At 39.0% G+C, this 72,089-nt stretch overlaps 1 protein-coding gene across 3 annotated transcripts; it reads left to right on the top strand.

The window, feature by feature from the left end:
* The first annotated feature begins 27,915 nt into the window (after positions 1-27,915).
* LOC127626529 (mediator of RNA polymerase II transcription subunit 1-like) lies at positions 27,916-70,528 on the top strand. 3 transcript variants are annotated; one of them, XM_052102391.1, is made up of 16 exons: positions 27,916-28,195; positions 28,766-28,866; positions 28,950-29,028; positions 34,550-34,604; positions 36,474-36,606; positions 36,734-36,762; positions 39,136-39,207; positions 39,306-39,380; positions 46,282-46,445; positions 46,539-46,650; positions 46,758-46,882; positions 47,125-47,231; positions 49,334-49,535; positions 56,957-57,052; positions 57,390-57,495; positions 66,092-70,528. In XM_052102391.1, exons 1-16 carry the CDS (start codon positions 28,096-28,098, stop codon positions 69,837-69,839), a joined length of 5,304 nt encoding a protein of 1,767 aa, XP_051958351.1. In that variant the 5' UTR covers positions 27,916-28,095; the 3' UTR covers positions 69,840-70,528. The 3 variants fall into 3 exon arrangements, with proteins under 3 accessions (XP_051958351.1, XP_051958350.1, XP_051958352.1); XM_052102390.1 differs by having other exon boundaries at positions 56,954-57,052; XM_052102392.1 differs by lacking the exons at positions 39,136-39,207; positions 39,306-39,380 and having other exon boundaries at positions 56,954-57,052.
* Positions 70,529-72,089: the final 1,561 nt, after the last annotated feature.

Here is a 72,089-nt window from a genome sequence, read left to right as displayed (position 1 = left end):
CACGCCCGTTCCCTGGGCCAGCTGGGGGGGTGGGTGAGGGGAGGTATGGTGGGGGGTAGATGGGATAGACTATGGGTTGGGGGGGGGGGTCTGCATCATATATTCCACAACATCTGTTCAATGGTACAGTCACCACGGAGGCTACTTTTGCTGTGCAGTGAAGCTGGTTAATTGTTTATTGTGTGGAATGATGGTGGTGAGCATGAAGGAATGGAGCAAGCAGTACAACAATGTACAAGATACATTTTGAGAGAAGTATCACTCACTCAAGATTTCGATGCATTCAGAATAGAAATGTCATTAATTATTATGAAGTCTGACTAATACTGGAAATTGGCATTTCATGAAAGGATATGAAGCCTTTTCTGGGATTGAGAGCATTTACATGCCTACAACATTTTAAAAACTAAACAATGTATTTTGATTTTTTTATTATTCTGGTTCTCTCTGGGTTTGATGTCAAAACAGAAATAGACACACAAGACACATGCACACTGAGTAGCTAAAATCATTGACATGCAATGCGAAAGCTACGGTAGGAGTGCCGGTCTGGTTTATGAAGTTTCATCAAAAAGAAAAACAGCACTGAAACACTGGCTCCTTTTTAATTCATGAGTGTAAATTTGAATTATAATGGACACGTCCAAGAGGATGTTGAACTGGAATGTAAATTGAAATGACAGGATGTGGAATACTGAGGTGCAATTCAAAGAAATTTAACACAGTCACACAACAAATGAATTAATTTAGTTCAACACAAGTTTTGCAGCACATTTCCATACAGTTGCACAAATTGTCCTCCACACCACACTTAATCCTAACTCATAACCTCACATTGTTTGATTGTATTTCTGGGAAATATAGTGGTCTTCCACTTACAGACGCGATATCAATATCTTTGAATTTAATTTCTTTTAATTCTATCTCTTCTACCAAAATATTGTAATCAGATTTGGCACCCTGTTTGCAACTACAGTTACAGAAATTAATCAAAGGGGCAATATTTGGGTATTGTTTTTCCCCTTATAAGTATAAGGGCATTATTTTTCTATCCATTCACAATAAACTGTGTCTCATCTGCTTATGTCAAAAACATCAATTTAATCAATCCATAAATAAAAATTCTCAAGAATTCATCAATTTTATGCCATTATATGTATAACTAGGGTTATAATCAGATATTAAGAGCTATAGCAGATATTACAATTAAGACACAGAAGAATTCATTTCAATGGTGTTTTTTGCCCCAACATTTGGAATTTTGGGGGCATTTTTGTAATTTTTGGTAGCATTTTTGCCCTGAGACCCCTTAATTTCTCACCCCTTCCCACTTTATATTACAGTGTCTTTAACTACTATGTACTAACAATTAAAATACATGCAATTCAATGTACTTATTGTGTAACCATAAGCAGGAATGGTGGTGGTGTAGTGGGCTAAAGCACATAACTGGTAATCAGAAGGTCACTGGTTCGATCCCCACAGCCACCACCATTGTGTCCTTGAGCAAGACACTTAACTCCACTTTGCTCCGGTGGGATTGTCCCTGTAATAAGTGCACTGTGAGTCACTTTGGATAAAAGCATCTGCCAAATGCATAAATGTAAACACGATATTCTGCAAAATTCTCACAAGATTCACATTTGCTTCAACTGAGGTTTTGGTACGGGTAGGTTTAGATTAGGGTTGGAGTAGAGCTAGGTTAAGGATTAAACGTAAGGTTAACATGATGATGTACAGGGGTAAGAAAAATATGTGAACCCTTTGGAATTTGCTGGATTTCTACATTAACTGGTCAAAAAATGTGATCTCATCTTCATTAATATAGACAAACACAATGTGCTTGAGCTAACAACACAAACAATTATAATCTTTTATTTCTTCAACACATTCCATAAAAAATTCACAGTGATGTGGAAAAAGTAAGTGAACCCATAGACTAAAGATGCCAACAAACCTGGCATCCAATTAATGAAATGAAGGTGTGGGTAGAGATACTTTGACTTATAAAAAGCACTCAAACATTTTGAGTTTGCTATTCACAAGAAGCATCTGCTGACGTGGACCTTGCCTCGCAAGAAAGAGATTTTGAAAGACCTACAATTGTCATGTGTATTTTATTGATTCATGTTTTTCATGTCTTCTATTTTGAAAAGATTAGTTCCCGTTTCATGTCATGTGATTTCATGTTTCCCTCCAGGTTTATTTTTTCATTGGTTTATTGTTTGATTATCTTGTTATCAGTTCTGTTTGTTCATTGGTTCCCTCATCATTGTTTTACCTCTTGTCCATGTATTTAAGCCCTCATGTTTACCATTGTCCTTGGTCAGGTATTGTTGAATGTAATCTTTGGTTGTGAATTCAAGTTTATGTCAAGTCAAGTTAAAGACAAGTTCATGTTTTTTTTTTCAAGTTTCAAGTTCATGTTCACGTTTGTAGTTAGAGTTTTTGGATTTCATGTTTTGTTAATAAAATTGCACTTGGGTTCTTCACTCCATCGTCATTGCCTTTGTCACTTCCAGCACCAGCGCATCGTTACAACAATCAATAATTGTTACTTTGAATAAAGCTGGAAAGAGTGATACATTTATCTTGAAGAGCTTAGATATTCAGATGAATATCAGATGTCCAAAGTTACACAAATTGTCTATAAATGGAGATGATTTAATACTGTGGCTACTCTCTCTAGAAGTGGCCGTCCAACCACGATGACTCAAAGGCACAATGCAGAATGTTCAGTGAGGTAAAAAAAGAACCCTAGAGTGACAGCCAAAGACTAAAGAATCATTGAAATGGGTTAATATCTCTGTTCAAGAGTCTACTATACAGAAAACATTAAATAGACATGGCGTCCATGGCAGGACACCACTTAGGAAGCTGCTGCATTTACTAGTCACTGTAATTAAATACAGGTACTGTAAATGTAAGTGCAATGCTACAACACATATGTTCAAAATAAGTACATTGTATCACATGCACCTACAGTAATATAAAGTGTCCTCTGACCTGTTGCACAACCATGAGAAGACTACAGTTTAATTTGTTTACATCACCACATTGTCAGCTTAGTTGTAAACATAATCTGTGTAAGATTGTGCATATAAACTCATGTTCACAGTAGACACAGTAGAACTCTTGGGACATTCTTGCAGTTTGTGTTCTTTCTATCCATACACTGTATTTATTTACATTTTCTTTTCATTCCATTACAAATTTGAATTCCTTACAAAAAAGTAAAAACTTCATTTTCAAATGGAAGAGAATGCCACTAGTAAAACAAGATCATGGGTTTGATTGAATTGCATTGAATGCAAGTTGCTTTGGATAAATTTTCTGCCAGATGATTAAATGTAATAACCAGATTTTATTAACCAACATATCTGTGCAAGGAATCAACCCCAAAGATGCAAAGATATCTCATCAAAGAATTACCATAACACAGTTTGGGGGCACACACACACACACAGGCCTACACAATGCTATACACATCGATTTGATAGGCACACCGCTGAGGTCATTGGAGCTTCACCTTTCTGAAACAGTGTATGGTATGGTTCACACACACACACACACACACACACACACACACACACACACACACACACACACACACACACACACACACACACACACACACACACACCAGTGCCTCCTGGCACAATCAAACCACCACCACCCTTCCATATTATCCCCTCTGCGCTCCGTGCCAGCCCCCAGTCTTCACAGTGTGTCATGCCATCTGGTGCCCCCCCCTACCCAAATCCTCCGCCCCCCCTCACATGCATACCCACAATTCACCTCTCTCTGCTGTCTCTGAGCATGAGCCAAACAGGAGGCTTTCCCTCGGATCACTACATCCTCTCAATCGCCCTAAACAAATGCTCACGCACTCACAATCACACACAACTCACAGACATGACCTCACACAGACACACACACCTTGTAATCAAATGCTTGTAGCTGATAATATACAATAACTTGTGTGTAGACACATGTAGTATATGACACAAACACATACTACATGACTAAATTGACATGCATTTATTTCACAGATAAGGTATATTTGATCAATTGTGTTATATTTGACCTTGGCATTGATGGCGCTATGCTCTACAAATATAAAATAAATATTAAGATACTTTCTTACACTCCAGTAGGGACCTCTTATTTGGACATTTGATCCATCCACTTGCACTCATTCTGTTCGGACTGTCTGGTGGATCACACACCTGCTGAAAATGCATATTTTTCTCTATGCTTTGGCTTCCGTCCACACTGAGACAGCGATGACAGCAAAAACTGAGATTCCCCAAAATGCTCTCCCAAGTGGATACATTTGAAAATGCAATCTTTGCATTGTAGTGTGGACAGGGAGAAATATCTGAAAATGATATTGTATTTGTTGTCATGTGAAGAAGTCATGTGAACGTTTCAACCCAAAACAATCAAGATGGCGGCCCATGTTGTAGTGGTTTTGTTGTTCCTGCTTTCCACTTTGAAAGTGCTGTTAACCTCCTGAGACCTGAGTGTGACTGCTGTGTGCACTGTCCATTTCCTTATTTGATTTGTAACTAGTAGCACCTAATAAACATGACAATAAATAAAAAAGTATTTCTAAAAATGTATGGCAACATATGTGAACAGCAGGTCTAGGCTATGACATTTTAAATAATACCAAGCTATAGAAAGTTTTCATCAAATTGTTTATTATGTTTCCAGGAGTATTGGTTATTCATCAGAAATTAGCATAATTAATTATTCAAAGTAATGGCCAGCATCATCAAATCACTGCCAACCATGTTAAAATAAAATTATACTTTATAAATTGTGAATCTATGTACTGATGATCATTGTCCCATGTCTGGACATGGACACATTGAGTGGTCCAAACATCCTCTGCAGCCTGAAACTGAACTTTTGATAGGAAGTTTGGATTGAATGCACTTGAGCTGCAAAGAAAGCTATAGGATGCTCCTTTGCTCCCTATTCAGTGAGTGACCTAAGAATTACTTAAGTGTGCTGTCTGCATGCACTGGTCGCAGAACAGAACAAAATGCACCTTATTTTCATCTTAACATCATATAGAGCCTCTGAAAGCAAAATATTTTAGCTTTTGGATGAACCCATTGAGTCTCAATGTGATAATGCACAGTAAATATAGGATTTCGCCAAGAAAATGCCAAGTCATAGATTTGAAACGTGAATACAATTTTAATAAAACAGACAAAGGGTCAAACATGTGTTGTAGCAGCTCTTTACCACCAGCTACCAAGAGACTCAGTGGGTCCCAAAGAAACACCATTCACATGGGCACGCGCACATATACACACGCGCACGCGCACACGCGCTATGTGCAAGTGAATAAATAAAAACAGTTTCCAAAGATTGGCAAGTTCGAAGCAATATGTTCTAGTAAAAGTAAAATAATTACATGCTTAAAACGGAGTAAAACAGCAGCATGCCAGGAGATTAATAATTTATTCATTCAGCCGAAGCAAGAAATAACTTGTGAATGACACATACCTTTCTGGTGGTAATGTCCAGCCTTTGAAAGGGTGGCCACTCAGCGAAGAACACCCCAGCAGAATGCACTAGCCTTAATATAGTCTAAATGTGGGCACTGATAGGTCAACCAATCAATGCAACAAATAGGTGTGTCAGGATACTACAGGATACAATATTATTATCATGGTTATTATTATTATTGGTCAACGGTCCTCTCATTGTACGAATTCACAGTTCAGAGTTCACCAAGCTTGAACTTTGTTACACAGCATCATACTACATTTCTTTGCATGAGCTTGCATTTCCGGTCTCCCGTGTTCTGATGCATTTAAATGGGAGTGAATGGATGTTTTTTGTTTTGGGCACCATTCAGAGTAAATTCTAGAGACTGTTGTGTGTGAAAATCCCAGGAGATCAGCTGTTACAGAAATACTAAAATCTGCCCGTCTGGCACCAACAATCATGCCACGGTCCAAATCACTGAGGTCACATTTTTTCCCCATTCTAATGGTTGATGTGAACATTAACTGAAGCTCCTGACCCGTATCTGCATGATTTTATACACTACACTACTGCCACACGATTGGCTGATTAGATAATCACATGAATAAGTAGATGTACAGGTGTACCTAATAAAGTGGCTGGTGAGTGTATTTTTCACTTCCATAAATAATATTCACATTTTTCATATCTACATCCCATTCTATCATTTGTTGTGTCATCTCTTTGATATGTGGAAATTTACAAATCTAAATATAACAAAATATACAAGATGTCTTGAACATGTTTTGAAATTTTTACACTGTCTGCATTTTTTATATCCATTTTATATAAAATTTAATATATGTGCCGGGTCACTAAAGAAAATCTTCTAAAACTGTTTCTAAACCGACATTTACAACACCACAAAAATGCTGATTTAGAAATGTTGTGGCATCTAAACAGTGTTAGAAGAGAAATCATCCATCTAACTTATACTCCATCAATCAGCAGAAAGCTTTATTAAAGATCTGGACTGAAACCAAAAGCACAGATTAAGCCCCTTTATCTCTGGCAATAGAATACTAGCACATTACGCAATAAACATTTCAAGCAGTACATGCTGCATTGTTGTCACTTGACCTTATTATGTTCACGTTTAAAGGTGCAGCATGTAACAATTTTCATGTAATAGCCTTCTTTTTGTTTTGTCAATGTGTGAACGACTTGTAACGCAACTTAAAAAATTTGCCCTTCCTGGACTTCCTAGGTTGCCTATTAAAGCCTGTAGACTGATATAAATGCGAAGGGAGCGGGTCGGTTTTGCTGGGAAAATCCAAAGAATGTGACACAGTGCTTCTCTTCCGCTATTCAACAGCGACAACAAACAGTGTGCAATACTAGGTAACATTATCTTAGAGATCCAGCACAACACCAACTCCTACACAAACTCAAGAGTAAGCCAAAAAAAAAAAAAAAAAAAATCTCAAAGACGTCGGATCGTGGTATCATTCATATTACACAACTGTCTGTCTTATCACTGAAGTCGTAGCGTTTTCAAATTACACGATGGGTCTAGGACAGGGGTGAAGACATTACAAGACATTTTACTATTGACGAATCACCAACAACTCTGCCTGGACTCCAAATGACGTTTCACAACAGAGTAAATGCGAGAAGTGATACGAGATACGAAAACTAATACATGATCATAAGCTATGCATTTCAGAATATGAGGTATATGTTTTTAATCGCCTCAAGGCATCATATATTTTATTGGTTACAATATGTCCTACTGTAAAATCTACCTGTTTGCTGACCTGACTGTCCAAGAGAATTGGCAATTTCTCTCCAACTCTTCTCTTTCTCCACCCGGTTGTGGTTCAGTTCAGAGGAAACATTAAATAGGCACTGGTGCTCCTGCCAATGTTCGACTAATTTTTCCTTAATTTCTTTGGTCCAATGAGACTTTCTTGACACTGCAGCCATGCTAGTTGATGTTCTGTTGCAGGTACATCAGGACTCCTCCCACTGAAACCTCCTGTGCTCCGTTTCTTGCTCTCTCATTGGCTGTAGGTCAACGCTGCTGTTGTATTCAGTCAAAAGATATTTCACACTGCATGATTTGGAATCGCAGACAGGTCCAGATATTTAAAATTCTAGATATCTCGCTGTCATCGGCGACGCGTCGGTGATTCTCTCAAATCACGTCATTGATAGTTCATACATTGCGATCATCACTCACAGAAGCGAGCTCCAATTTGCCCAAGATTTCAGGCTTTTGTTGGCGATCTCCACAAAACTGTCGGCGCTTGAAAATCGGGCTTAAACTCAGCATAAATGTCATAAACAATGTTAATCTGTAATTATTCAGCAAGGTAAACTGCAATAACACATGAAATGAATGCTAGACAATGTTCAAGATATTGCATAAAGACCCATTCATTAGTGTAACGTAATTTGGTTATACAGAAAATATATACAATCTATTATTATAAAACAATAGCACATTGATATATCAAAATGACAGTTGTAATGGAATCACATCAATACTGAATTGCATCAACATATTTATAATGTACAGGCTATTTTATTAACAGCTACTGTCATCATACATCAAATTTAGCTAACAACTATTGCTAAAGCTGGCTAGCTAGCTAATGCCGACATAGGCTATCATATAAATGCAGTCAATGTATCCTGCAAAGAAAAGTGATCGCATAGTCAGACTTTTATCCACACTTTGTTTTAGCCCTGTTCCAGCTCTGGAGAGTCAAATATAATATACAGTCTCAAATTTTGTAGTAAAACAATCATAACTGTAATTTTAATTATGCTACATCATCTGTCAGCATGATGCTAGTGAATCATGTGTCCTCAGGAGGTCACATTTGTCGGCCGCATACGTCATCGAGGTTGTTTCGTTTTATAAAAGTGACGACACTTCAAATGCAGCCTTTGAATATGACCTTCTTTGAGGTGTATACTTTGTGGGCAGTCACAACCCACAATACTTTACTTCAACAGAAATGTCTAAAAAAAAGATGCCAATTTGCCCATAAATATGATGTTCAAACACAAGAAATGTTAATTCCCAAGCTGAAGTACCTCAGTAGATGGGTGCAGTATAATTATATTAATATATAATTAAAATAAAGTATTAGACTAAAAGTACACCTGTAAATCTATTCTCTTTTATATTTACATCATCATAACTCTCCTAAAATGTACCTCGTACATTCCATTCCAGAGGGACTTTGTTCCCTTCTCACGCAAAGCGCTGCTGCTGGTTAAAGAGTGGCGTGCTGTCATAGCAACCATGTTACGTTCCGTTTCCATTTGTCCTACGAAGGCAGTCTTGTTTAAACAAGACTTGTTAAAAGGAGGATGCTCGATATACTGCAGCCTTCAAAGGACGCGTCCTCCATAGCACACAGCGAAATGAGACACAGCCATTGTTTTGGCCGATGCTATGGAGTTTGTGCATGAGCACGAGCAACAGGTATCTGGCTGCAGTTCACTTAACGGCCACAGGTGTCATTAATAACAAGGGTTTCTTAATTTTATAACATGCACCTTTAATTAAGCAAGTGGCATCCAGTTATCATCTGAAAATGATTATTTAGCATTTTTAATCTAATTTTGTGTCAGATGTTGTAACTTTTGTCAAGAAAAAGATGTTAAAAAATTTGACTGATATTAATTCTGGTTCATATTGTGATATTAATTCTGGTCACATTGGAAATGGAAGATCAAGTCAAGTGCATTACATTGTGGGATAGATTATTCTACACAGTGTTCTGGTTGTATACTGCACATTTTGTAAAATGTCTTAGATCTGGGTATTTTATATATACAGAACATTCACATACTGTACACATTATACATAAGACTACAATACACTGCAAAAATTATTATAAGATAGTATGCTATTTTTATTATAGCATAAAGCTATTTTTGCAATTGTACCAATTTCATAGGTGTTGGTATCATACGAAATGGTTTCATAACCTATGTATCTTGATGAGCATCTTCTTAATGTATTGAGCTTTTGTAAACTAGTCATGTATTCAATTCAATCTATTAATAACTTTCAATAATATTACATGAGACATATAAATGTATATAGGGAGAGATAACTGGCATGCAACTTTGGCAAGTTCAGAATGCTCTGAAGATAAAAAAAAATATCTTGTTCCTGTTATGTGATGTGCAACATGACCAGGCTGTTAAAATGTGCAATTCACACCAAGAGCAAATATTCATGTTGAAAAATAATTTTAACTAAAACGCTGCATTCCTGGACCTCTTCACACCAGAGACAAAACTTTATTTGACAATATGCCAAAAAGACCAATAAGATATGAGCTTTTGTGTCATGTCTCTGGAATCAGCTTTAACGAGCAGGGGCGGATCTACCGGGGTGCCATGGGGTGACAACTGTCTCCCTAAGAATAAGCATTACCACCCCATCTGCCACACCAGCATTTGGTATCCCAATGTATAAAATATGTCTGGGCATTTTTTAGATCAATTTCTGATAGATAGATATATGTGCGGAGTCATAAAAAAAATCTTATAATGGGACAACTGCTTCTATACCGACATTTACAACACCACAAAAATGCTGATTTAGAAATGTTGTGGCATCTAAACAGTGTTAGAAGAGAAATCATCCATCTAACTTATACTCCATCAATCAGCAGAAAGCTTTATTAAAGATCTGGACTGAAACCAAAAGCACAGATTAAGCCCCTTTATCTCTGGCAATAGAATACTAGCACATTACGCAATAAACATTTCAAGCAGTACATGCTGCATTGTTGTCACTTGACCTTATTATGTTCACGTTTAATTAAGCAAGTGGCTTCCAGTTATCATCTCAGAAATACAAATTATTATTTTGAATTTTTAATCCAATTTTGTGTAAAATGTTGTAACTTTTGTCAAGAAAAATATGTTGCAATAAAGCTTAATCCAGAAGAACTATGCACAAGGCACTTATTCTGGTGTTAATAAATCCTTTTCTAGATCCGCCCCTGTTACAGTGATTGATTTTGTTGGTCTCTTGAGTACAAGTAACATAAAGGTCAGTGGTAACAAGCAAGCAGAGCAAAAAGAAGTGAAATCAACTGGTAACTAAATTGTAATTGGAATGTGTTAAATAAATATTTATACTATACCTATAGCTCCATTTTAATGGCTGTACTACTATAACAGTGCATTTCTATTACTTTCACTTTACCATATTGCATTGAAGCATGTGGCATCTATATTATAAAAACATAAAAACATCAGGTTATTTTTGAATAACCTGAGTGCTTTTTCATAGGGCTGCACGATTATTTATTATGTAATCTTGATTATTAATTTCAAATAATATAATTTTTTTATTTTCACCACACATCCAAAACAAGATGAGAACTGTGTTAATTTTAAGGGAAGATGTCACGAGGAATCCGATTTTCCTTTGACATATAAGAAGTCTTTCATCTATAAAAACATACTGTATATTTCAGAACTCAAAACTTAATCTCCTCTGCAATAAAATATTTATTGAAACCAAGCTGCAATCCTACGTCACTAGGAGTACATTAATTCATGACCGCCGTTACAGTGAAAAAACATCAACGCCTACTTAAAATCATCTCACCCTTGGCCCCGCCCACTTGTGTTTTAGTTCATACTCAGAGATAGAGCAGGACCTACTATTCCTGAACACCAAAGGTGACCCATCTGGACTATTCTGGATTATTTTTGTGTATATTCATGCACTAGGCAGACATCATTGATCGCTTGATACATATTTCGGGCCGCTTTTAAAAGATGCAGTGTCAAGTTACAACTCTGAAGAGGAGACTCCATTCGGTTTTATACATGCTGTCATGTGGATGTGTCTTCATCATATATTGTTTTCTTCATCGATTGTGTTTTTTGGCTCAAGTCATGTAAACCAGTCATAATACAATTCAAGCTTTGCATAGCAACTATTATTGAAGGATGGGGTAGATAAAAACAAGTGGATTTGATGCAAAACAGTAAGTAAACTGTTTCATTCATGAATATTTCAAATGTCATCACTGTTTGATAGTTTATAGTTTATGGAGTGTTAACAGTTGTGCTTGAGTGAACAGTTTAATATATTCGATTACAATGAGTTGGATGTGCGTTTTGTGTAAACCCTGAAATTGTTTTGATTTATATTGTTGTGGGGTTGTTTATTCTCTTCTGATTGAGTTTAGAAATGGCTGATTTCAAGGGGCTGCACACTGTTAGCCAATCATAACAGTGGGCATTTACGTAGCGCTGAGGCCAAAACCAAGCATATCAGTCATAAGGGCAGAGACAGGATGGAAAGCGATCATATATTACTGAATTATGACTGTTTTGGTGAAACAAAACTTAATCACATTATCAGTTAACATTAGGGAAGATAATAAAACAACAATAAAAAAGATAATTTTTTTTACCTCTTTAAGACAAAAAATGTACATTAGGCTGCGCTAAACTCACTCTTTAGGACAGTTACAGACAGACAAATGGAATCTGTGCATGCGGAATTCCACAGAATTGGAACATGCATCATGAGCAAATTGCCACATATTCCTGCACCTTGTAGGTTTGTTAATTAAATATTTCAGCTAATTTAATAATACTTTCAGAAGCCATAAATACTGTACTGTCAACTCCGTTTAACACATTTGTTCATGTGTTAACAACAGAGTTAAAAATCAGCACTGAAAATGTCTGTGCCAGGGTCAGAATTTGATGTGGGGTCAGGGCATCAAATGCCACCGAAAAAGGACAAAAATGCTAATCAGAACTATGTAAATTAATTTATGAAATTTAAGTATTTAAAATTAAACGATGACACGCATTACATTTACAGTATATATATATATATATATATATATATATATATATATATATATATATATATATATATATATAAATATGTAACAAACTGGCCATAGAGACAGTGTTATGATCCATGTGCAGGAAGTTTATTAAAAGAGACACAAGCAAACAATCAAAACAGCAGGCAGATAGACATAGTTGTAAAGCAGGCAGCTAAATCCAATAAACCAAATAGACAGTCCAATCAGGCAAACAGAACAAATGGTAATCCAAAAAGCAATAAATCCAGAAATACAGGCAATGGTCATAACATGAATCAAGAAACAATGGCAATGGAAAAATGCCAGGGTAAACTGGCAATACTTTGCAATGAACAATGGAACTGCATGGCTCTATATATATATATATATATATATATATATATATATATATATATATATATATATATATATATATATATACATGTAGTAAAAAGGAAATAATCAGTGAACTAATGGGTGTTGATCAGTATTCGGGAGATGGCTTCGTCTGGTGGTTGGTAGGATTGGTAACAACATCAGATGTTACAGAACACCCCCCGCCACAAACAACTCCTGATGTTCTTCTGATGGGATGTCCCCTTGGTCGTGGTGCTGGATGATTAGGATGGGCTTGGTGGAACTCTTGGATCAGGTACGGGTCTAGTATGTCCTTGGTGGCTACCCATGATCTCTCCTCCGGTCCGTAGCCGTCCAGTCCACCAATTATTGCATCTGGCTCCCTCGTCACCTTGAGTCCATGACCACATACGCTGGTGCTCCAATAACCTCCAATGGAGGCGGAAGCTCTGGATTCATGATTCCAGGGCCAGACCCCTGGAGGACTAGTTTCAGCAAGGACACATGGAACGAAGGAGAGATGCGGTAGTTAGCAGGAAGCTCTAATCGGTAAGTAACTGGGTTTATTTGATGCATAATTCTGGACCCACATACTTAGACTGAGCTTCCTTCAGGGTAGCCACATTTTGAGATCCCTTGTGGATAACCAGACCCTCTGTCCAGGCTGATAGTTGGGGTGAGGGCGCATCCGCCGGTCACCCTGAAAGCGTTCACTGTATCCGGACATTTGAACTGTACCACACACGCTCCACCTAATCAAGTCATCCACCGCTGGCACTGTAGATGGGTCTCCTGACCAAGGGAACATCAGGGGTTGGTAGCCCAGCATGCATTGGAAGGGGGTTAGCCACATAGAGTTATGAGTGAGGGAATTCTGTGCGTATTCGGCCCAGGGCAAGAAGTCTCTCCACTTCTTATCTGCCAATCTCCTCATTTAAACGTTACACCTGTCCATTGGCTTGGGGGTGATAGCCTGAGTTGAGACTCACATTGATGTCCAGTTGCTTACAGAATGCCTGCCAAACTCGGGCCTCGATTGGACACAATGACTACTTGGTGGAATAGAGCATTAGCAGTTTCCATACCCATGGGTTAACCCTTGAGAGGGACAAGTCTTCATGATTTTGAAAATCGGTCAATAATTACCAGTATAGTGGTGTATCTGTTGGAGTTTGGCGTGTCGGTGATGAAATCGATGGATAGGTGGGACCATGGTCTTTGGGGTATTGGCAGTGGTTGGAGTAATCCCATGGGCAATTCCCTGGGGGTCTTAGATTGAACTAAGACTTCACATAGTTAGTAACATAACGAATTACAGATGGCCACCAGAAGGAATTACACACCAGAGTGATTTTTCTTTGGATGCCAGTGTGTCCTGTGCTCAGTAAAGTGTGGACCCATTGGATAGTTCTCGGATGTAGAGCTTGTGGTACAAAGTGCTTGGTTGGGGGGCAGTCAGGTGGTGATGGTTTGTACTGTTGTGCTCATTGTATTTCTTCCATGATATCCCAACTAATCAGTGCAATGATGACAGATGGTGGTAGGATTGACCAAGGATGAGGTTGGATGTGGGGTGGATCATGCCTGTGTGAAGTGCATCTATTTTGCTATTCTTGCTGCCAGGGCAGTAAGTGATGGTAAAATTGAACCTAGTGAAGAACAATGACCATCAGGCTTTACGTGGATTAAGTCTCTTGGCTGCCTGGATGTATTCAAGGTTCTTGTGATCAGTGATAACTTGAAATGGGTGAACTGCCCGCTCTAACCAGTGATGCCACTCTTCGAGTGCTGCCTTCATGGAAAGTAATTCCTTGATCCCCATATCATAGTTTCTTTCAGCAGAATTTAACTTTCTGGAGAAAAAATGCACAAGTGTAAATCTTGCCTGGGGTTCCGTGACGTTAAGACAGGACCGCTTCAATCCCACAAGTAGAGCCATCTACTTCAATGACGAAAGGAAGATTGGGGTCAGGTGTTTCAGTATAGGAGCGGTCGTGAAGCTTGACTTGAGGGAGACAAAGGCTTGGTATGTGGCGTCATTCCATAGCAACTTGTTGGGTTTTCCCTTGAGCAATGACGTGAGTGGTGCTGCAATGATACTGTGGCAAAGCCCAGAAACCGCTGTAGTTCTTTGATTGTGGAAGGTTGAGGCCATTTAGTAACTACTGTGATTTTAGAAACATACATTTCTACACCTTGGTGGCTGATATTGTAACCCAGGAACGTGGTATGGGAGATATGAAACTCTGAAAATGTTTCTGCCTTGAAAAATAGCTGGTGTTGCTGGAGACGTGATAGGACTGTCCTGACATGTTGGATATGTTGTTCCTTGTTTTGAGAGTAGATGAGTATGTCGTCAATGTAGGCCACCACACACTGATTCTGTAGGTTTCTTAAATCTTATTGACAAAAGACTGGAAAACAGAGATGGCGTTAGCAAGTCCATACGGCATGACCAGATATTCATAATGCCCCCTGGTGGTGATGAATGCAGTTTTCCACTCATCTCTTCTCTCATTCTGGTGAGGTTATAAGCACTTCTTAGATCGAGCTTAGTAGAAATCTTAGCCTCACAGAGTTGTTCAAGGGCTGAGGGGATACGTGGCAGTGGAGAACGGTATTTCACGGTGACAGAGTTCAGGCCTCGATAGTCAAAACATGGACGTAGACCTCCATCCTTTTTCTCCACAAAGAAAAAACCTGCAGCTGCTGGAGAGGTGGAGGGACAGATGTAACCGGAGGAAAGGGCTTCCTCGATGTAGGTTTCCATAGCTAGGGTCTCGGGGCATGATAATGAATAAGCCTTGCCTCTCAGTGGAGCTGTATTAGACAGAGTTCAATGATGCAGTCCCATGGATGGTGAGGAGGACGTTGTTTAGCTTTGACTTTACTAAAAGCAGGTTATCCATTGATAGCCATGGTAATGAATTCTGGCCCTCATGGTTATGAATTATGAGTAGAACCCTCACCCTTGCATGTCAGTTCCACTTTGTGTTCTTGGTGAAGCCCCATGCGGAAAACAGTTTTCAGAACGACATCGTTCCACCCACTTTGAGTCGCTAGCGTCCTGAACAGAATTGCGTAGTCTGCTGCAGAATGATGGCCCTGGCTTAAATGAAGCAGCTGAACAGAGATATCTTGACCACCCGCTGGATACTCGAAGACTTTGTGGACCTGTTGAACAAAGTAGTCAAAGGAGGTCTGGATTTGAGGATCTTTGTCCCAACAGTGGTGGCCCAATCGAGTGCTTTACCAGTAAGCAGAGACATTATAAAGGTAAATTGAAAATTAAATAAAGGGCAATTATTGCCCCCTTGATAAAACTATTTATTTTTTTACATTGGTCTGGGCTTAGACTGACCTTAGCACTCTGATTCATCATTGCACAAAGGACATCTCTGACTGGTTACAATACTCAATGTTGCAAAAAACACACATATTGTAAATAGAGCATTTATACACCACTGAAAGGGAATTCTGTAGTTGACACTTTTTTAGTTAGTTTGTTGTGGCAGTCATTAATTGTAATCTTAATACTTTTTTCAAAACATTGTGCAGCCCTAAAGTAGTTTTTCATTTCATTCTGATTGTGAACTTTTATGAGATAATAGCAAGGCTTTTGCACAACTCTTTTCAGTTAGTGTTGCAAAAGTTCAGAGTAGAACATAAAATAATTTCTGAAGTTATCTGCCATAAAGAGGAGAATATAATGAGAAATAAAGCTTTAGAGTCAGGTTGCACATGCATAAACAGGTTTGCTCATGTGTTTATATACTCTACAGAATTTGAGCGTCAGGGTTTTGTGCACTTGACAGGTGGCCGAATTGAAGGTCTGTCAGAGAGAGAGAGAGAGAGAGAGAAAGCAAGAAAGAGACAGACTAAGATAGAGAAAGTGAGTGTGAGAAACAGTAAATGGCCTTGTTCAATGTGTATTCAATAACCGATTGGTTCGTATTCTGGTTAAAGTCAAAATTAAATAACAATTGATTCTATTTACATTTTCAATCCAATTTTATGGTCTTCTTGTGCACAATTCATTGGTGCACATTATTCTAAAGTAAAACTGTTTGTCATCTTATCTTTCATCACAATATAATTACTTGATCCACCTATAAAACGTCTTTCCTTTAGCTGATGTCACCAATCTCTTTTATTTTTTCCACCCCTTTGCCTCCAACCACCTGACATATAGTGCTCACTTTTCACCTTTCAGTCAGTTCCCATTGGATGTAGTCAAGTCCCACCCAATAAGTCTCATTGAATATTCTGTTTCACTTGGAAACATGTCACATTATGGTGGTAAAACATTAATGGGTTAAAATGAGTCTATTGAAGTCATATGATCATTTTGTTTAAGGAATAGATAACAATTTAAGTCTGAAGTTACTTTCTGAAACTTGCCCTTTGCCGAAGCTCTTTAAACTAATTTCACCTCCATATATTAAAATCTGGCTCATCAAAGTCACAGCAGATTATGTGACACCAATGTGGTTTAGTAACATTGAGATCAATTTCAGTTGCAGGACATTGCAAAGGTTTTCTGAGTGGTTATTGTGTGTTGCTATGTGGTTGCTAGGGTGTTCTGTGTGGTTGTTTGATCGTGGCTTGCTAGGGTGTTGTTGGTGGTTATTGTGTCATTGCTGTGACATTTTATACAAATAAAATTTGTAGTAAAATTTGATCAATTGTGCTTCATCTCAGATCACGCTGAAAAACACTGTTTCTTGGGTGTTGTGAATGGTTGCCAGGGTGTTTCAATGCAGTTGCTTAGGAGTTTTGTTAACACTTTACATTAATGTTCCCTTTGTTTAGAGTTTGTAAAGGGGTTCATTAATATGCAATAACTCATTTACAAATGCATCAAAATCATAATCATAGATATGTGTTTATACCAATACAAATAAAAAGGGTGCCTCTTATGTAATTCTTGCCAAGTAGCCATTTGACCTCACGTGTTATAAATGCTTAATAACACTTATGTGATATTAGTAACCTCTAAAAATGTAACTTAATGTAAAGTGGACACATATGAAGGAGTTACCAACGTTAAAAACCTGTAACTAAAAGTTCAGAATGTTTAAATGGTTATCAGACTTATATGGTTATTAAATGATCTATTGTCCTGTTAGCAGGTCCCAGGGTCAGATTGGGTGTCGTGAGAGTCTGGACTTTTCCCATTGGGCTGGAGAGCCCGTGGGCCACTAGCAGGCTGATGCACATTATGATATAAAATTAATAACTTAAAATGAACCAAGTAAATGAATAAATCTCCTTTAAAATATTTTATTATTGTTATACAATATAATAGAAGACAATATAGCAATGACAATTGGAGAAAAAGAAAGGGGCCATTCACAACAAATGCCCTTACTAAAAAAAACTTTGAATAGAACAGGACGCAGGTGTCTCGAACCCTGTTTTTACCAATTTAAGTGGCATGGTGTCTAAAAAGCATGGCGCTCCTGCACAAGATGCTGAACAACAGTGAGACACAGCACTACGATCAATAACGTCTATCGCCATGTTTACATAGGAAAAGTGGCAAATGAGAGGAGGTTTGCACTGAAGACTTGATCAACCGGATTACAAAAATAATCTCCAACAACAACTATTTTCAACTTAAAGGTAAGACAAATGTTTTGGCATGCCCTCTGTGCGTGATCTTATTATGTATTGAATTTGTAATTGCATTGTGCCATAGGACCTCAATAGCAGCAGTTGTGTGTCATATAATGGGAAAAACTTCAAACCATTCAACACAGATTTTTCTGTCTTTACTGAAACCAATTCAGTTTATCTTCTCTATATAAAAACTATTATGAAAAATGTCTAATCATAAACCTTTTTGTGTACTAAATAATTAACAAATGTTTTCGTTATTGCTGTTAGCCTTTCCATCCAGCTGCTGCATACAGATAAACAACAAGAGCACATGAGCGTGTGTGTCATGTGTTATAACAATTTCAAAGCATCGTCAATTACATACAGTAAGTCAGTTTGTCATAGCGCATGGATTGACCTGTACTATTTATGCGCAACGTATCAGATGAAACCCATATATGAATCAATAATAATACTGCTAATAATAATAACACGGTATATTTATATCTATGAGGAAACCTGTTCAGTGGGCCACAAGAATCCTGAAATTCCCAAGTGGGTATACAGTAGCTGCATGCCAGTGACCTCCAAATGGGGGTGGGATCTCCAAAAGAGGGTGGGGCTACTACAGAAGGGGGCGGCGTCACTTCCACTTACTGTTAAGGTTAGGGAAAGGTTTAGTTAAGGGACTCCTTCAATATTTAATGGCGGTTTGGAGCTCCCTCTCCTTTTTGGAGCATTGTCTGCACCTATATCCTTCTCAAAATTCCCGGTAAAATTGTGTCTCCCAATCCAAACCTAATCTGTTATCCTGCTGGTAAATGATGGAACTACATTCAGTGATGTCAAAAAGCTTTCTTCTCCTTTGACAGCCATTCAAATGTAGCCGTATTTTCTGACAAAATAAAAAACTTCCAAGGAAGATCTGAATTGCAATTATTTCACTACATTGTAGTACAGCTTTTTCCAGGGACATTATTTTTTCTGGGCTTTAAAAAGTGTAAAATGAATTTATTTATGATTTCCAGACTGTTGCCATTGACGAGAGATCGATATTATGACACCCGATAGATGGCACCCTTCAGATTGACATTAAGAGGAATAGTAATGATGTCTCTCTCCAGGTATTTTAGAGCTCATTGAAAGACAGTGCCAGCACAAGTAAGTCAAGACATTACAGTAATTAATACCTAAGGCAGACTGCAACCATATGACATAATCCCTCCTTTTAATCTCACAATAATAATGTATTTTTGCTGCAATGTGACATAAATCATGAATTATGGCATTTGATGTTTTTTTATTAATGTAAGTATAAATAAGTTTGTTTATTAAGCATTTATAACATGTAAGTTTTAACGCTCACTATTTGGCAAGTGTCTCACATTTTATTTCACTGATTCTTGAGATAAGGGACAAAACATGTCCTCTTTAAGTTAGTTATCAAATCAAGAAATTCATAATAATATAAATACTGAAAAAGTTCAATCTAAAGGAAATGTGCATTTATTACTTATATTTTTAAACAATTTCATTAGATTGAATTTTTTTATTTTATACTTAGAGCACATGTAAATGAACCTGTCCTCAGCAAGAGGTCACAATGTTAAACTGCCAAACAAATTGTTTAAAATGCAACAAATTCCTAAATATAAATATAGAAATGTATGGATCTGTAAGATATCAAACAATATATAAAGTACATTTTTTAATGAAATTTTCAATTAAAAACTGTCTATCAAATTGTGTCCTCACTTTGTGTCATCACAGATGCATCAGATTATTTTTCCTAATCCTGAATAAATCAGACAATGTCAGACAATGTCGGCTATATCTCTGAGTGTTTACTACTTCCTGCTCGTGGTAGATGCAACAGTAGGACTCATGGTCTGGTAAGTTTTATATTTTTATATATTTCAAACAAAGAAAGTCTCTGTGGTCACAGCTTTAACATGTCAACACCGTCATCCCATTGTGATCATTTCTGTTCAGACTTGCAGAATAATTTGGGCATTTTAGTTTAGGTTATACATTCAGCTTCAACTGAGGAAACATCAAAATAGCTTCAGTGTACAACACATGGTTAAGATGGGAATAGTGTGAAAATAAAAAAGTATTTAGAAGTATCTAGAATGTATTTTATCTCTGAACACCATTATTAGAAAATTAAAGACTTTACACACTTGTTGGATGTATCAAATTAAAATAGCATGCTTTTAGTGTGTCTGTCGGAGATGACCGATATTACAGTAAGATTTAAATTATAACATTAATAAATGTCAATTTTCAATTCTATTTCAATTTTACATGGTTCATTAGCTGAGACCTTTGCATACCCTTTTAAATGAATTTATTAATACAAAATAAAAACTCTTTAAACATGTTTCTCCCTTATCTCAAGAATCAGTGATTTAAAATGCATTTGTAAACATAAATATAAATACAGTATAATGTAAGTACTATATATATAAATATATGGCTAAATAAGTGTGTTTACTAAGCATTTATAACATGTAAGTTAAAACGCTACATTTTTGGCAAGTGTTGTATGAATGTCTCACATTTTATTGATATTGTTAGAATTGCATATCAATGATTTATAATGCATTTGTTAACAAGGACTAAGTTCGATCTAAGAAGAAACTGTATTTTTATGTTCTTAACCGGTTAGCTTGAAGTAAAAGAACGGTTAATAACATTCTATTTAAAATGACAGTACTCTGTTGGTGATATACCAGCTGCAGTGTTGCCTCTCGCAATAGAAACCGGGGACCTGGTCTGGCAAAAGGAGCTCAAAAATAAGGGACTTTTCTCACCCAAAATAAGAGAGAAATAAGCAATGAAACTATTTAATGTGGGGGAATTATCAGCATAGAAATCATAGCAAGCATATAAAATAACGTCTTCTCAATTAATGATTTATTCATATGAAATATATCCCCAAAACTATTTGACATATTTCCAGCACACATACACCCACTGTGTGGACACGTTTGAACAAATGTCACCTTATGCAAGCCACATTATTTTTATAGTTTGCACAGAACATGTTCTTCTGGAGTTAATAAAGACCTGAACCAACTTTATACTGCTTTAATAACCAACGTTGGGGTAAAACAGAAGTGTGTGTGCCCGACACACTCATTGCTCTTGACAATAATGTATGGATAATTGAATTTTAATCATAGACAAAACCTAATGAAACTCTGGAACCATTAAATCTGTATTTATGTATCATACTGGATCTAAGAATAATTCAGGGAAGTCTTGAAAACATTGCTATGTGAGTGCTATTGGTAGGTGGTTTTTAGGTGGTTACTTAATGGCCCAAGCCCCAATAGCCCACCCCAAAGTCTCTATGATATTCTGATGTCTAGATATGTCTCAGGTGCAAATGGAACTTTCTTTTTTGTTGCCTGTTTTATCTTACGCCAGGTGAAAATCATCAACAAACTTTCTTCAACAACCACATGATCTGAGGCATCATCTCCATAGCACAAACGATGCTAGGGTTAGGGACTTGTTTAAATTACTAAGAGCAATAGTAATAGTAATGTTTGACTTCTAGTTAACACTATTAAAGAGAGAGAGAGAGAGAGAGAGAGAGAGAGAGAGAGAGAGAGAGAGAGAGAGAGAGAGAGAGAGAGAGAGAGAGAGAGAGAGAGAGAGAGAGAGAGTGAGAGGTAAGGGGGCAGGGAGACAGAGCAGCACTCAGCAGCTGTCGACCTAATTCCTCTAACAGAGTACTTGTGGTCTGATTAAGGAAGCGCTCTGGCCTCTAATTTACTCATGACACCAGTTAATGCTGTATATCTCAATCACACACACACACACACCACAGGCCTGACCAACAGCGATCCGTTCTCTAGACGGACAGGAACCAGGGTGTCCGGACACAATCCGCCGTCTGACGTTGCCGACACACTGCATGCCGTGCCTAGCAGAGAAGTTTAGAGCAGACAGCAGTTCTGTGTCTCTCTCTCCCTCTCTCGGCTTTGTCCTGACTGTATAGTTTTGTGTTTCTCTTGTGTTTGCACTCCTGTCTTTTATTTTTTGTCATTTTCTTTTCTTTTTAAATGGAGAATGGTGTGAATGTTGTATGCAAATGAGATGGTTATTACCCCACTGCTCATCAAGCAGTGCGTAGGAGACATTAATAGGCTGATGAATATGCATGTGAATTTGTTAATTAAGTTAATTATTCTGCTGAAAATGCATTCGTCTTCTAAGGACATCTTCTCCAGCATCCCAACCTGCTTCTCTCATTAGTCATGCGATATTTCTCACAGAGTGTGTGCGTGTGTGTGTGTGTGTGTGTGTGTGTGTGTGAGAGAGAGAGAGAGAATATTTGGGTGTGAAGAGATTGCAGTTTTGAATTTGAGAAGGTGTGTCATTATTTAACAATTATTTAATAATAATTACCTAATACAAATAGTTTTAAAAGTTTTAAAATAAATAAGTCATTTTTATTTGTATAGTGATTTTCACAATAGACATCAACCTCAACTTCAGTAACTTCAAAGAAAATCATGCATTATTGTCGTAAATATCTTTAAACCTCCAGTAAGCAAACCAAAGGCCTCTGTGGCAAGGAAAAACTCCATAAGAAAAACAATTACTTAATTAATTGTTAGTAATTATTATAATAATGAAATAAGTTGTATACAGTATATACACACTCACTGAGCAATTTATTAAGAATATAGCCCAACATAGTCTTCTGCTGTTGTAGCTCATCCGCTTCAAGTTTCAACGTGTTGTGCATTCTGAGATGCTATTCTGCTCACTACAATTGTACAGAGCGGTTATCTGAGTTACCGTAGCCTTTCTGTCAACTCAAACCAGTCTGGCACATTCTCTGTTGACATCTCTCATCAACAGGACATTTCCATCCGCAGAACTGGATGTTTTTTTGTTTTTGGCACCATTCGGAGTAAATTCTAGAGACTGTTGTGTGAAAATCTCAGGAGATCAGCAGTTAGAGAAATACTCAAATCAGCCCGTCTGGCGCCAACAATCATGCCACGGTCCAAATCACTGATATCACATTTTTGTTCCCATTCTGATGGTTGATGTGAACATTAACTAAAGCTCCTGACCCGTATGATTTTATGCATTGCTGCTACATGATTGGCTGATTAGATAATCACATGAATAAGTAGGTGTACAAGTGTTCCTAATAAAGTGCTCAGTAAGTTTATATATATATATATACTGTATATACAGGGATGGGATGTAACGGAATACATGTAACAGGATTACATATTTAAAATACTAAATATAAGTAACTTCAGGCCACTACAGTTCCAATTTAAATAGTTGGTAATCAGAATACAGTTACATTCAAAAAGTATTTTGATTACTGAAGAGATTACTTTGCATGTTTTGTCATTTGTTTCATTTTATATTTAGTCTATTCAGTTGGAAAACATTTATCCATATAAGAGGAGCTTTTGAAAAGCAGTGAATCACTGTCTTGTGATTTGTTTCATTCATACGAGCTTAATAGAGTAGCTAGATCTTGTTTCTACAGCTTATCAAAATACAGTTAGAAACGTTTTGACAGATGAAACATAAATCCAATAAATACGCGATTATATGCCTTGTCAATGTTTTTTTATGCGGTTAGGGTATTTTTTTAACAAGAAATGCTAACCATAGTCTTTATTATCATATAGAAAGCTACAAATAATGTATTTTCTGCCTCATTCTATGAACAGAATCCACATACGATCAGAAAAAGATGTGGGTTGTGAACACTGTGGGGTTTTGAAGTTTGGAGCAGCAAAATAGTTAACCTTGTGTAAATTGTCATGTGAACATTTAGCTTTATGCTAAGCTAAAATGCTATTTCTTGCCTTAACATGCATCTGTTATCAGGTGCGATTATATTTTATAATTAATTTTATTTCTCTAGTAAGACCTTTGATATAAGGGCAAATATCTTATTCTTAGTGCACATTTATATGTTGTTTTCCTGTAAAAATATCTAAAAACCCTTAAAACAAGATACATTTACTTGAGTAGCAAAACTGCATGAGATATGTATTTTTACACTGAAGTGTATTTTCTTACTTAAGTTACTTGTTTATAGTCAGAAATAGTGAGAAAATCTGCCAGCGCTGAAGAAGTAATCCAACTTATTTACATTACGTGAATGACCTTGAGTAATCCAATGGAAAACGTTATAAATGACATTTTACAGCCTGTACTTTGTAATCTGTAGTGGAATATTTTTTAAAAGTAACCTTCCCAACCCTGTGTATATATGTATGTATACTGTATTGTATTTATTTGATGAACTATTTTAATATTGCTATCCATTATAAGTGTCAATATTAGTGTTGTGTATAATTCAGGTACCCCTAAAAATGTGCTTCATGTGGTAATGAAGCTAAACCAAAAATATTCTTTATTTTGGCTTAATATCCATACGAATCAATTTGACTATATTAGGTGCACCAACCAAAGTACATTTTACAAATCAGAGCAGGTTTAAACAGCTATATAAGGTAACAACTGTACATTTTCACTCTGTCTGTTATACCCTCCTAAAATGAGTTTTTGGCTTGTGTTTTTTCTCTGCTGCTATCTCTCTTACCGGTTATCTCCTCCTAATTGTTTATTAAAACCCCCTTAAATGAACTTTTTGTGCCAACTTTTTAACACATTAATTAATTGTTGTAGCCAATTAAGTACCGTTGTGCAAATGAGCCTCAGCATAAATAGTCCTGTAAGGCTGCCCATAACCCCCATCAACCCCCTCCCTTTCATCACACACACACACACACACACACACACACACACACACACACACATACACACACACACATATATACATACATTTGTGGGCCCTCCTATTCCAAGGACACATTAGCACATTACTTTCCCACTTTAGATTAGTTTCCCAGTTGTCCGATCTCAAGGAGTAGTGAGATGTCATGGTAACTTGTGACAGTGTTAGAAAAGTGGATTCAGTATGTAAGCCTTTGTTAAAAAATATATACAAGTCTTTTCCCCACATGTACAATTTTATTCAAGAGCAAAATGGCACTATGAAAATTTTTGATAATTAAAAATTCCCTTAACAGAAGAAAATAGGCCTTCAACTACAAACAATATCATTTAAACAAATCTAATCTTCCTCTACATTAGTCGTACATGAGTAATAACTGAGTAATAACAGTGACATTTACTAACTACACATTGACCCTTATTTATTGTAATCCAAAGTGAAAAGAAAACAAGCGGAAGGAATGAATGCATTCTTATTTTTACACATTGCTATTATTATTATTATATTCTAATATTATTACACATCATATGTAAAGCATGAACACTGGAATGTAAACTATAATCAAAAATCAGATGTTTAGACATAACAATTTATACAATACATGTTATTTTAATTTTAAGTCATATTTGCCTTTATCCTAGTCTTACGTAAATGATTAATATATGTTATTATGAATGTGTTATGAACAAAGTAATGTGGAATGTAATAATTATGAGCAAAGAGTCCAAAGTCATAGTGTATACCGAAAAACTGTGTATGTGTGTGTGTTTGGGGGTGGGGTGATATGAATATTATTTAACATGTACCATTCGATATATAGAAAACATATGAATATAATTTGACAACAGGTATGTACTTTCCTCATGCATAATGATTTATGTATTCAATATCAATATCACAGATACAATCAACAAACGTATAATTCAGCACTGAAATGAATCAATGAAATGAACTTCAAATATATGAGTCTGACTTGGCCTTGTAGTGACTGGGAAAACAGAATTTAAGAAGAATATTCATGGACATCCAGTAAGCATTCAAATTCTGAAAATGTATCACACCTCTCACAGATATCGAAACTACTAGACTGAGCAAAAATGGCGTCTAAAAGCTATGAACAACCACAGCGTAGCAGACTCGGAACCAAAATGGCGGATCATTGACGATCTTAATGACACAGAACCAGAATAAGCGTAGATTCTCTTTTTGTGCCTGATTGTATATCAGGGGGGCAGAAGAAAGTTATTTACTGGGATCTAATGCCCCCCTCTACTGTCCCACTGCCAAAGGGTGTCCCTGCTGGCATGGAAGGGTGAAGTAGTGCCTGATTGATGGCACGGCTTAGGTCTGCCTGTGTGCCCATGTGCCACGCAGCCCCTCTGTCTTTATCACTGACATATCTGAACATATAGCAAAGCAACTCTTTATAGACACATTTTAAACACACACACACACACAAGCACGCACACACACACACACACACACACACACACACACACACCCACACACACACACAAACATTTTAGTGGTCACAGGTATAATTTCTCCCTTTTCTTTCTTTCTTTCTTTTTTACAAAACACACTTAAAAATATATAGAATGTAAAAAGATTTTATCAAGGAGGTTTTCTTTCATCTTTCTCTGTATTTTTATTTCCATGATCTCATGAAATTGTGTGATTCGGTGTTAAATTAAACCATGCAAACTCTTGATCAGAAGGCACCCTCTGGTGTTATAATCATGTTATTACTGTACAATAATCTTCAGAGTGCATATATTGAGAGAACTCTTTAAATTATTAATATAACGTGTGTAATGACTTGAAATAAAAAAGGTAGTAGCCTAATGTTGCAATATCACAATACAGTGAATGTTTCAGGTGTTAATACCATGGTAATTTACATTCTAAATGATTACCATATGCATGCACCATGTCCATGCTATTTACATGGTACTCCAAGGAATCTCAAAGAATACTATTAAATTACCAAGGTACAGAAAATAGGCCAATTACATTGGTACCATGTCCAAAAATATGGTAATACATGGCACTTTTTGATAGGGTTTGACTTTTTAGTCAGTGGCTTATTAATAATAAACTATTCAAACTATTTGGTGTTACAAATCTCATCACTTGGAGTCAGATGGAAACACTTGTGTCATTCATCAATACTTGAGTTAATATGGGAAATTCAGTTTTAGGGATTGGGGCAGAGTATTTGGGTTTCTGAGAAAGGGATATTGTTTGTTAAGATTGAGAGCATTACTATTTCATTCTACTATTAAAAACTTTTATTGAAATTTAAAAAATTTAAATGATGACCATCTTAGTAATATTTAGGCCTAGAGTACAAATACAATATAAATCATAGACTAAATACAAATCATAGCCTAAATAAGTAAACATTATAAAGACTAATTATTAATAATGTTAATACAATAATTATTATTTTACAAATTAATAGTGGGCATCTAGCAGATAATGTGTCATATTAAGCTAAGAAATTAAATATATTCTGAAATATACAAATTCTGAAATATAAATATATAAATAAAAATAGATACAACATTTTGTCCATACATATCAAATGTATGTAAAATGAGAGTTATATTATTAATCTATGAATGCAGCATTCACAAAATGAAAACAGCACAAAAAGCCTTTGTATAACTGTATGTTGCAGAGTGTATTAATAATGTAATAGAATGTGTGCGTGTGTGAGTGTGTGCGTGTGCGTGCGTGTGTGCGTGTACGCGCGCGGAGTCGCGGACAGATGACGTCAGCAGACACCCAATCAAATCGTCACTCATTGTGCCGAAGCTGCAGATAGTTTCAGCGGTTTAAAGTCCCTTTTATTGGCGGTCTATGTTTATAGAGGCTGAACTCTGTATCATGACAGAAGTCTGATGTAAATATCAGTGTTTCGAGCGTTTCTCTGTGTTGTTGAGGTATTTTAAGTCTTGTTTGTTAGAGCGGAAGATGGCGGCGGTGTCGGTTCGGAGCAGCAGTCCGGGCGCAGAGTCCACTCACAGCGGCACAGCAGCGACCACAGAGCGGCTGCGAGCAGAGGAAGGATCTGGTACAACCCACATATCGCTCTATTCTCTTTTATTAATTTATTTTACCCGAGTAGAGCGTTATAGACTATTATACATTCCGTTCTTTCCCGGGTGTGTACACTATCAAAAAAACAAATAAAGTACCATGATAGTATCATGCAATCTGCACAGTAAAAGCGTCTGCCAAATGCATAAATGCACATGGATCATGACAGTACTATGGTTTTTGGACATGTACTATCATGCTAATAAATGTGGTAGTACTATGGTAATAATTATTTTGGACATATACTATGTTTTTACACATGATGCCATGGTAATATCATGCACCAACAATTGTATTTAATAAAATGAAACATTTAAACTTAAAAAAAAAATTCACCATATATAATAAACAATGTAATTCAGTAAAATATAATAAAAAAGACACAATAACTTTGTCCCGAAACCTATTAGGCATTATATAGACTATCCAAATCAGCTGCATTCTTTGTCAAATGTTGACTTGGCAGTTCTTCTGCTAAATTCAATGTAGCAATTCCATGTTCCCACATTAAACTGAATTGTCATTATTTTTGTTGACAATTCAGAGAAAAAGAGTCATGTAACTGCACTACTGGAGAGACTTCATGCTAAACACAACTCATCACGATCCTGGCAGGAAACTAGTAAAGTGGTCCGGCAGGCGATGGTAAGACCCTCATACAGGAGCTGTGTTCTGGAGAGATCATTAGATGTTTTTGGTACATGCATTTATTAATCATGTCTGTTCAGGAGAAGCGTGGTGTGACGAATACAGCTGGACATCAACTGGTGCTCAACTGTTTAGAGACATTGCAGAGAGCACTGAAAGGTACTTTGTTTAATTTATACATTTCACTCTAGATATAGTTCAAATATATGTAATCTATAAATATATAATTAATGCATAATATATTATTGCTAAACAATAAGCATTAATATAATTTATGTCAGATAAATTGGAAGTAGATAAAAATATATTAGCTAGTCATGGGCTATATAGCTACAAATAGACTAATATTTATATGCTTTTTGACATTATACAATTAGAGATGCACTGATCGACAGGCCAGGGACCGGAATTAGCCGATTTTCCGCATGCTCGGCCGGACAGGTGATCGGGCGTTCAGCCTCACGCCGGTCCGTTTTGTTGCCAGCGGCGCAGGCAATAATGTCACAGCCGCACGTAAACATGTCATTGGCGTTGAAGATCTTCACTGTGAGTGAAGTATACATAAAGTTTGAAATGTGTAATAATTGTAAGGCCAGAGTAAACCGTGGGGGAACCACCACAATAACTTTCGGAACAACAAAACTAATTAGACATTTAAAACACCATCACCCAGCTGAAAATGCCCATTTTAAAAACGAAGCTAAAAAGTGAAAGCGGCTAAAGCTAGCCAGAGCTTAGAGCCAGTCACAAGTCAGCAGCCTCTCCTATCATCCCTTGGAATGAGCAGCGAAAAGACCAAAGCAATTACGAGGAAAATGATGGAATTCATGGCCCTGAATGACCAGCTGTTCTCCATAGTTGAGGACAGAGGGTTCTGAAATCTGATACATTTCCTCGATACAGAGTATGAGGTACTTTCCGACGTCAGGTTGCCTTAGTTGTTTAATCTCGTGTCATGTCACACACGCAGCCTGTTGTCTGTCAACATTTGGGTACACAAATCCGGGTGAGGGGCAGAGGCAGGCTAAATACTATAGAAATTGTGCCGTTGTGATTTAACGTAATTTTTCCCACCGTGTCCGATATTAAAATCAGTGCGACACACATTGCAAAAGGCGTGGGCATTGTCGATATGGCTTCGGGATATGAAATTAAATTCTTCCATCCAGCTGTTGTTAAATGTACATGTATATTTAGTTTTTTTCACCGGAGCACCAGCTGAGTCTTCCTCTCCCCTCTACCAGTGATGCTTGGTTTAACGTCCCACCCCTACTGCCTGCGCAGATATCAACATCGCAACTGGGTTGTAGGTTGTCATAAATGATTTGTAATGTGTATGATGTGTCGATTTTGTGAGTAGGATGCGTTTCATTGAAGATCTGGCAACTGGACCACCTTGTAATGATATATTGATGTGATTATTTATATTAAGTGGTTTGGGCCATAGAAATTACGGGAGTTTTTTTTGGGAGAAATAACAAAACGGGAGACTCCCGGGAAAAACGGGAGTGTTGACAGGTATGGTTATAAGCCGTTCCCGAAGCAGTGCTCAGTTTTACAACTGATATTTGGACATCTAACGTAAGTTGAACGTATTGGACACTTCAGTTTTTCAGATCTTTGGAATTGTTTTGTTAGACGATTAATAAAGAGAAAAAGGTCCATTTATAAAAATAGTGGAAAATGACATCTGTTATATAAAGCAACTTATTTGCGGTTAATTGTTATTTCTACCTCTTTCTAGTCACAGAGCACTTTATTTTGAGAGTTGTTTATGTGAGAGAAGATCCTTTAACTTAGTGCAGTTTGGGAAAAATTGTAATGTTTAATCATTTATTTTATTATGAAAATAAAATTTAGCATTGAAGAAAGGTAGATTTTGTTTGTATATGCGGTCAATAATAGTTCTTAGAAAGAAAATCGGAATCTGAAAAAATCGGTATCGGCAGGTCACACGTGCAAAAAATCGGAAATCGGAATCGGCCAAGAAAATTGCAATCGGTGCATCTCTATATACAATATATATATATATATATATATATATATATATATATATATATATATATACATACATACTCTCACTGAGAAATGTATTAAGAACACTATGGCCCTAATAAAGTGCCCGTCATGGTATTCTGCTGTTGTAGCCCATCCACCAGTCTGACCATTCTCCTTTGACTTTTCTCATCAACAAGGCCTTTCCATCCACAGAACTGCCTCTCACTGGATATTTTTTGGCACCATTTTTGGCACCATTCGGAGTAAATTTCTAGACACTGTTGTGCGTGTAAAAATCCCAGGAGATCATGTGTGTGTACAGTTGAAGTCAGAAATTTACATTCACTTAGGTTGAAGTCATTAAAACTCATTTTTTAACCACTCCACAGATTTCATATTAGCAAACTATAGTTTTGCAAGTCATTTAAGACATATACTTTGCCCATGATATGATGAATTTTTCCAACAATTGTTTACAGACAAATTGATTCACTTTTCATTAACTGTATCACAATTCCAGTGGGTCAGAAGTTTACATACACTGAGTTAACTGTGCCTTTAAGCAGCTTGGAAAATGATGTCAAGCCTTTAGGCAATTAGCCAGTTAGATTCTGATAGTTTATTTGGCTAGTTGGAGCCAATTGGAGGTGTACCTGTGGATGTATTTTAAGGCCTACCTTCAAAATCAGTGCCTCTAAATAGATCAGCCAAGACTTCAGAAAAAGAAATTGTGGACCTCCACAAATCTGGTTCATCTTTGGGAGCAATTTCCAAATGCCTTAAGGTACCACGTTCCTCTGTACAAACAGTAGTATGCCAGTATAAACCTCATGGGAACACGCAGCCATCATACTGCTCAGGAAGGAGACGCATTCTGTCTCTTAGAGATGAATGTAGTTTGGTGCGAAATGTGCAAATCAAGCTCAGAACAACAGCAAAGGACCTTGTGAAGATACTGGAGGAAAATGGTAGACAAGTATCTATATCCACAGTATATGAGAATAAACGAGTTCTATATCAAAATATCCTGAAGGCTGCTCAGCAAGGAAGAAGCCACTGCTCCAAAACTGCCATAAAAAAGTCAGACTACAGTTTGCAAGTGCACATGGGGACAAAGATCTTACTTTCTGGAGAAATGTCCTCTGGTCTGATGAAACAGAATTGTAACGTTTTGGCTATAATGCCCATTGTGATGATTGGAGGAGAAAGGCTGAGGCTTGCAAGCTAAAGAACACCATCCAAACTGTGAAGCATGTGGGTGGCATCATCATGTTGTGGGGGTGTTTTGCTGCAGGAGGGATTGGTGCACCTCACAAAATATATGGCATCATGAGGAAAGTAAAATATTAAGATATATTTAAAAAGCATCTCAAGACATCAGCCAAGATCTTAAAGCTTGGTTGCAAATGGGTCTTCCAAATGGACAATGACCCCAAGAATACCTCCAAAGTTGTGGCAAAATGGCTTAAGGACAACAAAGTCAAAGTATTGGAGTGGCCATCACAAACCCCTGACCTCAAGCCAGTAGAAAATGTTTGAGCAGTACCTGACAAACCTGACTCAGTTACACCAGTTCTGTCTGGAGGAAAGCGCCAAAATTCCAGCAACTTATTGTGAGAAGCTTGTGGAAGGATATCCAAATCCAAAAATTTTACCAAGTTAAACAATTTAAAGGCAATTCTACCAAATACTAACAAAGTGTTTGTAAACTTCTGACCTACTGGGAATGTGATGAAAGAAATAAAACTGAATAAATAATTATCTCCACTATTATTCTGACATTTCACATTCTTAAAATAAAGTGATCGTAACTGACCTAAGACAGGGAATGTTTTCTACGATTAAATATCAGGACTTGTGAAAAACTGAGTTTAAATGTATTTGGCAAAGATGTATGTAAACTTCTGACTCCAAATGTGTTATATATATATATATATATATATATACGTGTGTGTGTGTGTGTGTGTCAATGTTTATGTATTTCGGTATAAAAAAGCAGTAAAATCAAGGTGTGTTGTCCACACTGTTCTTTACTACATGTACACAATGAAAAATTGTATTTGACCTCAAGACAATAGTCCATAGTTAGCAATATTTACAGTATCTTCATATATAAATGCATAATCTTTTACTTAAACACTTTAAAACATGTAAAATGGCACACAGAGATTTCTGTGAACACATTCAAAGATGCAAACAAGTTGTTAAGTTGCTGTTTTTTATGGATTCATTGAAATGTGGCATTCAAAAGAACTGATTATCAGAAATCTAGATATTCATGAGGATGTTGCCTAATTGTTGTGAATATATTGTAAATATTCAACATCACCCAGCCCTAGTTATAAGCAAAATATAAGCAATATACACTCACCTAAAGGATTATTAGGAACACCTGTTCAATTTCTCATTAATGCCATTATCTAATCAACCAGTCACATGGCAGTTGCTTCAATACATTTAGGGGTGTGGTCCTGGTCAAGACAATCTCCTGAACTTCAAACTGAATGTCAGAATGGGAAAGAAAGGTGATTTAAGCAATTTTGAGCGTGGCATGGTTGTTGGTGCCAGACGGGCCTGTCTGAGTATTTCACAATCTGCTCAGTTACTGGGATTTTCACGCACAACCATTTCTAGGGTTTACAAAGAATGGTGTGAAAAGGGAAAAACATCCAGAATGCGGCAGTCCTGTGGGCAAAAATGCCTTGTTGATGCTAGAGGTCAGAGGAGAATGGGCTGACTGATTCAAGCTGATAGAAGAGCAACTTTGCCTGAAATAACCACTCGTTACAACCGAGGTATGCAGCAAAGCATTTGTGAAGCCACAACACGCACAACCTTGAGGCGGATGGGCTACAACAGCAGAAGACCCCTCCGGGTACCACTCATCTCCACTACAAATAGGAAAAAGAGGCTACAATTTGCAAGAGCTCACCAAAATTGGACAGTTGAAGACTGGAAAAATGTTGCCTGGTCTGATGAGTCTCGATTTGTGTTGAGACATTCAGATGGTAGAGTTAGAATTTGGCGTAAACAGAATGAGAACATGGATCCATCATGCCTTGTTACCACTGTGCAGGCTGGTGGTGGTGGTGTAATGGTGTGGGGGATGCTTTCTTGGCACACTTTAGGCCCCTTAGTGCCAATTGGGCATCGTTTAAATCCCATGGCCTACCTGAGCATTGTTTCTGACCATGTCCATCCCTTTATGGCCACCATGTACCCATCCTCTGATGGCTACTTCCAGCAGGATAATGCACCATGTCACAAAGCTCGAATCATTTCAAATTGGTTTCTTGAACATGACAATGAGTTCACTGTACTAAAATGGCCCCCACAGTCACCAGATCTCAACCCAATAGAGCATCTTTGGGATGTGGTGGAATGGGAGCTTCGTGCCCTGGATGTGCATCCCACAAACTCCATCAACTGCAAGATGCTATCCTATCAATATGGGCCAACATTTCTAAAGAATGCTTTCAGCACCTTGTTGAATCAATGCCACGTAGAATTAAGGCAGTTCTGAAGGTGAAAGGGGGTCAAACACAGTATTAGTATGGTGTTCCTAATAATCCTTTAGGCGAGTGTATATATTTAAGTAATTAATGTTATGATACAAGGAACTAAACAATCTACTGTAAATGTTGAATATCTATTTCTCTTGTGACATGTCTCTGTTCTTCAGTGTCCTCGCTGTCATCAATGACAGATCGTCTGGAGTCCATCGCTCGCCAGAACATGTAAGATTACACTTGACTCAACACTCACACCTTGTCTACACTTAGAGCTTGAGTCTGTCCTGAGCTTGAGTCCGGACACATCAAAATGTACTTTCAAAATGATGTGCAGCAAACATGAACCAATCAGCTATGAACTTTAGGCAATACGTGAACAACAGTTAAATGGGTGAACAATCTGTATCCTACTTTATTTTCAAGGGAAATCCATATCGGATAATGTTTTACATTATTATTAATATAATTATTATTGCAATAACTATGTATAGATACGATTAGAAACAAAATATTATTTAAATAGCAGAAAAATAACTAGAGGACGAAAACCAGAAAATGTCTTGAGATAAAACCATGAATGATGTGTTAATGTGTTGTAACGCTGTGTGTCGCGACCGCATTACCGCCTCAGGTGTGCATTATTTTTCAATAATTCAATGGTCCGTCACCAGTTATTGCATATATATATTGCCAGTCAAACGTTTGGATAGTACAGATTTTGGTGTTATGGAAAGAAATTGGTACTTTTATTCACTAAAGTGGCATTCAACTGATCACAATGTATAGTCAGGACATTAATAAAGTGAAAAATTACTATTACAATTTGAAACAAATTTTTAGAACTTCTTAAACTCCTTCAAAGAGTTCTCATCAAAAAATCCTCCACATGATAATTGTGATAAGGCCTGCACCCCTGAGTCTTCTCTTTACTGTTGTACATGAAACTGGTGTTGAGCGGGTAGAATTCAATGAAGCTGTCAGCGGAGGAAATGCGAGGCATCTATTTCTCAAACTAGAGACTCTGATGTACATATCCTCTTGTTTAGTTGTACATCTGGTCTTCCACATCTCTTTCTGTCCTTGTTAGAGACAGTTGTCCTTTGTCTTTGAATACTCTAGTGTACAACTTTGTATGAAATCTGCATTTTCTTTGGCAATTTCAAGCATTGTATAGCCTTTATTCCTCAAAACAATGATTGACTGATGAGTTTCTAGAGAAAACAGTTTCTTTTTTTTGGTTGCCATTTTTGACCTAATATTGACCTTAAGACATGCCAGTCTGTTGCATACTATGGCAACTCCAAAACAAACACAAAAACAATGTTAAGCTTCATTTATGGAACTAAATAGCTTTCATCTACATGTTTAATGTAATGGCAAGTGATTTTCTAGTACCAAATTAGCCATTTAGATTTGACCCTCTCAAGGATAAGGTTTTGGAATGATGGCTGCTGTCTAGATTTTATCAAAAAGGACTTTTTCAAATAGTGATGGTGCTGTTTTTTTACATCAGTAATGTCCTGACTATACTTTGTGATCAGTTGAATGCCACTTTGGTTAATTAAAGTACCAATTTCCTTCCAAAACAGCTAAATCTGTACATTGTTCCAAACTTTTGGCAGTATCAGCCAAAAATGTGGTTACCATGGTTACTATACAGTTGGGACCAGTATTACTGTAGTAAAACAATGGTTAATTGTATCAAGACCGAAATGCCACTCGCATCCAATGTTGACAGGGTTTAACTTTCATGTTTTTTACAGTGTGCTTCTTCACCACTCTTTCAATGCAGTCGTTATTTCATTTGCAGAAGTAGCTTTTTTTGAGGAGCAGTTTGTTTTTCTTGTGATAATTGTGATGACAGTTTTGTAGTAATTACTCATTCATTGTTTCATTACTACTTGGAACGTGAAAAAATATATTCTTATTAGATTCCTGTGATTATGGAAACAAAGTATGTCTGCATTGTGGTACAGCTCAATATAGCAGTTTATTTAACTACGCATTACTTCTCAACATAAGCACATCCAGTTGAAACGTGTGCTTGTTGTCTCAGCTCTTCAAAGTTGTTCTAATGGTCCTGTGCACATGCAGGTTGAGGTCGCACCTGAGCCCCTCACGGACTGAGTGCTACATCACTTCAGATATGTTCTATGTGGAGGTGCATCTCGATAAAGCAGGACAGCTCGTGGATGTTAAAGTGGCCCATCACGGTGAAAACCCTGCGGTGAGGAGAAAGACTCATGTGCTTATTGAGGAAAATGTAGAGGAGTGGATAACATCATGTACATATGAATGCAGCAGTCTGACTTTGTATCGTGATCTTATTTCAACTTGTTCTTATTGTTGTTTAGAGTTGTCCAGAGCTGATACTGCATTTAAGGTAGGCAAACTATTGAAAACTTCTAACTTTATCTTACAAAAACTAAGATTAAATGTATTTAAATGTACGTCTGCCTTCAGTTGTGTGTGTGTGTGTGTGTGTGTGTGTGTGTGTATATATATATATATATATACACACACACTACTGGTCAAAAGTTTTGAAACACTCATATCTTTAATATATATATATATTTTTTTTACATTTTAGTCCCCCTTTGTCTAGAATTTGCAGACATGAACTCTTGACGTTTTCTCAACCAACTTCTTGGTGCTTTTTAAACAGTATTGAAGGAGTTTCCCTCTATGTTGGGCTCTTATTGGCTGCTTTTTTTTTATTATTTGATCCAAGTCATCAATTTCAAAAACTTTTTTTTAATAATGAAACAAATTTGTGGCACAAATATATTTTTGTCTACAAAACTAATTTCAAACATTTAAGCATACGCCTTCAGATCAAAAGATTTTATTATCGTGAGAAACATTTCAGTCAAGTGTTTCAAAAGTTTTGACCGGTAGTGTGTGTGTGTGTATATATATATATATATATATATATAGAGAGAGTTAATTATTCTGCTTATACCACTGTTAACACACCTTAAGACATTGTTAAGTCAGGGTTTTGTCTCGTCCCTAAAACGCTCCTGTGATTGGAACTACTTACTTCCGCCATGCCTTTCTCTGATATAGTCCGAGCCTTTGTTACTAATTCAAAAACCTCACTTTAGAACTAGCATTGAAGGATGTACATTTGCGTGTGTGTGAGTGAGAAACTGAGAAAGATTGTGTGTGGAATTGCCTGTTTGAAGCCGCTCTTGTTATGAATAACATTGCTTCAAATTGCTAAAGTGTAAGTTTAAGTGTACTTCTCAGCAGCAGTGAGTGTCGCCATTCTTGTAAAGATTTTGCTTTGCAGCTATTGTGTGTCTGTGTGTGTGTGTGTGTGTGTGTGTGTGTGTGTGCCCGTATTTATGTTTGTGAACTTGTGTAAGTGAGGGTGTGACAAGAGTGAAAGAAAGAAAGAGAGAGAGAGAAAGGTTACTTTTCACAGAAATTGAATTAAAATGTTCTAGACATTGTTTGTCATTCTTATCCGATGTACTTAACCAATCTTGTTTGGTTAATGAAGAAGAATTTTTTTAATCTGCTACATAGCTAAAGGTAAAACTGAATATATACAGTATCCATTATCTAATATTCAACTGGGTTCTTAAAAAAGGTGAATGAAGTTGTATTGTCATTTTTGCACATCCTGTTACTTCTCAAAATGAAAGTTCCACTCATACAGGTCAAAAGAAGATATTTGCCAGCTTTTCAAACAGTGTTTACCAGATATAGCAAAAATATAGCTCAGATAAAGCAAAAAGTGTTATGTGTGGCATAACGGCATATATAATTCAATTTGTTCTAGTTCAAGGAGAAGCTTATTAGTAGTGTTAGTAATGCAGGTCCATTTGTGCTCATGTTTGACCAGAGCCTCAATGAGTGCACTAAAACAAAACAAATGGATGTTTATGTAAGGTTTTTGGAGTGAAGTCCAGTCATGGTACCTTGAGTATAGTATGAACGTAAGCTTAACTAATTAACTTTAATAACTACTGCAGATTGTTGCATCTATTGGTGGGTAAGTATTATATACATTAACCCTGATAGTGATTGAAGGTTGAAATATTTTTTAAAAGGTCTTAAAAAGGGTACTAAAAAGTATTCAATTGGATATGCTGATACCTGCAGATACCCTGTAATTCAATTCAAGTCTGTAACAATTCAGACTGTACAGTACTATGCAAAAGTTTAAGGCAGTTGTGAAAAATGTTTTATAATGAGGATGTTTTCAAAAATAATGCCATGAATAGTTTTTAGTTCATGCAAAGTGAAGTAAACATAAAAAAACTAAATCAATATTTAAAATAGCACCAATTCTCCTAGGTACGCTTTCGCACATATTTTAAAGGAATTGCTTCAGTCTCTTCATGTAATCCCAGACTGACTCAATGATATTAAGATCTGATGCAGTTCTCCTTGTTCTACTTCTATTTACAAAATAAATATTTAGAAATGTAAAATCGACACACTAAAGCAAAAGATATTAAAATAACCATCTTTATACAAATGTTTTTGTAAAATATCTAATGTGCCTCTGACTTTTGGACAGTACTGTATGTTGTGAACTGTAATGCAGCCATCAAACCTGGAAATTCTTCATTGCCGTACATTTATAGAAAATGTATCAACATCCTTGTAGTGTCTGTCAACCAATCAGAATCAAGAATTTAAGGATGCGATGGTATGTGATAATTATTATATGGTAGCAAAAACTGTATAGCCTACTAAGTAGTACATGTCTTTGGTGTTACTCAAACAATTTTTTTTACAGGGACAAGAACTTTGATGAGTTTTCCAAACACCTGAAGGGTTTGGTGAATCTGTACAAGCTCCCCGATGACAGGTTTATTTTCCTTTCTTTGTGTTATCTATTATTACACCAAACTTTACAGTCCACTTTATAGTCATCATTAAGACTGTTATCTTATTTCCCTCCTTAAGCAAATTAAAGACAAAGATGTACCTGGCGTTGCAGTCTTTGGAGTTAGACCTCACCAAGATGATGCACATGTTCAGGTACTCTAATCTTTATTCTGAAGTTGACATGTTTCTCAAAAAGTACCAGGGTAATACCATGGTTCATTGGACATGTGTCAAGGTATTCTTTGAAATAATGTGAACACCGTGGTACATGAATACTGAAATCACACCCAAGAATGCCTAAAGGCCAAAGTATACTTCAGTTGTCCGTGTGGCTGATTGCTCCACATTAGGGCTGTAACGATTAGTCGACATTGTTACGCAACAATAAAAATTGCCAGCAACCTTTTTTATTGTCGAATAGTCATTTGATCTCATTTAACATTACATGAGATCATTTGATACTCTAATGATGACACATGAGAGCATTGCATAGGGACATTGCAGCTGATAGAGGCGGGCAGAAATGAAGACACAGCTCACAGTCCAGATGCACTCCAAACTTTCCAAACAGCTGGAGGTGATGTAGATAGTAAAGTTTGAAAAATAAGTAAATACAGAAGCAATGTTGTTGTGAAATAAAGTGGAGCTAGCTTTCGGCTGGAGCGAAACTTGCATGTCAGAGAGTCTAAAAAGAAAACGTCATGGTTACTGTTGTAACCTCTGTTCCCCGAGGGAAGGAACGAGACGTTATGTCGAATGTGACACAAGTGGTCTTCCTGGGATGTCAAACGTACCTCTGAACCTGAGAAAAGGCCAATGTCAAGTTGGCAGACAGAATTTGCATTTATACGGGTATAAAGGGAAGCATAGCAGTGAGTGCCAGTCAGGAATTTGCACTGAGGAGCCGAAAATAAGGTACGGCCGTTTACAGTGGTAGGTCTAGTGCTGTGGCAGGAGGGACACAATGTCTTGTTCCTTCCCTCAGGGAACGGAGGATACAACAGTATTATGACGTTCCCCTTCTGTCACTCACTTGACGTTGTGACGAATGAAGTGACATCTAAAAACGGCACGCACTGACCGTGTTATGTGAACTGTCGAGACAGGTGCAAGCAGGCTACTGCGTGCTAGAGGCAACTGTGTCGGCTGCACGTAGCCCTCCCCAACACCCCCAAAGAGATGTCACATACAGACCTTAGGTTCCCCGCACCCCTGAGGTGCTGCATGGGAGCAAGCCCGGCAGCCGCAGCCTTTTCTCTCACTATGTCTCTCACATAGGACGTGAAGTGGCTGGAGCTATCTTAACGCTATGAAACGCGTTGGGGAAGGCGGTCTTTCCCGGTCCTGTTCTTTCAGGGGGAAAAGACCCTGCGGAGGCCACATCCTGCCCAGTCTAGGGGGAGGTAACATGTGGCAAATACACCACGAGGGTTGTGAAGCCTTATGTGGGAAATGGCTTGGTGGTAGGTCCAGCCTAATGAGGGAGCACGGGGCTGCCCAAGGGAAATGCGGGTCCACCGACAGGGGGACCGTACCATGGGAAATACATCACAGGGAGTTTGCCTGAGAAGGGAACTAAGCCCGTGGAGCCCGACCGCAGTACAGAGCACCAGAATTGCTCCGCTAAATTTGCCGGCCAGAAGGCTAGGGAGGAGAACATCCAGGGAGCGACACTTAGTGGGCTAACCTGGGATAGAAGGTGCACTGAATCAACTTGGTGTAGGGCGCTGTGTGCAAGCAGAACACCCGGTCGGTTGTGCCACGTTACAGAGTTCTACCAGCTTGGACCTGACAAAACACGGGACGAGACCGACTCAACCCTGAGATTGTAAAATCTGGCAAAGGTATTGGGTGTTGCCCAGCCCGCTGCTCTGCAGATGTCTACTAAGGAGGTGCCATGGGCCAGTGCCCACGAGGATGCCACACTTCTCGTTGAGTGTGCTCAAACCCGCAAGGGGGTAGGCACGGCCTGGGTGTGATAAGCTAAGGAAATAGCATCAACGACCCAGTGAGCTAACCTCTGTTCGGAGACGGTCGAAGCAGACAAAGAGCTACTCGGATCATCTAGAGCTCTGCGGGCTGGGTCTGCCTCCTCCCGGGGCAGCTTGCTTGCAGGTTCATGACCTGGTCCCTGAAGGGGGTCGTAGGAACCTTGGGCACGTAGCCCGGTCGCGGCCTCAGGATAACGTGAGAATGTGCTGGACCGAACTCCAGGCAGGTGTGGCTGACAGAGAATGCTTGCAGGTCCCCAACCCTTTTGATGGAGGCTAACGCGATCAGGAAGGTCATCTTCAGGGAGAGGGCCTTGAGCTCAACTGAATCAAGGGCTCGAAATGTGGTCTCTGAAGGCCCGAGAGGACCACTGAGAGATCCCAGGAGGGGAATAGGCTAGGCCGGGGATGGTTCAGTCTCCGGGCGCCTTTCAGGAACCTGATAATCAAGTCGTGCTTACCTAGGGACTTGCCATCTACTGCGTCGTGGTGGGCTGCTATAGCAGCTACATACACCTTCAAGGTGGAGGGGGACAGCCTCCCCTCCAGCCTCTCCTGCAGGAATAAAAGCACTGACCGAACAAATCGCGAACAAGCGCCACTTTAGGGCATAAAGTTACCTGATGGAGGGAGCTCTGGCTTGGTTGATCATGTCTATGACTGCAGGTGGTAGATCCACTAGATCTTCCGCATCCTGTCCAGGGGCCAGATGTGGAGGTTCCAGAAGTCTGGGCAAATCAGCTGGACCACCTGGGGGTGGAGCCTCCACTCTCCGCTGGGCGAAACCTGCTGCGATAGCGCATCCACCATCGTGTTGCGGTCGGATGTGAGTGCCGCGCATGCAGCGACCTAAGTCGCGGCTAACTCCAAAGGAGGAGATGGCGGACGAGTCGTGACATATGAAGAGAGTGCACTCCGCCGTGGCGATTTATGTATGCTACCGTAGCGGTGCTGTCTGAACGGATCAAGACGTTCTTGCCCCAGATTAGTTGGAGAAACCTCCGTAGGGCAAGAGATACAGCCAACAACTCTAGGCAGTTGATGAGCCAACGCTACCAGGGTCCTGTCTTAAGGACAGCGGCAATGTGCCCATTACACATGGCGCCCCAACCCTGTCGAGGCGTCTGTGATCACCACGACACGTCTGGACACCTGCAGTGAGGGGACTCCGGTCTGCAGAAAGCAGTGATCTGTCCTAGGGTTGAAAGTCTGATGGCAAGAAGGGGTGATTGTCACACGGTATGTGCCGTGGCGCCATGCCCATCTCGGGACTCGAGTCTGTAGCCAGTGCTGAAGCGGTAACATATGCATCAACCCGAGCGGCACGGCCGCAGCTGAGGATGCCATATGCCCCAGGAGCCTCTGGAATTGTTTTAGAGGAACCGCTGTACTGGGCTCGAAGAGAGCGAGGCACCTGAGCACTGACTGAGCGTGCTCTTTGGTGAGACGCGCTGTCATTGAGACTGAGTCTAACTCCATGCCGAGAAAAGAGATGCTCTGAACCGGGACGACTTTTGAGGTCAGTGATGACGTCATTCTACAGGCTTTGCAACAGCACCAACTGTGAGGCTCACTGACCAGCTCCATAGCGCAGATGCCAAAACCGTTCTGGGAGCTGCCATGGTGTGGTTGACCTGGGCGATACTGTGAGAGACATTTTCCTTTCGGGCTGGAGCTTGGTCCATAATTGGCAGATTGTTATGTCACCATGAGACAAGGAGAGTAGAAAAATGTACAGAGTCACTAAAGAAACAAACAAACACGAGATCCAACTGAAGCAGTACAGCATTACAGGAACCAACTGACATGGTTAACACACAAAACAATCTGACATTTAATCCTAGAAAACATTCCCTGTCTTAGGTCAGTTAGGATCACTAATTTATGTTAAGAACGTGAAATGTCAGAATAATAGTTGAGAGAATGATTCATATAAACTTTTATTTGTTTCATCACATTGCCAGTGAGTCATAAGTGTACATACACTTTGTTAGTATTTGGTAGAATTGCCTTTAAATCATTTAACTTGGTCAAACGTTTTGGATAGCCTTCTACAAGCTTCGCACAATAAGTTGTTGTAATTTTGGCCCATTCCTCCAGACAGAACTGGTGTAACTGAGTCAGGATTGTAGGCCTCCTTGCTTGCACACACTTTTTCAGTTCTGCCCACAAAAAACCTTGGATTGAGGTCAGGGCTTTGTGATGGCCACTCCAATACCTTTAATTTCTTGTCCTTAAGCCATTTTGCCACAACTTTGGAGGTACGGTTGGGGTCATTGTCCATTTGGGAGAACCATTTGGGACCGAGCTTTAACTTTCTGGCTGATGTCTTGAGATGTTTCTTCAAAATATCCACATAAATTTCCTTCCTCATGATGCCATCTATTTTGTGAATTGCACCAGACCCTCCTGCAGCAAAGCACCCCCCACAACATGATGCTGCCACCCCCATGCTTACGGTTGGGATGGTGTTTTTTGGCTTGCAAGCTTCACCCTTTATCCTCCAAACATAATGATGGTCATTATGGCCAAACAGTAAAATGTTTGTTTCATTAGACCAGAGGACATTTCTCCAAATAATAAGATTGTTGTCCCCATGTGCACTAGCACACTGTAATCTGGCTTTTTTTTATGGCAGTTTTGGAGCAGTGGATTCTTCCTTGCTGAGCAGCCTCTTAGGTTATGTCGATATAGGACTTGTTTTACTGTGGATATAGATACTTGACCACCTGTTTCCTCCAGCCTCTTCACAAGGTCCTTTGTTGTTGTTCTGTGATTGATTTGCACTTTGTGCACCAAACTACATTCATCTCTAGGAGACAGAATGCGTCTCCTTCCTGAGTGGTATGATGGCTGCATGGTCCCATGGTGTTTATACTTGCGTACTATTGTTTGTACAGATGAACGTGGTACCTTCGGGTGTTTGGAAATTGCTCCCAAAGATGAACCAGACTTGTGGAGGTCCACAATTCTTTTTTCTGAGGTCTTGGTTGATTTATTTAGATTTTCCCATGATGTCAAGAAAAGAGCCACAGAGTTTGAAGATAGGCCTTAAAATACATCCATTCAGTACACCTCCTATCAGAAGCTAATTGTCTAAAGGCTTGACATCATTTTCTGGAAATTTCCAAGCTGCTTAAATTCACAGTTAACAGTGTATGTAAACATCTGACTCACTGGAATTGTGATATAGTCAATTAAAAGTGAAACAATCTGGCTGTAAACAATTGTTGGAAAAAGTATTCATGTAATGCACAAAGTAGATGTCTTAAACAACTTGCCAAAACTATAGATTGCTAAAATTAAATCTGTGGAGTGGTTAAAAATGAGTTGACTGCAAAAATTACTTCAACCTAAGTGTATGTAAACTTCTGACTTCAAATGTATATGTGCATTTTGTCTTAATGCAATGGCATAAGTATAAACAAGTGAAAAAATTCACATATAATACTGTACATAATATACTTATATTTTAAGATCTATTTTCTGAAAGCAAGTCTAATTATCTTAAATATTGCTTCTCAGTTAAATGTATCTTGTCTTAAGGATTTTTTGATATTTTTAACTGGAAAACAGACAAAAACAATCAATATCAATAGAAAACTTTGCAATTCATTGTTTCCTGAAATTCAGTGAAGGTCATTTAGCACTTTTTTTAATTTAACACTAGCACTTTTGGTGTGCACCACTTCAGACTCACACCTTCTCATACCTGTTTGTCTCCAAATGTGGCATCTAGGGAGCAGCATTCTTCAAATCTCTTGCAACGCCTAACCCTTTTCACATCATGATGCATTCAGTGCATCTGCAGTAGTCTTGCAAGTGTCATTCTGTGCATGTAAAATTTTGGTGGTAAATCCAAACAGACGAATATTTAAGTATTCTTCTACTTCTTGCCTAGTTACAGTGATAAACAGTTGCCACTTGTACTCACATTGATGATGTAATTTGACCATGGTTCGGACCAAAATAATATGATATAAACAGAAACCAGCGGGAGGGGGAAAGAAACAAACTCTAGTTCGGTCCAAGCAATCGAACCAAGTGTGAAAGCACACTTAGAGGTATTTTTAAAATATGCTTTCATCCTTTTTCTTTATTTTTAGTAAGCACATGTTTAATATAACCTCTTATCTCGAGGCACAAACTGAATAGTTGGTTAAGAGCTAATGCTTAATCGTTGCAATAATCACCCGAAGAGTTGAATAATTGTTCTAATAATCGTTAAATTAGTTGATTATCAAAATAATTGTTAGTTGCACCACTACTCCCCACACAGTATGCGTGATGCTAATTTCAACAGTCTGCTCGGACTGTTCACGTGCGAGCCAGATTTTCTCAACATGCGGACAGCCCTCGTCTCTACATATTGACCACGTTGACTGTAATAAATGACCATTTCTAAGCAGTCGTAGTGTACATGTGTCGAACGCGTTCGTGGTCATACTTTGAAAGGCAAAGCGGTCGAACGGGCACAGTGCGATCTGGAACGCACAAAAACGAAGTATACCCGAGCCTTAAGATACCCAAAAAAGCTGTCAAGACAAGCTTTTTGTGCTAGTGACCACATTAACATGCATTCAAGAAAGCAGTTTATTCCAGGGATTTTGCAGTAAGTGGAATTCTGAAACGTCATGTAAACAGGAATGCCGTTATACTTACGGGGATTAACGAAAGCACACCTAGGTTTCTTCCGGAGAATGTGGCTTAATCTGGCCATATAAAACACATAAACACATGGTCTTCCTCAGATTATTAGAAGTGTCAATGGGAAATTACTTTTGTGTTGAGTGGAGCTGCTTTCTGATGGATCCACTTGTATTCAGGAGTAAAGAGTACACCACTTAAACAGTGCATGTAAGCTGCCACTTACTGGTGTCCATGTAAACATAGTCAGTGACGACATAACAGTCCAATGTAAAAGTGCAGTATCAAGAGTACCTCAAAGGATTATGGTATTACCCTGGTTTTACCATGGTATTACCGTCTAATATCACTGCTCCATGGCACGACCACAGTACTATTTTGTAAGGTTCGAATTACTGAAGCACTTTCTGCTACAGGATAGCCACGAATGCCAACACTGTGGAAACGATACTTCACGGCAGCGTGGGTCTGCTGACAGCGAGGAGCGGCAGTCATCTAGTGTCTCTACAGTGTTACGTGTCTCCATATGACATCTTTGAGGAGGGAACAGGAACCCAACTCAACTTCACTGATGCCAATAGTGAGATCATATTTTACAAACAGATCAAGGGAAATTAATTTGATGAGTAAAATGCAACATTTGTACAACTATATGTCCTCTTGTGTTCTGCAGTTCCTCGTACTCTCGGTGTGAGTGTATCAGTGACTGTTGAAGGCACCTCATCAGTTTATAAGCTCCCCATTGCTCCGCTCATCACGGGATCCCATCCAGTCGATAACAAAGGGTGAGATTTACTGGAAATTAAAGGGGAAAATCACCCAAAAATGAATCAGGGGACAACTAGGGGAACATAAATGAAACATACTCATTTATTTATTTGATTTTTCCTAGGACTCCGTCGTTTTCTTCAGTAACAAATTCAAACTGTGTAGATTTACCAGCATGTTTTTTCTTGAAGATGAATCAGCCGATGCCTTTCTCTTTATCATTTATTCAAAGGATGGGTAGTACCACAGGTGAGAAAATATGCCTTTTACAGAACCCATTTACTGTTTGAAAATGAATATATAGATTGACAATGGTTTTTGAAAACAAGATAAGTTTAATAGATTTCAATCTAAATAAAAGTAGCTGTGATTATACTTCAATTAGATGGCCTAAAGTAGTTTACAAAAGTTAATAAAGTGATCATTGCTAAAACTACTGACAAATAAATGATATCTCCAAATAGTTCTATTTTGCAATTTGATCTTTTCAGGTATTCCTGTGTTCGAGACTGCTCCCACTTTGTCCCCACTGTATGACCTCATCATTAAGAGCCAACTGCATGAAGAGGGAGGGGCCCAATCAATGCGTTTCTATGCAGTAAGTAATGGATAACAAAAACCCTTTTGGTTTAGTCACTTTGGCTTCGTTCAGACTGCAAATAAATTATTATTATTTTTTTTCAAATCCAGTTTTTAGGACAGACTGTTTGCACTGCCATTCATGTCAAGTGATGAAATCAGATCCATTTGTTCAGAAAGTGTTGTCCTGAGGTATATAATTAAAGTTCCAAGAGGTCCAGTTCCTACATTTCCTCCCCAGCAAAGGTCCAGTCAGTCATGGACACTGTTTCGGTAGACAATATGACTTATACGGCAATGAAGTGATAAAAGAAATGGGCATTTTCTGGAATACTGTAAATTTCTAAGTTGGCAGCTTAAGTTAGTTTTAAAATAAAGAATTCCTAAATTCTCCAAATAGTACAGAACTGCTGCTTTGTCCAGTATATACCAAGGTCTTAACTATATGAGGACAAAGGGGGCCCAGAGACACAGCAGCCAATGTAGTGGCAGATGAGGGACCTTCTACCAAAATAAATGTATTATTCACTGTTGGAGCTGAATGAGCAGTCCATTATTTATGTTTAAGTGCTTTTAAAGATATTATTCGACACTATATTTTTACATTTAGATAATGGGGGAATTCCAATCGAAATTGATCATCCCTATGCCCTACTCACTAGTAAGGAAGTGAGCATGGCAATACAGTTTGAATGTACCCATCACTAAAAGCCTCGTGAAAGGGCCCTTTACTTTTGTTTGGAACGACACTTCAGGTTGCATCCCCTTCCCGAAGTACCCTTCAAGGGTGCAAAAATTACAATTGGAAAATGCCCAGAGGTTTTGTTGCTGAGGAAAGAGACAGCATCCCTTGGAAGAAAAACATTTGAAAATGTAAAAGTCTGAATGAGCCATTTTTATATTTTACTTAAAGGAATAGTTCAGCCAATAATGAAAATTCTCTCATCATTTACTCACCCTAATGCAATACCAGATGTTTGTGACTTTCTTTTTTCTGCTGAAAACAAAGATTTTTAGAAGACTATCTCAGCTCTGTAGGTCCATACAATGCAAGTGAATGGTGACCAAATCATATAAAGGCAGCATAAATGTAATCCATAAGACTAGTGGTTAAATGCATTTTTTTTTTCAGAATGATATGATAGGTGTTGGTGAGAAACAGATCGATATTTAAGTCATTTTTTAATAAAAATCTCCACATTGAGTTGTTCTTCTGTTTTTTTGGTGATTCACATTCTTCTTGCATATCGCCACCTACTGGGCAGGGGGGAGAAGTTATAGTAAAAAAGAACTTACATATTGATCTGTTTCTCAACCACACGTATCATATCGCTTCTGAAGACATGGACTTAACCACTGAAGTTGTATGGATTACTTTTATGCTGCTTTATGTGCCTTTTGGAGCTTCAAATATTTGGACCCTGTTGACTTGCATTGTATGGATTTACAGAGCAGAAACTCAGTGGGTAATCCTTATGACTCAGAGCACTGCTCCCCTCTGTTCTGGCATTCTTTTCTCTAAATCAATTCACTACCCTTTCTCTTAAGGGCATTGAGTGGCACTGCCAGTTCTGAATAGTGTTGGTAAGATGGTATTCGTTGAGGCTTTTGAAGTCAGTGGGAGAGGGAAAATGCTGGTTTTGTCTGGGTCAATTTCCACCCTCTTACCTGACACAAAATTACCCAAAAATGGCACTGTAGTTGAGCTTTTAAAAAAAGTGACTTCTTTTCAGGTAGCGAGTCAAACTTGCAGCTTTAAGTTTGGCAAAACTTGTAAGACAAAGCCATTGACTTCCCGTAACTCGCCCAACAATTTTGCATCAAGCGCTTATACGGCCGAAGGATGCATTCCAAAAAAATATATAATTTAAATCGGCTTCATCAATATAGAAATGTGTGTGTGTGCGTGAGTGTGTGTGTGTGTGTTTGTGAATCTTTTGATTCTGGTGAATATTAAATCCATATGATGTTAGGACATTAAAAAAAAAAACATCTTGCCATCATTAAAAACACTGTATATCATTTTAGTTTCTTACCATTTCCATCTGATTGATTATTTTGTGTAATATAATTTAAACTTTATGCAACCAATGATTCTCCAAATGGGTTGTCCTTTTTAAGTCTTTGCCAGGACAGCAGCATTGTTATTTCGTGAATGGTGATGCCCCAGTCCAGGAGGGAAGGTCTCTTCAAGGAGCTTTGGTTTCCAAGATTGCATTCAGACATCCTGCTCAGGTGCCCGCTCTCCTCGACATCATACGACACCAGGCTGCTTACAACACACTGATAGGCAGCTGCGTCAAAAAGACGTACATTAAGGAAGGTGAGAGTATCTTCTTTTTATCATAATAATTGTGGCCGTTAGAGTTACGTTTCTAGGTTTTATTTTTATTTAAGGTCATTTAAGTGATGTTACATTTGTACACTGACATGAAATTAAGTCTGAAGACATGAAATGGTGGCCGCCGATGTGATCACATGACCAGCTGAATGCTACTCACTTTGTAATGCGTGTGTGGGAAGCAGGAGAAGGCAGATGGGGGGTGCGGATCCAAACGCGGTTTATTTAACAAACAAATGATAATAATACAAAACACAGGAACAAAGGAAAAGCCCACGGTGGGAAAGCTAACTCAAATACAAAACGACACACAGGAGAACACAGGTTGGGTAAAACATCCACGAAGGGTAAAGTAGAAGACAGCAATAACAGGGTACCTCGGCAAAGAACATGACACGTAAACATTCAACATGAGAAACAACGATTGACAGAGACTGAACAAACACATGGGCTTAAGTACACAAACACAATAATGACTAAACGAGACACAGGTGAGAACAATGATGAGTGCAGGCAGTGAGGGAGGCCGGGAATTGTGGGAATAGTAGTTTAAGATAATAGACTAGTGAAACACAGGGAGGACAACGAGGAAAACGTGACATGGAATGTGAACAGTGATGAGTGAAACAGAAAACACGGATCGGACAACACGGGATCGTAACATAGCCCCCCCTCAAAAGGACCGGATTCCAGACGGTCTAAAGAAACCTAAAAACAACAAACACAAAATGTTCCAGGAGAGGGGGGCTAGAAGAGGGGGAGAAAAGACAGACCAAAAGGGGCACAAGGGACACAGAGACAGACCAAGGAGGTACAAGGGACACAGAGACAGACCAAGGAGGCACAAGGGGCAATTAGGGGAGGTGGAAGGCTCGGGAGGCTCTGGAGGTGGAGCCGTAGGAGGCTCGAGAGGCTCTGGGGGCGGAGCCGTAGGAGGCTCGAGGGGCTCGAGAGTCGGAGCCCTGGAAGGCTCAGGAGGCGGAGCCCTGGATGGCTCGGGAGGCTCGAGAGGCAGAGCCCTGGAGGGCTCGAGAGGCGGGTCCCTGGGTGGCTCGAGAGACTCGAGAGGCGGAGCCCTGGGAGGTTCGGGAGGCGGAGCCCTGAGAGGCTCGGGAGGCGGAGCCCTGGAAGGCTCGAGAGGTGGAGCCCTGGAAGACTCGAGAGGCTTGAGAGGTGGAGCCCTGGGAGGCTCGAGAGGCGGAGCCCTGGGAGGCTCGAGAGACTTGAGAGGCGGATCACTGGAAGGCTCGAGAGGCTTGAGAGGTGGAGCCCTGGAAGGCTCGAGAGGCTTGGGAGGCGGAGCCCTGGAAGGCTTGAGAGACTCAAGAGGCGGAGCCCTGGAAGGCTCGAGAGGCGGAGCCCTGGGAGGCTCGAGAGACTTGAGAGGCGGAGCCCTGGAAGACTCGAGGGACTTGAGAGGCGGAGCCCTGGGTGGCTCGGGAGGCGGAGCCCTAGAAGGCACGGGAGGCTCGAGAGGAGGTGCCCTGGGAGGCTCGAGAGACTGGAGAGTCTCCACGGTGGGAGGAGAGGTAGGGCCCTCCTCAGCAAAGCCCACAGTGAACGGCAAGCCGCTCACCCGTAAGGTCGCCTCCAGGAAGTCGCAGAGAGTCCAGCCGCGCGTCGCCGGTGGCAACCGCTCCTGCAGCGAACTATGCAATTTGCCCCTGAAGAAGACCACCAGGGATGAGTCCGGGAAGTCTGAGATATTCGCCAGGTTGAGGAAGTCGTGGATGTGGTCTTCCACTGGACGGTCCTCTTGCTTCAGGCTGAGCAGCTGGTAGTTCGCACGTTGAACCGCTGGATCCATAGTTTGGTCGATCGTTCTGTAATGCGTGTGTGGGAAGCAGGAGAAGGCAGACGGGGGGTGCGGATCCAAACGCGGTTTATTTAACAAACAAATGATAATAATACAAAACACAGGAACAAAGGAAAAGCCCACGATGGGAAAACTAACTCAAATACAAAACGACACACAGGAGAACACAGGTTGGGTAAAACATCCACGAAGGGTAAAGTAGAAGACAGCAATAACAGGGTACCTCGGCAAAGAACATGACACGTAAACATTCAACATGAGCAAACAACGATCGACAGAGACTGAATAAAACACAGGTGAGAACAATGATGAGTGCAGGCAGTGAGGGAGGCCGGGAATTGTGAGAATAGTAGTTTAAGACAATAGACTAGTGAAACACAGGGAGGACAACAAGGAAAACATGACATGGAATGTGAACAGTGATGAGTGAAACAGAAAACACGGGGCGGACAACACGGGATCGTAACACACTTCTTGGAATAAATTCTACGTGGTTGACAAAACCTGTGAATAGATTATTTCTAAAATGACATTAGTAATGAAAGCTAAAGATCTAAATCAGCCGAACTTCGTCTTAAATCTTTGATTGGCTGATTGAAGATTCAATGGCAATCTTTTTTACAGCATGCAGAGAATGACACATACACTGCTACTCTAATAAATGATCGCTTGCTCGGCCCTTGAAACATGACCGTGTGGCTTGTGGAGCATGAGTTGTTGGCAGTTCTAAGCATTCACTAATTTTAAATTTAAGCTGTAATTCAGATGAATATGCCAGTTTGTTTAAACATTTTTTAAGAATTGTACACGTGTATGAATATTAAGGTGACCATTCAAGGGTCATTACGGTAGTAATTCTGACTGGCTGCACAGTTAAGAGCACAGAGAGGATAAAGAGACCACAAATGGGTATGAAAGCTAAGTAAACAACTAATAAACATGCAAATACAAACCTGAGTATAGTACATGATGTAACATCGTGAGTCATGACAATCAGACATTGTGTGGAGCAATAGAGACTGTTTGAGTGATCATGAGCTCTTACAGCTTCTCTCGCTTCCACATGCAGTGCACTCGGTGTTAATCAAACAAGAACGCTCTCCAGGAGCTCTCAATATCATCATCAGTCACTCCATTAGTCGCTATTCTGTGAGGATCCCAATTGAAATCAGATTAACATTGGTCACAATACCACTAATCACAGCAATAACATTTGAACCATAACGGCACCGCGTCATCACGCATATGCTTAATAATTAGTGATTTGTGTTACAACAAAACACCAAAGACAGTAAAACAAATCATAAATATTTATATTTATGAATATTTCTTACTGGAGCAGGAGCTTGTAATGGATATATTTTTCTTATTTTTGAACGTATCTCTGCTGTGTGTGATGCTCTCATGGTTTTTACTGCTTACTAGTATGTGACAATGACCTTTTGATATTGACAACTAGGGCTGAAATGATTAGTTGACATTATCGTCAACGTTGACAATAAACAATACATTTTTGTTGTGGAATAGTCGTCTGATTTCATTTAACACAACATGAGATCTTTTGAAATGCTAATGATGATGCGGGAGAGCAGCACCTCAGCACTTGATTGAGGAGAGGAAGAAAGAACAGCTCACAGTCCAGACGCACTCCAAACTTTCCAAACAGATTAAGGTGATGTAGATCGCAGAGTATTATAATAGACAAATGCATAATAAGTAAACACAGAAGCAGTATCGTCGTGAAATACAGCGGAGCCGGACCTGGTGTTCCGCTTGAGCAAAACTTGCCTGTCATAGCGTCTAAAAAGGAAACACTGCGCAGTTATATTCTGTATTTAATGCATTCTTTATTAAAGTGCAAATAATAAGTAAGCGGGCTGGATAAAGAAGCACAAACTCCGAAACTGGCATTTGTCTCTGCGGTCAGAGCCACTTATATGTGTCGCGTGAAAAACAGCGCAAGAGAGTTTCAAACTTCTCCCTGCTGATACACTGTCCTGCGCGGAGACGCTCATCACTGGCGCACACTTGCTGCAGCTAGATTTAGTTTATAGTGATTGCGACATAGTGAATTATAATATGAGTGTCACAGTGTGTATCTTATGAGGAAGAAAATCGGCGGTACGCAGCTCTATAAAGAAGAAAGCGTTTGTTTTTTGTGAGTTAAAGATGGATCAAAATCAAGTGAACAAAAAGGTAAGAGGGGTGTAGTCTTAGCCCATTTTACAATGCAAAAAAGAAATTTTTTTGTTTGTCTTTTTTTTTGTTTGTTATCTCCATAAAATCAAATGGCAACCTGCTAGCAACTATAAATACAGACTGAAAAATCAAAGTGCTTCATCAGTAATGTAACAGTGAAAACTTCCACAGACTTGCATGTATTTTGCTACATAGATAAAGTTTTAAATGGTTAATTATTTATTTGTTTCTTCAATGAAAACTATATTACTGAGGAGATACTTCTTCAAATATAAATAGTTTCAGATTCTCAAACTTCCAAACCCAAACACTGCCATAAAGTTTTAATCACATAATGTGTTAATTAAAAGAATATTCCGGCTTCAAAACAAGTTAAGGTCAATCGACAGCATTTGTGGCATAATGTTGATTAAGACAAAAATTATTTCGACTTGTCCTTCCCAGAGTTCTACATTGCAAGAAAATGCGAGTGGAAATAACTACGTGCGAATGTGGAAAATTATTTGGCCGCACTGATGCAAGTGACAACTGATATAACACACAAACTTATGAACTTATACTGTAGCCTACCGTCAGAATAAAAACATCCTATTGCATCTAACCTCATATGCAATGTACTCATATGAAATGTGGCGTGTACGTTTTTTATTTATTAAGCGCCATTTCTCACTTTCACGTGGCTGCTCTCTCTCTCTCTCTCTCTCGCTCATGGGCAGAGACACATAGTCAGATTTACCATGTAAAGATGGGTTAAGCGTAGTTTCTTGCTTAGATTTTTTTAGTCATGAATTATGACCTAAATCATAATGTCTTAAAAAATGGGGCACATTTTTGGAGGGAGTAAAGGCAGAAATGTTAGGGTTAGGGTTAAGGTCAAAAGGTCATTGTCACATACTAGTAAGCAGTAAAAACCATGAGAGCACCGCACACAGCAGAGATATGTTCAAAAATAAGAAAAGTATATCCATTAAAAGCTCCTGCTCCAGTGAGAAATCATAAATATCTATGATTTGTTTTACCATCTTTGGTATTTTGCTGTAACACAAATTGCTAATTATTAAGCAAATGTGTGATGACGTGGTGCCCTTATGGTTAAAATATACACTCACCTAAAGGATTATTAGGAACACCATACTAATACTCTGTTTGACCCCCCTTTCGCCTTCAGAACTGCCTTAATTCTACGTGGCATTGATTCAACAAGGTGCTGAAAGCATTCTTTAGAAATGTTGGCCCATATTGATAGGATAGCATCTTGCAGTTGATGGAGATTTGTGGGATGCACATCCAGGGCACGAAGCTCCCGTTCCACCACATCCCAAAGATGCTCTATTGGGTTGAGATCTGGTGACTGTGGGGGCCATTTTAGTACAGTGAACTCATTGTCATGTTCAAGAAACCAATTTGAAATGATTCGAGCTTTGTGACATGGTGCATTATCCTGCTGGAAGTAGCCATCAGAGGATGGGTACATGGTGGCCATAAAGAGATGGACATGGTCAGAAACAATGCTCAGGTAGGCCGTGGCATTTAAACGATGCCCAATTGGTACTAAGGGGCCTAAAGTCTGCCAAGAAAACATCCCCCACACCATTACACCACCACCAGCAGCCTGCACAGTGGTAACAAGGCATGATGGATCCATGTTCTCATTCTGTTTACGCCAAATTCTGACTCTACCATCTAAATGTCTCAACAGAAATCGAGACTCATCAGACCAGGCAACATTTTTCCAGTCTTCAACTGTCCAATTTTGGTGAGCTTTTGCAAATTGTAGCCTCTTTTTCCTATTTGTAGTGGAGATGAGTGGTACCCGGTGGGGTCTTCTGCTGTTGTAGCCCATCCGCCTCAAGGTTGTGCGTGTTGTGGCTTCACAATTGCTTTGCTGCATACCTCGGTTGTAACGAGTGGTTATTTCAGTCAAAGTTGCTCTTCTATCAGCTTGAATCAGTCGGCCCATTCTCCTCTGACCTCTAGCATCAACAAGGCATTTTCAGCCCACAGGACTGCCGCGATACTGGATGTTTTTCCCTTTTCACACCATTCTTTGTAAACCCTAGAAATGGTTGTGCGTGAAAATCCCAGTAACTGAGCAGATTGTGAAATACTCAGACCGGCCCGTCTGGCACCAACAACCATGCCACGCTCAAAATTGCTTAAATCACCTTTCTTTCCCATTCTGACATTCAGTTTGGAGTTCAGGAGATTGTCTTGACCAGGATCACACCCCTAAATGCATTGAAGCAACTGCCATGTGATTGGTTGATTAGATAATTGCATTAATGAGAAATTGAACAGGTGTTCCTAATAATCCTTTAGGTGAGTGTGAATTGCTGTGATTAGTGGTAATGTGACCAAAATTAATCTGATTTCAATTGGGATCCTCACAGAATAGCGTTGAGAGTATTTAGTTAAATGTTATTGTTTAATTGCATAATTTGTACTATTTACAGGTATTTACATTGATTTGTTGCACATGTGCTAAAAACCGGTACTGTCTCTTTAAGGAAACCTGGCATTTCTGTAACCAGCATCTTTATATTAGCGCATGTTAACGAGAGACACTTTAATGGCTTTATCCCATATGTGCTATGCCTGATTAGAATTAAATGTTTATTTTTTGTTGTTTTTGATCAACAACTGAATGTAAAGAACAGAAAGGGTATTAAAAGAGATATTATTCAATGTCAAATGGGTCGTGTGGATCTTGTCTTTGGACACACATTATACGGAACAACTTTTACTCTCAGCACGCAGTGAAAGGATTATGCTGCTGAACACTCCACCACTATACTACTCAATTACTAGTGAGTGAAATGTAAACATTTACCAGCCAGTTGCCAAATATATACATTTTTAGTCACATAGCGTAAGGTTTGTTTGCAAATGTGAGTGATTTTCTCTCATTGTAATGAAGGGTTGCACATAGAGTAAAAGATCGATCATGGGATTTAGGAATCAATATCGAAATTGTTCAAATGAAGATTGCAATGCATTGGGAAATCAATATTTTTCCACCCCTAGTTAACATGCATATTGTTTATGTCTTTTTGCTGTACGATGAAACAATGTGTATTGTAATGTTTACAGATTGGCCCCAATCACTTCCTTTGTAAGTGCCTCACTGGAACCAGGAATTTTCCTTTGTTTTAAGTAAAAAATGAGAAACGAGTGAAATTATTTTTTGTGGTAATCAACATTATGCCACAAATGCTGCTGATTGAGATTAACTTGTATTGAACCTGAATATTCCTTTAAAACTCAAGTTGATGGAACTGAGCTTTTTTGGTTTTGAGCTAAATCTACATGAAAAGATCTTGTTATTTACAGATGTACAAATGAATGGTGTACCGAGAGACATTATGAAATAATTTCCTGTTTGCAGCAGATACCCCTGGACTTCTGCAGTTTGAGGTGTGCCCGCTAACAGACTCCAGCTTTAGTGTGTCCTTCCAGCATCCTGTCAATGAATCACTTGTCTGTGGTAAGAAACAGTTTACCCCTCTCCCACTATCTTTCAAGAAAACAAAATCATATAATGTGGATTGGAGTGGTGGTGGTGGTGGTGGTGGTGGTGGAGTGGGCTAAAGCACATAATTGTTAAACTGTTAATCAGAAGGTCGCTGGTTCAATCCCCACAGCCACCACCATTGTGTCCTTGAGCAAGGCACTTAACTCCACTTTGCTCCAGTGGGATTGTCCCTGTAATAAGTGTACTGTAAGTCACTTTGGATAAAAGTGTCTGCCAAATGCATAAATATAAATATAATGTCTGTTACAATAGTTTTGTATCTGATCTCAAAATCTCTTGTTACTCTCAGTGGTGATGGAGGTGATTGACTCAAGGCAGGTTGCCTGTAAGCTGTATAAGGGTTTGTCTGATGCTCTGATCTGTACTGATGACTTCATTACCAAAGTAGTCCAGAGGTAGGTGTAACAATATATACAATGTTAACAGATGGCATTGAACCTATGCTTCAAGAAAAAAAAAATTACTGTACAGCTCATCTTCAAAATGTAGAAGTTTATTTACAGACAGAAAAGTTGGTAAATAAACAAATCTGAATTTTGAAAATGAGCGGTGCGGGCGATATGATGATTTTTATTTTATATACTGTATGAGCCATGACCTGCACCACAAAATTATCCACACAATATACAGTATTCTTCTGCAAACATACAGATTTGTACAGATATGGAAACATAAAAATGCAAGTCAATATAGCCTTCTTCAATTGGCTACAAGTTCATCAGATTGTATGTCCTGGTGATACACATGGGGAAGAATCTCTTGGCAAGCCTGAGCCATCTCTGACAGCCATGTTCACATAATATTACACTACAAAGATTGCCTCTTGTGAATAGATGGTAGTGAAACTGATACAGTAAAGCAACTCAGACTATTCTGTACAAGTGGCGCCCTGTGGTATACGTGCGTATCATGTGCATATAAGCTGGGCCATAACACTACATTATTAGAATTTTTTGAAAGAGAGGCGAGCGCATCTCTAAGTCCCTTAACAGAAAGAAATCGGTTGTGCGGCAAAGCTACATAGCAACTCGTTCCCTCCTTTCAGGGAACCAAGGTTACATCAGTAACCGAGATGTAACCATTTATTTTAATAGCATAGCAATGACACTAACTATTCCAGATAGTGGAACATTGCATGAATTGCTGTGCTTCACACATAGTGGGAAGAGAAGAGACAAAAATGGCCACAGACGGGAATGCAATACTGTGGCACTAACAGGGTTGTGGACCAATGAATAATATCAATGAATAATAACACTCTCCACCACATAGTGCAACATGGTCAAAACCAGTGTCCACATACTGTAAGCAATGACACTAGCCATCTTGGGTAGTGAAACATGATAACATATATTTATCCTTCTTCGTAGCCAAAACCAGGGAAGGTAGGGAGGAAACATCAAAGTTATAAAACATGGCTAAGGTGTTGAAGCAATTTATACTTCTGCCCCTAGCATGGCTTTGCATTTGATTATTTTGTTTATGCATCTATATCCACTGATCAGTGACCGTGTCACATTGTGTTTGGACCCGTTTCGTTTTCTGTGACCATTTGCTGTTTTTTTATTCTGTTTTATAAGAACAAGTGAAAACACAACAAAAGACACTGTTAACATCTAATAAACTTTTCTTGGGTCTTTAACTATCAAGTATGTGAGTGGAACAGTACTTGTCATACTCTAATCCAGAACTTTCCGATCTGTATGATTATGACTATGGTGTACAGTAAATAATCATATTTCATAAGTTACAGTGAGGAAAATAAGTATTTGAACACCCTGCTATTTTGCAAGTTCTCCCACTTGGAAATCATGGAGGGGTCTGAAATTGTCATCGTATGTGCATGTCCACTGTGAGAGACATAATCTAAAAAAAAAAATCCAGAAATCACAATGTATGATTTTTTAACTATTTATTTGTATGATACAGCTGCAAATAAGTATTTGAACACCTGAGAAAATCAATGTTAATATTTGATACAATAGCCTTGGTTTGCAATTACAGAGGTCAAACGTTTCCTGTAGTTTTTCACCAGGTTTGCACACACTGCAGGAGGGATTTTGGCCCACTCCTCCACACAGATCTTCTCTAGATCAGTCAGGTTTCTGGGCTGTCGCTGAGAAACACGGAGTTTGAGCTCCCTCCAAAGATTCTCTATTGGGTTTAGGTCTGGAGACTGGCTAGGCCACGCCAGAACCTTGATATGCTTCTTACAGAGCCACTCCTTGGTTATCCTGGCTGTGTGCTTCGGGTCATTGTCAGGTTGGAAGACCCAGCCTCGACCCATCTTCAATGCTCTAACTGAGGGAAGGAGGTTGTTCCCCAAATCTCGCAATACATGGCCCCAGTCATCCTCTCCTTAATACAGTGCAGTCGCCCTGTCCCATGTGCAGAAAAACACCCCCAAAGCATGATGCTACCACCCCCATGCTTCACAGTAGGGATGGTGTTCTTGGGATGGTACTCATTCTTCTTCCTCCAAACACGGTTAGTGGAATTATGACCAAAAGTTCTATTTTGGTCTCATCTGACCACATGACTTTCTCCCATGACTCCTCTGGATCATCCAAATGGTCATTGGCAAACTTAAGACGGGCCTTGACATGTGCTGGTTTAAGCAGGGGAACCTTCCGTGCCATGCATGATTTCAAACCATGACGTCTTAGTGTATTACCAACAGTAACCTTGGAAGCGGTGGTCCCAGCTCTTTTCAGGTCATTGACCAGCTCCTCCCGTGTAGTTCTGGGCTGATTTCTCACCTTTCTTAGGATCATTGAGACCCCACGAGGTGAGATCTTGCATGGAGCCCCAGTCCGAGGGAGATTAACAGTCATGTTTAGCTTCTTCCATTTTCTAATGATTGCTCCAACAGTGGACCTTTTTTCACCAAGCTGCTTGGCAATTTCCCGTAGCCCTTTCCAGCCTTGTGGAGGTGTACAATTTTGTCTCTAGTGTCTTTGGACAGCTCTTTGGTCTTGGTCATGTTAGTAGTTGGATTCTTACTGATTGTATGGGGTGGACAGGTGTCTTTATGCAGCTAACGACCTCAAACAGGTGCATCTAATTTAGGATAATAAATGGAGTGGAGGTGGACATTTTAAAGGCAGACTAACAGGTCTTTGAGGGTCAGAATTCTAGCTGATAGACAGGTGTTCAAATACATATTTGCAGCTGTATCATACAAATAAATAGTTAAAAAATCATATATTGTGATTTCTGGATATTTTTTTTTAGATTATGTCTCTCACAGTGGACATGCACCTACGATGACAATTTCAGACCCCTCCATGATTTCCAAGTGGGAGAACTTGCAAAATAGCAGGGTGTTCAAATACTTATTTTCCTCACTGTATAAAAACGGAACACTTCTCATTTTTCAGCTGATTAATAAAAGCATCTTTTAAGAGTTGGTTATTTTGCCTAAATGCACAGTGAAGAGTTTAAACTTTAAAATGACACACTGTGTATTGGTCATGCAAGCAGTTGATTAATTTGATAAACATTTTTCAGCATGGAGTGTCAAAGTATGCCACATTATTTATTTATTATTAATTAATGACTCAAAAGCAAGCATAAAGTATGGACCTGATTTATCACCTCTGCATGGCAGGCAACATGTATAAAAAATAATATGTACCTCAGTACTACATACTTTCATGAACTCGTTTTACTGCTTCAGTAATTTAATAAAGTCAAGTAATTTTTTTCTGTATAGCACCTTTCACAACACACATCATTTCAAAGAAGCTTTACAGAAGATCAGGCATTAACAGAAGATAAAACTGTAACATCTACAATGTCTTAGAGTCATCATTGTGTAGTTTGCTAAAATATGATTGTGAATTGTGTTTAAAAATAAGTAATTACATTTATATTTATTCATTTGGCAGACGCTTTTATCCAAAGCGACTTACAAAAGAGGAAAAACATCAGCGAATCATCTTAGGGAGACAGTGGTACAATAAGTGCCATATTACAAAGTTTCACTATCATCAGAATAGTATACAATCATCAGAATAGTATACAGTATACAATTAAATAATAATTGTATTAATAACCCCAGTGAGCAAGCCGAAGGCGACTGTGGCCAGGAGCACAACACTCCATAAGATGTGGATTAATGGAGAAAAATAACCTTGGGAGAAACCAGATCACTGTGGGGGCCAGTTCCCCTCTGACTAACATTATGAATATAATGCCAATATTACTTATGTATAGTTAAAATCATGGTTTAAAATTATTAAACTAAGTAAGGGTTAAGGGTCAGTGTTTAACCATCGATTTTGTTTGAACTGTAAGATTAATGACCAATGTCTTTGAAGTCCATCCTGTATTAACTGCAGAAGTTCACATAGATGGATGCATTGTCCTTGTTAGTTAGCTGATGGGTTTTGTTGGCAATTGATAGTCTATGCATTCCATTTCAAGAGTGTTGTCCATCATTAGACCTAGGCGATGCAGGCAGAGATCAGTGAGGTGCATCGCAGTTCAACATGGCCAGTCATTTTGGTGAGGTCTATCCTAAATCCGAGGTTCAGACAATGGCATATGAAGTATCCCATGTTCATCCTCTGAAGTCCAACGTAATAGACTGAAGGGATGTTTGGCTGGCACCGGCTGCATTTAGTTATCATCACACAGCGACACGTAATAGTGGAGTCCAACACAAAGCAGGAATGGAACTGGATCCAGCCGGTTCTGGTGACCTAGATAGGACCGGGATAGGAGTCCCGAGGTTGAGACAGGGAAACAAATAAAATAATATTAGCATAGATGCTGGTTTCTGGTTCTGGCAGACCTTAACTAAAGCAGCCTTGTCACTTTATAACTGTCTGCTACCTAAATAACTGCTATGTGCATAGAACACTATCTTATAGTATGTTATGTTTACGTTTTTAGAAACTGTCATCTTTTTGCACTGAGTACTGGTCGGCGCTGCACTGTGTCTATTGTCCTGTTCATTGTCAGAAATTTGTTGTACTGTCCCGTACTTTTTGCACATGTTTGCACGTGCACTTTATATAGGTATATATAGGTATTTTATATAGGTATTTTATTTCGTTGTGTAGTCTCATGTGGTCCTGTGTTGGTCCTTTGTTGTTTTTATGTAGCACCATGGTCCTGGAGGAACGTTGTCTCGTTTTGCTGTGTACTGTACTAACTGTATATGGTTGAAACGACAATAAAAACCACTAATTGTGAGTTGAAGGATAAATTAGGTGTATGCCTGGCTAAATAGATGAGTCTTTAGTCTAGACTTAAACTGAGAGAGTGTGTCTGCATCTCGAACAGTGTTAGGGAGACTATTCCATAGTTTAGGAGCCAAATATGAAAAGGATCTTCCTCCTCTAGTGGATTTTGATATTCTAGGAACTATTAACATGCCAGAATTTTGTGATCGTAATGAATGTGATGGAATATAGCGTGGTAGAAGATCACTTAAGTACTGCGGAGCTAGACAATTCAAAGCTTTGTATGTAGTTAACAGAATTTTAAAATTAATACGGAATTTAACAGGTAGCCAATGTAACGATGATAAAATGGGGGCTAATATGATCATATTTCTTGGTTCTCGTCAGCACTCTGGCTGCTGCATTTTGAACCAATATTTATTGATCTTGCTGGACATCCTCCCAGTAATGCATTACAATAATCTAGTCTTGAGGTCATGAACACCTGAATTATTTTTTCAGCATCAGTAACAGAGATCATGTGTCGTAATTTAGCAATATTTCTTAGGTGGAAGAATGCTGTTCTACAAACATTGGTAATTCAAAAATTCTTTATTGAGTTCTTTAACAATCAAATTTAACAGATTATTATTATTTTTATTTTTTTTACCAATTATCCAAATAATGTGACGTTCTAGAAAACTCTAATGATATGCAAAACAGCAGTCGAGTAATGAACTTAGCAGCTCTAGGCTATCTTGCAAATACAAAAAGTTTAAATATGCTACACAGTCATTTTATTGAAAACAACAGGCAAAACACAGAATGGCGGAGGGCCTCTATTCTGTTTATGTAAACGTATTTCCACTTTAATATAAAATTATTGTGCAAAACAGCAGTAATAGAACTAAAACCAACCTCAACTGTAAATGACAGATGAAGAACAAAGTTTTGCAGGGCTAAACAAATGTTAATGTAATTGCTATACACAGCAAATTGGACTGCTTTATATTTAAGTAAAAGTGGCAGGTTTCTCTTCAAGAACAAAAGTTGCTCAGATTTCTGGCAGAGACGGTTCCTCTTCTCGTCAAGAACATGTGATGCTGCACAGAATATTCTCTCTGTGCTGGTGCTTGGGGCAGATAAATACCTGCGTGCAATCCATGCAAGCAATGGAAAGCGATCTTTGTTCATGTACCAGTAGTCAAGAAGATTGTCGCGTTTGCGTGATATGTGCGTCAAACGATCGTCTGTGTTCCGCAACTATTTGGGTAAGATGGTGCCCCCCTAGGGAGTTGGTGCCCTAAGCAGACTGCGTAGTATGCGTATAGGGAGCGGCGGTACTGCTTTGAAATATTTCCACACAGCTGGCATCGGCCTTTGCTTGGTAGCGGCGTGATAATTGCTAGATCGATCGAGAGTGAAACCTGAGCACTAAGGCGTGGGGAGGCATATATTTTTGGCTCATATTTTCTGCCTTTTTTCTCTTTCAGCCAAAACAAATATTTTCAGTGCCCGAAATTTCGGTGCATCCCAAGTAATTTGATTTTCAAAGGACAGATTGGTATCAAATATAACACCTAAGTTCTTCGCTGTTGAAGATGATGTAACAGTACATCCATCGAGAGTCAAATTATATTTTAGCGGCTTATTTTTAGAGGTTTTTGGTCCAATATTAGTACCTCTGTTTTGTTGGAATTGAGTAGAAGGACATTTCTGGCCATCATCTTTTATTTCATTTATACACTCTGCTAATTTGGAGAATTGTGAAATCTCATCAGGTTTTGAAGAAATATAAAGTTGGGTATCATCGGCATAACAGTGGAAACAATTCCTGATAATATCTAAGCATATACAAGGAGAAAAGCAGAGGCCCTAAAACTGATCCAGCACTCCATACATTACTTTTGTTTGGTTTGACAATTCCTCATTTACATAGTCAAAGTGGAAGCGGTCTGCTAAATAGGACCTAAACCATGCTAATGCAACTCCACAAATTCAAGAGAATGTTTTGATCTATCTTTTCAAATACAGCACTAACATCTAAAAGCACTAGAAGTGAAATACAGCCGTGATCAGATAATAAGAGCAAGTCATTTGTAACTCTGATAAGTGCAAGTGTACTGTGATGAGGCCTAAATCCTGACTGAAATTGTTCATATATATATATATATATATATATATATATATATATATATATATATATATATATATAAATATAAATTATATAATATATATATATATATATATAAATGAACATATTTGGGAGGATACTTCCATTTTCGACATAAACACGAGATTTGAAAGCAGTTTATAATTAGCCAGTTCTCCAGGATAAAGTTGTGGCTTCTTAATAAGCCATTTTAAAGTTTCTTGGGACATGTCCTATGATAGTGAAGAGTTAATAATATTAAGAAGAGGTTCTGAGATTACAGGGAATACCTCTTTTAAGAGCTTGGTTTGTATTGGATCTAACAAACATGTGGCTTTTGGTGTTTCGATAAGTTTTGTTAGCTCTTCATGACTTATGACAGCAAAGGATTGAAGTTGCACATGAGGAAAATGATGAGACACTGTTTTCTTGAAATAGCTGAAATAGTAGAAAAGGGGAAAAACCCAAAACACGTGGTAAAATGACAAAGGATAAAATGACGAAAGTATAAGAATAAGCAATGCTAAGCAGGCTACAAACACTCGTGCAGCTTGCTGTCAGCAACAGGAACATGTACTTTTGAATCCATGAATACCTGCATTGCTTCGTTTTTTTCAGGAATTAAGGCATTTTTTTCCCAAAACAATAGCATTTTGGCTCTGTACCCTCCAAACGACGCAGACACACCAACGCAGAACTATAAATGCAAATCAATGCCTTGGCCATTATGCAAAGCCTATTCTGTAAGTTTGACACAGAAGTAGAAATCAGCCTTTAGGAGAAGCCCAGCCTGCAGCCTGACAGATGTCTTCTAAAGTCACGCCCTTTGCCCATGCTCCTTATAGAATAAGCCCTAACACCAATGAGACACTGTGTGCCTTCGACTTATAAATGAGCGCAATGGCTTCTAAAGTCCAGTGGAAATTTCTTTGCTTGGAGATGGCCAAACCCAGTAATCCTCATGATCATACAGTTTGGCTAAACACTATTAAAGTGTAATGAGACTCGCGCTGCACATGGAAGCATTCACGCATCACAAGCAGATTAACTATTTAGCCCTTTTCGGTGACTCGCACCTGCAAAATCCTGAAACTTTTTTCCAGGTTTAATTTATATTTTGAATAGTCAGGTTACTGCTTTGTCCTTTCTATCAATGGTTTGTATCAATTTATAACCCAAACATATCGCATCATGCTCAAGTTTTGTCCTCAAAGGTGATCTGTTGGTCTACATTCAAGGACACACGTGTTTACACATAGACATAATTAGCTTTTTAGTATTAAGTTTTTACATCTAAAAAATTATATGAACTATATATAACTCTATATGAACATTAAGGCAATTCAATATTTTATAAAAAGCAGTTAAGTTTTAAATTAGATTACAGTATTTTTCACTCATGTTTAATTCCATAAAAAATGCAATCATTTTTTTTTTCTCCATCTACCAGCCACCTTGGCTGTTGGGCAAAAAGGTTGATTTCAAACCCTGGACCTAGGTGTGTCAAATAAAAGACTTCCAAAATGTGCTGTACTGCTGGGGTACTTTAGGACCAGGATTGAACACCACTGTGCTAAACAAAACTACATATTTGGAAACAAAGAGCAAAATATGATCTTAATTTTACCATTAAGAAATCTGAATCCCTGTTATGTTTTTTCTCCCTAGATGTATGTCCATTCCTGTGACAATGCGTGCCATCCGACGCAAGGCAGAGACCATTCAGGCAGACACTCCAGCATTGTCCCTTATAGCTGAAACTGTGGAAATTATGGTGAAGAAGAACCTGCCCCCAACTGGCAGCCCAGGTTACATGGGAATGGGTACAGGGCCTGATAGGAGCAACCAAATTGGTCTACCTAGTCTAAGTGGTGGGGCTACCTCTGCAGGAAACAACAGTATTGGGGGAGGTGGGTCTTTCCAAGGCTCAATGACCCCACTGTTTATTATGAGTCATACAGGTCAGGGAGGCTCAAGTATAGAAGGCATGGGACAGGTTAGTGGTCAGCAGCAAACATTGCAACAGCAGAGCCATGGTTCAGACGACTTCAGCAAAGTCACTCAGAATCCCATCCTAACCAGCCTTTTGAAAATACCAGGCAGTGTCGGGTCTAGTCCTACTCCCCAGCCACCTCAGCCTCACCAGACCCCCCCACCAACCACCTCTCCTGCAAGCAACACCAAAAACCACCCCATGCTGATGAATCTACTGAAGGATAACCCCTCACAAGATTTTGCTACGTTGTACGGCAGTAGCCCTCTAGAAAGACAGAACTCATCTGGTTCCCCCCGGACAGATAGCCAAGGGCAGTATTGCCCTGGCAGCAAGGGCAAGAAAAAGCGTCCAAGAGTATCTGAGAAAGGAGTAATGGGAGCAGGTGGTGGAATTTGCATGAAGCAGTTTCAGCAGCAGGTTGGGGGCATGACGCAACAGCATCATCACACTCACCACTCTGAAGATGATTTCCACCGAGAGCTTTTCTCCATGGATGTTGATGCCTCCCAGAACCCCATATTTGATGTCAGTCTACCAGGTGATGGACTTGACACTCCTCACAATATCACCCCAGCACCAAGTCAGTGTGGGACTCCACCTTCAGTTCCTGGAATACCATACCTTTCACAGTCTCATGTTCAGCCTCAGTCACAAATCCAGTCTCAGACACAAAGATCTGTACCCCGTATGGTGCGACTCTCCAGCTCTGACAGTATTGGTCCAGACATTAATGACATTCTGTCTGATATTCCTGATCAGGCCAACAAAGGAAGCAATAGCAGTCATGGTCAGCATCTCATGGGTGGTGAAGAAGGTGCTTCCTTAGGAACTCCACTCCAGGATTCTTCCAGCTCAGGCCAAGGTAGTGCAGTGTTTGAGGCCGACCTGTTTAATGCAAACAGCAATGAAAATCCCTTTACTGATGCAGCAGACCTGATTGCAGAGGCCGCAACTGCAGCAACACCAAATAGCGATTCTTCCTCTACTAATTTTTTCCCAGATACAGACTTCAACCCAGAGCTTCTGGGATCTGGACAGGGAAGCTTTGCACAGAATTACTTTGTAGACAGTTCACCCAGCCCTGACCGAGATCTTGACCTGGTCAAAGGTTTCAGTGGGGGAAGTCAGCAGAACACCCCTACAGGCACACCTCAGAATCCCACCTCACATGGTCAAAATACTCCAGAGGCCTCGCTGAAAGACCCTTTTGAAATGGGATTTTTTGGTGGGAACAGTAGTGGAGGAAAGCCAATGCTGGGTACAGCGTCAGATATGGGAGACTCACACCCTTCTCATGTTGGTGGGGGCCAAAGTCCACTCGTGATGGGCATTGGGACAGCTGGTAGTGATTTTAAAACCAGTGATACAAAGATTAAACAGCAGCTGCAGATGAGATCAAAGGAGGATAATGGAGGAGAAAATTCTGGAATAGGAATGGGTGGGACAGGTTGTTCTGAAGTGAAGCAGGTGAAGCGCAGTCGCACTCCTTCAAGTGAGAGCAAATCGAAAGACAAACCACCAAAGCGTAAGAAGCTAGATCCTGATGGCAAGTCCCCTTCACACAGCTCAGGTGGTCGACCTTACACACCTCCATGTGGGAGTGCCGGTTCTGGAGGATCCATGAGTGGTGGTGGATCCAAGTCACCTGGGAGCTTGGGTAGGTCTCAGACCCCACCAGGAGGTGCTACTCCACCAATCCCCAAAATCACAATACAGATTCCAAGGACTTTAACTGGAGGGAAAACATCTTCTCATGGAGGTTACACGTCAAGTAGCTCAACAAGCGGAGGTACTAGTAGTACAAGTGGCACAAGCAGTAGCAAAAGTCACCATTCCCACTCCTCTTCTTCCTCAGGGAAGATTAAAAGTAGTAAATTAGAAGGCTCCAGTGGGCAAGGCAGCATCTCCAAACCATCAAGCATTGGAGGGGTTGGAGGTGGTATGCTTCCTCAATCCAAAGGCTCTTCCATGGGGATGGGTGTAGGCAAGCCATCCTCCTCCCCCATTACCAAGCATGGTATGTCAGGCTCAGGCAGTGGTGGCAGCAGTGGAACAGGGAGTGGAAACAAAATTAAGACTCAAGGTGGTAAGCCCCCTGGTTCGCTCATGAACCCTAACATCAAGCCCAACATCTCTCCTTCACACTCTCGTTCTGGCAGTTCTGACAAACTTTCCTCTCCAATGAAACTTCAGCAGAGCCAGGTCCCTGGGACCCCACCCTCTTCTAAAGCTAAGTCCCCTATTGGCTCAGGTAGTGGGGGATCAGGGGGCTCTAAGTCCTCTTCTAGTGGTGGAATGGGTACCCAAAAACAATTAGGCAGTAGTTCATCTACAGGCTCTTCTGCGTCATCATCTTCTTCGTCAAGCTCCTCCTCTTCCTCTGGCTCCATGCCCTTTTCTTCAGGTGGCCAGTCACAGTATGGGAGTAGTGGAGGTTGCAGTGGTGGAGGAGGTGGTGGGGGTGGGAACAACCCTAATGCAAAGGGTAAGTCACCAAGCCGAAACAAAAAGCCATCTCTTACTGCAGTCATAGACAAACTGAAGAGTGTTGGTGGAGGTATTGGTGGGGAGGAGGGTGAAGGTGGTGGTGGCAGTGCAGGTGGGGGAGGGCCTCCAAATGTTGGTCCTATATCCTCCAAGCATGGAATGTCCTCCCAGGGAGGAGAGTTTATGAGCAAACGAGAGAAGATGGACAAAGAAGGCAAATCCAAGGTGTCAGGGGGCAACTCTGGTGACAAGAAGTTGATTGATCCCAAAAGTGGCACGGTGAGTGGAACTGGTGTGGCAAAGATTATTATCAGCAAGTCTGACGGGGGCTCTCCAAGCATTAAGTCTAAAGTAACTCTACAGAAACCTGGAGACGGTTCTGGAGATGGGTCCATGCGCTCCCAGCATCCAGGCCTCAAAGCATCACCCCTTTTCAGTGGCTCTACACCAAAACATGACCGTAGCTCTCCAAGTCACAGCCGGTCCCCTGGGTACACCCCCCTAAACCCAGACAGTGAGAGCGAGTCTGGCAGCAGTTCCGTTGCAGAAAAATCACACCAGAACAGCCCTAGCTCAGATGATGATCAAAGTATGAGACCACACCAACCTCCACAAGACTACCTGAGTTCCATAGCCATCAGCCAAGGGGAGAAACACAAGAAGCATAAAAAGGAGAAGAAAAAGCAGAAGGAGCGGGAAAGGGATAGGGACAGAGACAGAGAAAAAGAAAAGAAGAAGTCAGCAATGTCTTGTGGGCCTTCCTCCCACTCATTGAAGACAGACAGCTGGTCTAGGTCCCCTATTTCCTCAGAACCTTCAATGTCATTGCTTAACTCAGAGCGCACCTCACGACCAAGTCCTGTGTATATGCATACAGAGGATGACGACCTCATGGACTCTGCCTTAACAGGCAATCTAGAACCATTTAAATAGACAATACTATGCTCTGTAATTTGGGGACTGCTTTTTTACATTGACAAAACAATATTTTAAGTATTTTATGAATATTATGTTGTATTATTTTGTATACATGCCACTCTTAATATTATGTATTGCAATGGGAAGTGCTTTGATCAGTTAAGGAAAAATATATTTGCATCCTTGAAACCATCCTTTTAAGGATTTGGAAGAACTTTTGACAGAAAATTGGGTGCAAGATGTGAAATAGATATTTCATAGTTATGTTTTTTTAATTGAAAGCCCTTGTTTTGTGTCTGTCTCAGACCTATATTATAATATTCACTGTGAAATTCAACTTTAAATGGGTAATATTGTCATATGTAAAGGGGTCATTTAACTTTCAAGATAACTTGACAAATCCATATTTAAATCCATATTCATGTTTAAACTGTCTTTTAATTTAAGTCTCTAGTTGTTAAAGAAAAGAAATTCTCTTTTTAAAGAAATGTAAAGCCTTTTCCTTATTGTCATGTTATTCTCAGATTGTTTCACAACCCTTTACAGTATAAAATGCCTTAATATTTGTTTAAAATATTTTAACTTTATTTTATATCCTTTTATTCATAATTTTTTATATTTAGTTAACAACTGGAGACGAGCATAACAAGAAATCATTTTGATGTAAATACAGATGTAGCTTTACATAACTAAAATAAATATGATGGTGCCAATTTTCTGTTGCTTTTTGAATGCCTTGCCCTTAACTTGAAGTTACCATATGTCACTAGTGAAAAACCAATAACTTTTATAACTTATAGTTTATAAAAAGGTACCCTCTAAAGAGTGATGGTTACATTAGTTATGAAATGTAATCAGGTACTGATTACAAATAAAACTTAAATTGTAATCCGTTACATAATATTTTATATTACACTTTCAGGTAATCTAATCTGATCATTTTTGGATGACCTATTTTATATTTGGATGAAAATCTAATAATTAATTTTAAATGTATTAAGTACTGATTAACACTCCTTTTATTAAACATTAGTAAACAAAAATCTTAATGGAAACTTGGTTTTTGTCAGTTCGGGAGTAAAAAAAAATTCATAAAATGTAACTCAAGATAAAAGACAAAGAGAACATGCTTATATTTTTAATTTTAAAAGGAAAAGGTTATTTAGGAAATTAGGAATAGTTATTGATCTTTTTTTATTATCCAGCTTTGAAATCAATAATGAGAGAATTTCTATAGAAATGATGTAAAGATGTACAATTTGTGCCTTATAATCATTCATGAGAAGATGTGGCATTAATCTAAAAGGAGTGCTTTTCTGTCATCCTGATTGCATTGTGTAAAAGCACAAAGTTGCATATGATCAACACCTCTGAAATGTTTGTTTGTGATGTGTTTTTTTTACAGAGGAAAGAATTATGGAGACGAAGACAAGGGTTTGTTTGAAATTAATTAATTAATTAAGAAATTAATCGAGGAACAGGCCCAGGTAGAATCCATTTCTTTCTCAATTACAAAGGAGGAGGTTAGGTCTGTATTTAATAGAACTAAGGTAAATAAGAGTCCAGGACCAGATGGAATTACTGGGAGATTGTTGAAGTGCTGTTCAGAGCAGCTCTGCGGGGTGTTTGTTGACATCTTTGAGATGTCCTGGGAACAGGGAAGGGTCCCAATGGCTTGGAAAGAGTCTATTATAGTTCCAGTGGCAAAGGGCAACTCTGTAATTACATTAAATGACTTCAGACCAGTGGCATTGACTTCACTGGTCATGAAGTCATTTGAGAGGATTGTAAAGCGACTTCTGCTGTTCAGGGTGGGTGGGGCCCTGGACCCCAGCCAATTTGCATACAGGGCTAGCAGGGGGGTAGAGGATGCACAGATTGCACTTTTAGATCTGCTTTATAGACATTTAGAGGGTCCTGGTACACACGCCAGGCTTTTGTTTTTAGATTTTTCTTCTGCTTTTAATACTATCCAGCCACATGTCTTAGTTAGTAAATTATTATCAAAATTTAATATTGAGAGTAATCTTGTGAGCTGGATTATGGATTTTTTAACAAATAGAACACAGCGAGTTAAGGTGAATGGTTGTCTTTCTGAGAGGCGTGTCTCTTCCACTGGCTCCCACGAGGGTTGTGTACATTCACCTCTACTATACATCCTCTACACTAATGATTGTAGGAGCCAGTATAGTAATAGACACATCCTGAAATATGCTGATGATACAGTTATTGTCAGTTTACTGCAGAAACATGAATCTCAGCATG

The sequence above is a fragment of the Xyrauchen texanus genome, chromosome 33 (assembly GCF_025860055.1).
Source record: "Xyrauchen texanus isolate HMW12.3.18 chromosome 33, RBS_HiC_50CHRs, whole genome shotgun sequence".
In the NCBI taxonomy this organism is placed as follows: domain Eukaryota; kingdom Metazoa; phylum Chordata; class Actinopteri; order Cypriniformes; family Catostomidae; genus Xyrauchen; species Xyrauchen texanus.
Note: the sequence above shows the minus strand (reverse complement) of the source record. Positions and strands in the feature narration are given on the sequence as shown.

What these genes read in the sequence shown, in the direction of transcription:
- LOC127626529 (XM_052102390.1), top strand. Translation starts at nt 28,096, where the DNA reads ATGGCGGCGGTGTCGGTTCGGAGCAGCAGTCCGGGCGCAGAGTCCACT. An exon ending in ATTGCAGAGAGCACTGAAAG is followed by an intron (nt 29,029 to 34,549) that starts GTACTTTGTTTA and finishes TCTGTTCTTCAG; the next exon opens with TGTCCTCGCTGTCATCAATG. An exon ending in AAGGATGGGTAGTACCACAG is followed by an intron (nt 46,883 to 47,124) that starts GTGAGAAAATAT and finishes TGATCTTTTCAG; the next exon opens with GTATTCCTGTGTTCGAGACT.